Source organism: Enoplosus armatus (genome assembly GCF_043641665.1).
Source record: "Enoplosus armatus isolate fEnoArm2 chromosome 16 unlocalized genomic scaffold, fEnoArm2.hap1 SUPER_16_unloc_3, whole genome shotgun sequence".
NCBI classification, from domain to species: domain Eukaryota; kingdom Metazoa; phylum Chordata; class Actinopteri; order Centrarchiformes; family Enoplosidae; genus Enoplosus; species Enoplosus armatus.
In genome coordinates, this window is record NW_027261192.1 from 10226 (window position 1) to 80922 (window position 70697).

General features: G+C 42.5%; 4 protein-coding genes across 7 annotated transcripts in view; all 4 read right to left on the bottom strand.

Annotated features, from left to right (window-relative positions):
- Positions 1 to 8626: 8626 nt before the first annotated feature.
- On the bottom strand, positions 8627 to 15797 carry LOC139307142 (kin of IRRE-like protein 3). Of its 2 annotated transcripts, none has more exons than XM_070931026.1 (3): positions 15548 to 15797; positions 13690 to 13760; positions 8627 to 9859 (listed from the first exon to the last, which is right to left on the bottom strand). In XM_070931026.1, the coding sequence occupies exons 2-3, from the start codon at positions 13735 to 13737 to the stop codon at positions 9383 to 9385; spliced, it is 525 nt and encodes a 174-aa protein (XP_070787127.1). In that variant the 5' UTR covers positions 13738 to 13760; positions 15548 to 15797; the 3' UTR covers positions 8627 to 9382. The 2 variants fall into 2 exon arrangements, with proteins under 2 accessions (XP_070787127.1, XP_070787126.1); XM_070931025.1 differs by lacking the exon at positions 15548 to 15797 and adding an exon at positions 15255 to 15319.
- A 2372-nt stretch (positions 15798 to 18169) lies between these two features.
- On the bottom strand, positions 18170 to 31289 carry LOC139307139 (serine--tRNA ligase, cytoplasmic-like). 2 transcript variants are annotated; one of them, XM_070931020.1, is made up of 11 exons: positions 31151 to 31289; positions 30134 to 30204; positions 29907 to 29987; positions 29590 to 29748; positions 28649 to 28792; positions 28404 to 28559; positions 25402 to 25623; positions 24953 to 25102; positions 21642 to 21779; positions 21348 to 21477; positions 18170 to 19062 (listed from the first exon to the last, which is right to left on the bottom strand). In XM_070931020.1, exons 1-11 carry the CDS (start codon positions 31284 to 31286, stop codon positions 18905 to 18907), a joined length of 1545 nt encoding a protein of 514 aa, XP_070787121.1. In that variant the 5' UTR covers positions 31287 to 31289; the 3' UTR covers positions 18170 to 18904. The 2 variants fall into 2 exon arrangements, with proteins under 2 accessions (XP_070787121.1, XP_070787122.1); XM_070931021.1 differs by lacking the exon at positions 18170 to 19062 and having other exon boundaries at positions 21356 to 21477; positions 21642 to 21801; positions 24973 to 25102.
- A 12411-nt stretch (positions 31290 to 43700) lies between these two features.
- Positions 43701 to 54849, bottom strand: LOC139307140 (serine--tRNA ligase, cytoplasmic-like). 2 transcript variants are annotated; one of them, XM_070931022.1, is made up of 11 exons: positions 54711 to 54849; positions 53694 to 53764; positions 53467 to 53547; positions 53150 to 53308; positions 52209 to 52352; positions 51964 to 52119; positions 48962 to 49183; positions 48513 to 48662; positions 45202 to 45339; positions 44908 to 45037; positions 43701 to 43806 (listed from the first exon to the last, which is right to left on the bottom strand). In XM_070931022.1, exons 1-11 carry the CDS (start codon positions 54844 to 54846, stop codon positions 43772 to 43774), a joined length of 1422 nt encoding a protein of 473 aa, XP_070787123.1. In that variant the 5' UTR covers positions 54847 to 54849; the 3' UTR covers positions 43701 to 43771. The 2 variants fall into 2 exon arrangements, with proteins under 2 accessions (XP_070787123.1, XP_070787124.1); XM_070931023.1 differs by lacking the exon at positions 43701 to 43806 and having other exon boundaries at positions 44803 to 45037; positions 45202 to 45361; positions 48533 to 48662.
- Positions 54850 to 66000: 11151 nt separating this feature from the next.
- The window catches only part of LOC139307141 (interleukin-17 receptor D-like), a 13101-nt gene continuing 8404 nt past the window's right edge, over positions 66001 to 70697 (bottom strand). The window contains exons 6-11 of the mRNA XM_070931024.1: positions 70613 to 70697; positions 70422 to 70496; positions 69863 to 69929; positions 69289 to 69435; positions 68927 to 69099; positions 66001 to 67468 (exon numbers count right to left, since the gene is read on the bottom strand). The exon at positions 70613 to 70697 is cut by the window's right edge and continues 61 nt beyond it. Of these exons, the coding sequence (XP_070787125.1) occupies positions 66923 to 67468; positions 68927 to 69099; positions 69289 to 69435; positions 69863 to 69929; positions 70422 to 70496; positions 70613 to 70697 (1093 nt within the window). The 3' untranslated portion in view covers positions 66001 to 66922. The remainder of the gene's footprint in view (positions 67469 to 68926; positions 69100 to 69288; positions 69436 to 69862; positions 69930 to 70421; positions 70497 to 70612) is intronic.

The window sequence follows — 70697 nt, forward strand, 5'->3', positions numbered from 1 at the left end:
TCAAAACAGGAGGAAAGGACAAGTTTTGACTGAAAGAGGCCTGAACGTGAAGTTTTCATTCAAATCAGCTCCAATGTCACGGTTTGACTCAAAACAGGTGTAATACGCTGTTTATGACTGAAAAAGGAGGAAAGGACAAGTTTTCAGTGAAAGAGGCCTGAAAGTCAAGTTTCCACTCAAAACAGCAGGAAAGGTCAAGTTTTCAGTGAAAGAGGCCTGAACGTGAAGTTTTCATTCAAATCAGCTCCAACGTCACCGTTTGACTCAAAACAGGTGTAATACGCAGCTTATGACTGAATGAGGGGCGAAAGTGATGGTTTCAATCAAAACAGGAGGAAAGGACAAGTTTTGACTGAAAGAGGCCTGAACGTGAAGTTTTCATTCAAATCAGCTCCAACGTCACCGTTAGACTCAAAACAGGTGTAATACGCAGCTTGTGACTGAATGAGGGGCGAAAGTGATGCTTTCAATCAAAACATGAGGAAAGGACAGTTTTGACTGAAAGAGGCCTGAACGTGAAGTTTTCATTCAAATCAGCTCCAACGTCACCGTTAGACTCAAAACAGGTGTAATACGCAGCTTATGACTGAATGAGGGGCGAAAGTGATGCTTTCAATCAAAACATGAGGAAAGGACAAGTTTTCAGTGAAAGAGGCCTGAAAGTCAAGTTTCCACTCAAAACAGCAGGAAAGGTCAAGTTTTGACTGAAAGAGGCCTGAACGTGAAGTTTTCATTCAAATCAGCTCCAATGTCACGGTTTGACTCAAAACAGGTATAATACGCTGTTTATGACTGAAAAAGGAGGAAAGGACAAGTTTTGACTGAAAGAGGCCTGAACGTGAAGTTTTTATTCAAATCAGCTCCAACGTCACCGTTAGACTCAAAACAGGTGTAATACGCAGTTTATGACTGAAAAAGGAGGAAAGGACAAGTTTTCAGTGAAAGAGGCCTGAAAGTCAAGTTTCCACTCAAAATAGCAGGAAAGGTCAAGTTTTCAGTGAAAGAGGCCTGAACGTGAAGTTTTCATTCAAATCAGCTCCAATGTCACGGTTTGACTCAAAACAGGTGTAATACGCTGTTTATGACTGAAAAAGGAGGAAAGGACAAGTTTTCAGTGAAAGAGGCCTGAAAGTCAAGTTTCCACTCAAAACAGCAGGAAAGGTCAAGTTTTCAGTGAAAGAGGCCTGAACGTGAAGTTTTCATTCAAATTAGCTCCAACGTCACCGTTTGACTCAAAACAGGTGTAATACGCAGCTTATGACTGAATGAGGGGCGAAAGTGATGCTTTCAATCAAAACATGAGGAAAGCACAAGTTTTCAGTGTAAGAGGCCTGAAAGTCAAGTTTTCACTCAAAACAGCAGGAAAGGTCAAGTTTTAACTGAAAGAGGCCTGAACGTGAAGTTTTCATTCAAATCAGCTCCAATGTCACGGTTTGACTCAAAACGGGTGTAATACGCAGTTTATGACTGAAAAAGGAGGAAAGGACAAGTTTTCAGTGAAAGAGGCCTGAAAGTGAAGTTTCCACTCAAAACAGCAGGAAAGGTCAAGTTTTCAGTGAAAGAGGCCTGAACGTGAAGTTTTCATTCAAATCAGCTCCAACGTCACCGTTAGACTCAAAACGGGTGTAATACGCAGCTTATGACTGAATAAGGGGCGAAAGTGATGCTTTCAATCAAAACATGAGGAAAGGACAAGTTTTCAGTGAAAGAGGCCTGAAAGTCAAGTTTCCACTCAAAACAGCAGGAAAGGTCAAGTTTTGACTGAAAGAGGCCTGAACGTGAAGTTTTCATTCAAATCAGCTCCAATGTCACGGTTTGACTCAAAACAGGTGTAATACGCTGTTTATGACTGAAAAAGGAGGAAAGGACAAGTTTTGACTGAAAGAGGCATGAACGTGAAGTTTTTATTCAAATCAGCTCCAACGTCACCGTTAGACTCAAAACAGGTGTAATACGCAGTTTATGACTGAAAAAGGAGGAAAGGACAAGTTTTCAGTGAAAGAGGCCTGAAAGTCAAGTTTCCACTCAAAACAGCAGGAAAGGTCAAGTTTTCAGTGAAAGAGGCCTGAACGTGAAGTTTTCATTCAAATCAGCTCCAACGTCACCGTTAGACTCAAAACAGGTGTAATACGCAGCTTATGACTGAATAAGGGGCGAAAGTGATGCTTTCAATCAAAACATGAGGAAAGGACAAGTTTTCAGTGAAAGAGGCCTGAAAGTCAAGTTTCCACTCAAAACAGCAGGAAAGGTCAAGTTTTGACTGAAAGAGGCCTGAACGTGAAGTTTTCATTCAAATCAGCTCCAATGTCACGGTTTGACTCAAAACAGGTGTAATACGCTGTTTATGACTGAAAAAGGAGGAAAGGACAAGTTTTGACTGAAAGAGGCATGAACGTGAAGTTTTTATTCAAATCAGCTCCAACGTCACCGTTAGACTCAAAACAGGTGTAATACGCAGTTTATGACTGAAAAAGGAGGAAAGGACAAGTTTTCAGTGAAAGAGGCCTGAAAGTGAAGTGTCCACTCAAAACAGCAGGAAAGGTCAAGTTTTAACTGAAAGAGGCCTGAACGTGAAGTTTTCATTCAAATCAGCTCCAATGTCACGGTTTGACTCAAAACAGGTGTAATACGCTGTTTATGACTGAAAAAGGAGGAAAGGACAAGTTTTCAGTGAAAGAGGCCTGAAAGTCAAGTTTCCACTCAAAACAGCAGGAAAGGTCAAGTTTTCAGTGAAAGAGGCCTGAACGTGAAGTTTTCATTCAAATCAGCTCCAACGTCACCGTTAGACTCAAAACAGGTGTAATACGCAGCTTATGACTGAATGAGGGGCGAAAGTGATGCTTTCAATCAAAACATGAGGAAAGGACAAGTTTTCAGTGTAAGAGGCCTGAAAGTCAAGTTTTCACTCAAAACAGCAGGAAAGGTCAAGTTTTAACTGAAAGAGGCCTGAACGTGAAGTTTTCATTCAAATCAGCTCCAATGTCACGGTTTGACTCAAAACGGGTGTAATACGCATTTTATGACTGAAAAAGGTGGAAAGGACAAATTTTCAGTGAAAGAGGCCTGAACGTGAAGTTTTCATTCAAATCAGCTCCAATGTCACGGTTTGACTCAAAACGGGTGTAATACGCAGTTTATGACTGAAAAAGGAGGAAAGGACAAGTTTTCAGTGAAAGAGGCCTGAAAGTGAAGTTTCCACTCAAAACAGCAGGAAAGGTCAAGTTTTCAGTCAAAGAGGCCTGAACGTGAAGTTTTCATTCAAATCAGCTCCAACGTCACCGTTTGACTCAAAACAGGTGTAATACGCAGCTTATGACTGAATGAGGGGCGAAAGTGATGCTTTCAATCAAAACAGGAGGAAAGGACAAGTTTTCAGTGTAAGAGGCCTGAAAGTCAAGTTTCCACTCAAAACAGCAGGAAAGGTCAAGTTTTGACTGAAAGAGGCCTGAACGTGAAGTTTTCATTCAAATCAGCTCCAATGTCACGGTTTGACTCAAAACGGGTGTAATACACAGTTTATGACTGAAAAAGGAGGAAAGGACAAATTTTCAGTGAAAGACGCCTGAAAGTCAAGTTTTCAGTAAAAGAGGCCTGAAAGTGAAGTTTCCACTCAAAACACCAGGAAAGGTCAAGTTTTCAGTCAAAGAGGCCTGAACGTGAACTTTTCATTCAAATCCGCTCCAAATTCACGGTTTGACTCAAAACAGGTCAAATATGCAGTTTGAGACTGAACGAGGGCCGAAAGTGAAGCTTTCATTCAAAACAGGAGGAAAGGACAAGTTTTCAGTGAAAGAGGCCTGAATGTCAAGTTTTCACTCAAAACAGTTGAAAAGGTCAAGTTTTGACTGAAATTGGAGGAAAGGACAAGTGAACGTGAATTTTTCATTCAAATCCGCTCCAAACTCACGGTTTGACTCAAAACAGGTGTAATACGCAGTTCATGATTGAAAGAGGGGCGAAAGCGAAACTTTCATTCAAATCAGCTCCAAAGTCATGTTTCACTCAAAACAGGTTGAAAGGTCAAGTTTTCGGTGAAAGAGGCCTGAAAGTGAAGTTTTCATTCAAATCCACTCCGAAGTGACGTTGTCACTCAAATGAGGTGGAAAACTCAAGTTTTCACCCAAATCAGCTCCGAAGTGACCTTTTGACCCAAATCATCTCCGAAGTGACGTTTTAACTCAAATGAGGTGGAAAACGCCTGACTGAAAGTGGCCTGAAAGTGAAGTTTTCATTCAAGTCAGCTCCAAAGTTACGGTTTCACTCAAAACAGGAGGAATACTCACCTTTTCAGTGAAAGAGGCCTGAAAGTGAAGTTTTCATTCAAATCAGTTCCGAAGTGAAGTTTTCACCCAAATCAGCTCCGAAGTGACGATTTCACTCAAATGAGGTGGAAACTTCAAGTTTTCACCAAAATCAGCTTGGAAGTGACCTTTTTACTCAAATCAGCTCCAAAGTGACGTTGTCACTCAAATGAGGTGGAAAACTCAAGTTTTCACTCAAATCAGTTCCAAAGTGACCTTTTGACCTAAATCAGCTCCGAAGTGACCTTTTGACCCAAATCAACTCCGCAGTGAAGTAAGTGACTTCCATACATACATTTGTTACTACATTCCTTCAACAGTTATACTAGTCAGACTGATTAAAAATTATTTCAATAATTTCAGAAGAGGAACTGAACTGCTGAGGACCACACAATCACTGCAAGATTATCTGGTTAAAGCAAAGGTCACACCACTATCAAACCCAGAACCTAAAGGTCATGTGGAATATTTTTAGCACCAAATTTGAATCAATTATCGTAACAACAATGTTTTCAAGACACATCATTATGGGAGCCCTGGCTCATTAAGATTTTGTCTATTTAATAACAACCACATCGTTTGACAAGAAATAGGTGCATCATACAGTTTCACATGGGAAGGAAGGGGGGCAGGAAAAACACCCCACATGTGTACTGTATGTCATTACTTGTGTATGCTCATCGGATTGGCAGATAATACTTTTCATCTCTATGTGGAACTTGCATTGTGCTACTGTATGTTCTCTCTCTGTCTCTGTCTCTCTCTCTCCACAACTGCCCGAGGCAGATGACCGCCCACCACAGCCTGGTTCTGTTCAAGGTTTCTGCCTGTTAAAAAGTTTTTCTGTGCCACTGTCACCAAGTGCTTGCTCATGGTTGGAACTATTGGGTCTCTGTAAATAATGTACATATCTACACATCTGTAAATAAAGGGTACGGTCTAGATCTACTCTAAAACTGCCCTGAGAAAACGTCTGTCATTGAATTGAAGATAGTGCAAGTGCAGCAAGTTGAAGGGCCTCAGTTATCACCATTAATGTCTATTAATGGAAATTAAAGGTTTCCCTTTACATTTCCCTTGCCTTGTGCCTCGAACACATCCCACAGAAGTATTATCCATTCCCTTCTTCTTCTTCATAATGTGAAATAAACTATTCTAAATCCACATCTTTATTGGCTTGGTCTTTGTCAGTGAATTAATTATTAATATTGTGAAGATTGTCATTTGTGCCTGTGGAGAGGCAATAACACGGGACGGGCGTAGAGCATATTGACATTAATGTCAGTTGTTGGCAACAACTGCTGCACAGGAGGTAGAGCAGATAGAGCCGTCATGTCGAAGTGTCCTTGAGCATGACACTGAACCTGCTTGCTGCTTAAGTTGCTCCCGATGGAGAGCATCGGGGTGCCTTGTATGGCAGCTCGGTCCCCATCGATGTGTCAGTGAATGGGTGAATGTGACCTGATCTGTAAAGCGCTTTGGGAACTGTTAAGGTAGAAGAGCACTGTATATAAGAAACAACATTTACCTTTTGTTTTAGACAGTGGTGTAATCCTAATGTACCAGATGTCAATTACATCTTTAATGTTGTCACAATAATCTTGGCTCAGGCTTGCAACAAGAGGGGCACCACACAAAAGTTTCAAATTTATGTATTTAATTAATAAGAAGATGAGGAGTGGAGATATGGAAGGAGTCAGTGGTGTGGATAAATTAAAGTATGTGCATGAGTGAAAAAAAAGTAAATTACAAAGGTGTGGAGGCCATGAGGAGATGTTGAGGCTGCCCAGCAGAAAACTCACAGAACTTAGGTCGGGAGAGCAGCCCTTTTGTGCCTTTTGCCAATCCCACCTTTTAGGTGCAGCTTAGGTAGATTACCCATTTCAAGATGAAAACAAGAAAGCTGTTATTTTCCATTTTTGATGGCCGCAATAAACTAAATTCAGACCCCATCTTTTTTTTTTTTTAATACCCGTTTCTGAAAGGAAAATGACCAAAAGTTACATGGACTTTGTGCCAAACAACTGAAGTGTAGAACATTTAGAGGAAAATTTTAGTGACATTATACTCTTTAGTTCTCCCTGAGGAATCCTGAGGGAATCAACAACAGTTATGCAGGTGTAGTAGTATTATTGCCAACTAAGTATATCCTCCCAGAATTCCCTTCAAGGCACGATATTGTAGGCATTTTCTTTGAGATGTTGATGTGCGATGAAACATGAAAGCCAAGCTCAGTATAATCTAACTACAAGGTAGAATTTAAACAACAGCAATTTCAGCAATGATAAAACAACCATGCAGAATTACATGTCAATGTCTTTTATTGTCATGTCCTGTGTATTACTGTATATGCATTCACATGCTTTGTGGGTCTCACATGCAGGAAGCTGGCAGAGAAACACAGGGAAGCTCCACCTCCTGATCCTCAGGATCCAAGATGAAAACTCACAAAGCATGTCTGGTAAAAAAAGATAAGTCCCCAGATGGTGGAAACTAAAGGTTTGAGTTGCATTGTAAACAAAGGCTTTCACCCTTGCGGTTTCTGTACAACGAATAAGACAAATTAAATCTTAATTCAGTTTAATACATTGTGTACCATATGGCCACAGTGCCATCTACTGACTCATTTATAATTGCATCCTTAGTAGATAGAGATCTACTAAGGATGCAATTATAAATGAGTCAAAGTGTAGTTTATTATACTGCATTGTGTGATCAACTGAAGTATTAACTTTCTGACACTTCGACATGATGGGGGGGAGCCGAGGATTGAACCCCCAACTTGCTTTACCTGCTCTACCTTCTGTGCGATGGTGCTAACCACTGTGCCACCATGCCAGCCGCGAAACAAACAGCAATATCAAAATTTTAGACAAAGGAATAGAGTTTGAGTGTGAAAAACTCCGCCTTTGGCACAATTGGTAGAGCCTGACTGATCTCTCGTCATCAGGCTGGTCCTTACCTTAGGCTCAAGAAATATCAGGGTTAAACTGAAGAGCTATTTCTTTTGACCTTTATCATTTTGTGCCATTACCACCTCAGGTTAATAGTGTTTTTTTTTTCATTTTTTGAGGTTTTCCTCCAGCCAACAAGAAAAGAAACCCCCTTTAGAGAAGTTGACTGCCAGTTGATAAACTTAAACTTTTACTCAGTTATAAAAAATGTTGATTGAGTTTCTGTCAATCAACTAATTTACTAATAACATATAACATAGTAACTGTGATTGGGAATTATTTTTACAAAAATGTGTGTACATTTTGACACACATGTTTGAACAAACTAGTCGATGGTAGAGGACATTCATTCTTCTCTGCATCTGAAGGGCAAGATCTAGTCTGAGTTGGCCCACTTTACTTCTTCAACAAATAGAGATATCATTACAAATGTGTGGGTTTGTGTTTGTAGTTAGAGAACAAAAATGCCTCCAATCAAGTAGCATTGACATATATTGTAGTTTTCTTTAATAAAAACACACACAACACAACATCTTTCTTTCTGTACAGTAATGTATGGTCACAACAGAAATCCCCAAATATAAGGTAGCATTGCTAAACATAACAGTGATGAGATTCATTTTAATACACAGTAAGAGTGAGCCTAATACATCTGTAAGTGCTTAGTTATGGCAGTACATCAACCCATGCTATTCAGTTATATTCATTTGTAGAACATGAGTTGCGATGCAATGTACCACTTTGTGCTTTCTTCACTCTATTCACATCCCTTCCTGACAATTTTTAACCTTATTTGTGTTCCTCAGCTGTATCATGCTTGTATTGGCTGATTGCCCTTTGGATCCATATTACAGCATGATTTTAATGTGTGGCTGCTTTGACTGATTGCCTATTAAACCACCCCAGGCACTCACATAGATAGGCTTATTTTAATTTCCTCATAAAAGTACTCAAACAGAAAATTGTGGTAGTACATGTAGCTCATCCTTTTTTAGACATTCTTCTTGAGTGCAGCAGTCTAATTGTCAGACTTCATGATAGCATTTTGTCTCGAGCTCTAACATTCTTGCTCACTTAAAACAGTGGGCATCAAAGTCCCCAGAAGATCAGAAATATCAAACTGCAATAATTTCACTTCATCTATACTGTCATTCAGTAGTCAAATTACAGTAAACAAAATGCTGGGTTTTACAGAGCTCTAGTGTAAACAACATGATATCAGCCAAATATGGAAATTAAATATAAATTAAATATTAAATAATAAAATGGAAGAACAAAAAGGGAGAAAACAGATCTGAGAGGGGCTCATAGGGAAAATAAGGTGAAGAAAGAATGTAATTCCTGTAATTCCTTTGTACCTGCTCTGGCAGCTACAAAGTGCCCCCCAGAGATACAGTACACACACAAGCTGAAAGTGTCTCACATTAAATGGGAAAAGTACAGATCTCAATACCCTTGCGCCACACTTGTAAACATCATAAGGTCCTTTCAGGAGGAAAAAGGAAAAAGATACCTTCCGTAAGCAGCAGGTGACTGAACAAAAGCATCTGAAAATTGCCTTTGAGTGTATTGCTCAAGATGGCACATCCACTTCTCCATGCATTCTGTGATCAGTTCATGAGGAAAGATCCTTCGCAAAGCATTCACTAGAAAAGAAATTCTCACAATTCTCCGAAAAACAACAAAGAGCCAAAACAATGTACAGCACATGATACAAAAGATAAACCCATTTCTAATGCAACTAGCATTAAAAGTCACCAAGGTGTTCTGGTAACTGATGTACAGAGCGTGCTGCTGTGCCAGCTCACATAAGGTGCTCACGAGAAAAGCCATTTTCTTATTTTAACAATGCCCTCAGTGCTCTGAATGACAGAGGGGCAGCTGAGCTCACAACGTTCAGAGATTTTAATTTTTTTTCTTTTATGTCAATTCTTTTTTTGAAGTTGGCTCATGATTAAGAAGTCTTTAGTAGTGTATAGCTTCAAAAGTTGGCATTTACAAACCATGTTATGTCCCTCTGTTGGAATACCAATGAAGCACTGAAAAATGATCTCATCTGTGTAGGTAAGATGGCTCTTTGGAACATCCCTTTCCTCCTCGTTACACCAGTCAAGGTCCCACAAGCTGTTAGACGTGGGTCTGCATGCGTTTCTGCAGAGGCCTTGTGAGGTCTGAGTTCTGGGAGGAGGACTGAGAATAGTGGGAAGAGGATGAGGCTGAGGTCTTGCTGTCCTTGTCAAACTGCACGTAGGTGTCCTGCTTGCTGTAGCTGCTGATGCTGCTGTCACACTGCGTGTCGATGAAGGAGCTAGAGTCGCTGAGTGAGCTACGCTGAAACTCTCGCTCGCATAGTTCAATGGAGCTGCTGCCCATGCCCAGGACGAAGCGCTGGCTATAGTCGTACAGGCGGTTTGGACCGGCTCCTAGTGTGTTGTAGATGTTGGTGAAGGACATGCCGGTGGGCACACGCTGCTTGCCGATAGTCATAGTTCCAGCAGGTGGGCTTCGGACTGCGTCGGGTGTCTGGCTGGGGGCCAGGGACATGGTGGGAGTGGCGTGGTGCTCGTTGAAGGTGTTGACAGTGTAGTAACCATTGGTGGGGTCCTTTTACATGCAAAATAAGCAAAATTCCAAAAGTTGCAGTGAGAAAATAAACAAACCTTTTTATGTTGCCTCTTATTAGTGAATCAATGCCTTCCTTTACTTGCAACTACAGTTATTGAAAGCTATTTCTGAAACACAGTGCATCTATAAAACTCAGCACCAAAAATACTTTTTCTAGGTTTTCTAATCTCTCACTTTCACTCTGAAGGGAAAAGTAGACATTCAAACAGTAATTAGGAAATAGGATGATCAATACAAGGAATTAATAAACAGGCTAATTTGTGCAACATGAAATAGCAGGTAACATTCTTTCGTGGTGTGAGTCATCTGCTTGTGACTGACTTGTGAAAACCCACTTAGTTAATCAATGCTCTGCAGTATCCACCACTTGTGCAGTGTATATTGCTAGATTTGTTAATACATTTTATTGTCTGTCAAATTAATTGCAAAACTGCACAGCATTGTCTGTCATTGCTCTCTCTCTTTTTTTAATACCATCACTGACATAAACTGAATGTGGAAAAGGAGGGACGACAGTAAAAATTTGGTTTTATGGTGGCAGAATATATATGTAAAAAGTAAATCAACTAGGAAGAACATTATTAGCAGGTGGAACATAGAGAGGTGTGTTGGAAAACAAATATCTCATCTGTGGATAAAAATCTCCATGGAAGCATGGATAGGCCTCGGCCTAATAAACTGGATTTCTTTGTGATGATTAAGATCTGACTGTGCTGAGCTTTAAATTACTTTGAGGCAGTAGAAGTATATTGCAAGATGGCGCCGCGGATGGCTGCCTCGGTCTGTTGGAGCGCATTGTTTTGCCTTGTTTTGTTTGTAAACAGTGTTTTTTGTTTTGGTTCACGGAGCTCTTTCACCAGAGAAGAGCTCATGAACATCAGGGGAACATCTCCAGTGGATTTGTTTCCCGAATTTCTCGCACCTTTAACTGTTTTATGGGACATTCTGGTCAAAGGTGCTCTCACCTTTGCAGCTCAACGCCGACGTAGAGGGAAACGTGCCGGTGCGCTCGTGCGTCTTCGCCGGCGAGGACAACGCACACCGCTACCCGGAATATTTCTCTCTAACGTGCGCTCACTGGGGAATAAGATGGACGAACTCCAGCTGCTGATGAGGAGAAACAAGGACTTTTATTCATCTGCTGTTTTGTGTTCACGGAGACATGGCTGGGGGAAAGAACTCCCGACGCGGCGCTGCAGCTGGACGGATTCCAGCTTCTCCGAGCGGACCGCGACGCGCACCTCTCCGGCAAGACAAAGGGTGGAGGTATTTGTTTCTACATTAACAGCAGCTGGTGTAACGACGTGACAGTGATCCGACGGCATTGCTCTCCTTCCCTGGAAACTTTTTTTATAAACTGTAAACCTTACTACTCCCCCCGTGAGTTCGCTTCATTCATTCTGGTCGGTGTTTACATTCCACCGGAGGCCAACGTGCAGGACGCACAGCGCGCACTCGCCGACCAGATACTGGAAACGGAGCGGACCAACCCGGACTCCGTAGTTATTGTCCTCGGTGACTTTAACAAAGGTAATCTCAGACACGAACTCCCCAAATACAAACAGTTTATTAAATGCCCCACCAGGGAGGGGAACACTCTGGATCACTGTTACACCACAGTCAGTAACGCTTTTCACGCCGTCACCCGCGCTGCACTGGGACACTCTGACCACGACATGGTCCACCTGATTCCTGCATACAGACAGAAATTAAAACTTTCCAAGCCTGTTGCGAGAACATCGAAGAAGTGGACCAGTGAAGCTGCAGAGGACCTGAAGGCGTGTTTGGACTGTACTGACTGGGATGTTTTCAGGACTGCTACCAACAGTCTGGATGAGTACACAGAGGCTGTGACTTCATATATCAGCTTCTGTGAGGACTGCTGCGTACCAACTCGGACCAGGGTGAGTTATAACAACGACAAACCCTGGTTCACAGCAAGACTGCTGGGCTCCATCATCAGCCAGGACCTCCGGTGGGAGCTGAACATCAGCTCCCTCATCAAGAAAGCCCAACAGAGGATGTACTTCCTGAGGCAGCTGAGGAAGTTTAACCTGCCACAAAAAATGCTGGTTCACTTCTACACTGCCATCATAGAGTCCATCCTCACCTCCTCCATCACCGTCTGGTACGCTGCTGCCTCCACCAAGGACAGACGCAGACTGCAGCGTATCATCCGCTCTGCAGAGAGGGTGATTGGCTGCAACCTCCCGTCTCTTCAGGACCTGTTCTCCTCCAGGACCCTGAGGAGAGCAGGGAAGATCGCTGCCGACCCCTCCCACCCCGGACACCATCTGTTCGACCCCCTCCCCAGGAGGCTGCGGTCCATCAGGACCAAAACCTCCCGCCACAAAAACAGTTTCTTCCCCTCTGCAGTCAACCTGACAAACTCACACTGACACCCCCCCCCCCCCCCCCCCCAGAACACAAACACAAGCTATACGTTATATTAACGTACATCACCCCCGTCCCCCCTGCGTTACATTAACGCACCCACCCCCTACTGGACACTTTATCTGGACACTTTACTTTACTTTATTCTGGTCAAAACTGCACTGTTTGTTATCTGCACTGTTTGTTATTTATCTTGTTTTTATCTTTTATTTTTATTCTATTTTATTTTACTTTTTATATTCTACTTATTTGTTATCGAATCAATAGCACCTTCAGACCACAGCAAATTCCTTGTAATGTATGTTACTTGGCAATAAACAGTTTCTGATTCTGACATAGGTCAAAAGTCAAAATTTAGAACGAAAAACAGTGTTAAAATTTGGAATTGTAACTGTTTAACTGTTTGGCAGCAGGCTGAGGGTGGCGGACACCAACAGACTCAATAAACTGATCCGCAAGGCCAGTGACGTTGTGGGGGTGGATCTGGACTCTCTGACGGTGGTGTCAGAGAGGAGGATGCTGTCCAAGCTAGGGGTCAACTTGGACAATGTCTCACATCCTCTCCATGACATACTGGTCAGGCAAAAGAGCACCTTCAGTGGGAGACTCATTCCTCCCAAATGTACAACAGAGCGCCACAGGAAATCATTCCTGCCTGTGGCCATCAAACTGTTCAAGTGTCAGACACTCAGAAGAAACAGACTGATTCCTGCTTTGACACATACTACCTCACTATTATTTATTCTTTAAACATTTCAGTGCAATACATATATAGTCATACACAACAGTACAATGTATGTGTATATATATATATATATATATATATATATATATATACACACATCTATAAATGCTGATGCAGCTTTCATGGAGATTAAATCAATATGGCTGACACTGACCTATGACCTCTGTGTCATGCTAAAGGATCACGGGAACTGCCTCCATTTAATAGATTAAAATCTGGAAATATTCCAAATTCTAATCTATGGCCTTTACAATAGATGAGAATTTGGAATGTATTTGTGGCTGCATAACTCCTCAAATCCTCAAGGAGGGGAGACAGTGTGGGCACCATTGGGTTCAACACATTGAGGACTATCAGAGGTTATCATTTGCCCCGCCTGGTGTCATCAAACGACCTGCCCTGCCCTGCAGGACTTTGCCTGTGAAAAACTGCCATGGCACATTGCATATGTGATGCCTCCTACAGCACAACCCTCTAGCTCCTTAACAGAAGCAGCGAGGGATACAGGACAAACATCACCGGAGAGCTCTAATGCATATGTCAGCCCTGTCCATTTCTGGCCATTTTTGGGATCAAAGGTGGTTGCAGTGCAATGCAATTCACAGCACTTGTAGCGTTGTGCTATTATGTACGTATATGTGTACGTATTTCTAATAATATTTCTACTTACAGTTTGTGTTTCCTCAGATTTGGGTTGTGGTGCCCCGGAACAATCCATGGAATCACCCCAAGAATAACCACCTTGAAATAAAGGAAAGCAACAGGCAATGGATATTTCTTGGAAGCAATATTGATTTATATTTAATATATGGAATATTACATACTTTGGATGCTAAACTTGGAAGCATTAGTGATTTATATTTAATATATGGATCATTAAGTACTTTGGATGCTAAATGTGGAAGAAATATTTATTTATATTGAATATTTGGAATATTACGTACTTTGGATGCTAAACTTGGAATCATTAGTGATTTATATTCAATATTAGTAACTACAATGCAAAGCATTGGAATTCAAACTTGACGTTGCATGATCTCTGGTGTGCAATCAATGATGAGGAACCCTCAGGGCAGCTTTATATATAGCCAAGACAAGCTCATCTGTCATTGGCTGATGGGCAACCAATCATGAGTGAGACTGACATATTGCGTTATAGGAAACACAAGAGTGTTAAAGATACCCTTTATGGAATATCAAGAACATCTGAAATAAAATCTTAGATTACCTCCTACAATAATGGAGAAATATATTGTAAATATTGTAAAAATATTAATAAAACTAATTAAGTTCTTCAGTCCCATTTTAAACCTCTAAATATGCTGTTATTCTGGCATACAAGAAAAAAGATGTGTGGCACTACCAGGACTACTGTCCTGGAGGAGTAGAGGACCAGGTGTGTCAGCGGGAGAGTCCCCCCACACAGAGAGTCTCATCCTGGGTAAACATGGGGGCCACACAGAGGTCTGGAGGCTATTTACCCTCCTCAGTTACTTTTGTTGTAAAGAAGGCCCATGTCCTGGAGGAGTGGGGGACCAGGGGTGACAGTGGAAGAGTCCCCCCACACAGAGAGTCTCATCCTGGGCAAACAGTTGGGCCAGCGGGGCCACACAGAGGTCTGGAGGCTATTTACCCTCCTCAGTTACTCTACTGTAGAGAAGGCTTCCAGAAATATTACTGCCTCGTTGCCTTTTGTGGCCCTGTTCATTCCTATTTTTTTTTTTTTTAAAGTAGTCTTCGTTTTTTTTTTTTCCTTCTGTGGAGGGGGAGGGGGGGGTCAGTAAGCTCCCCCGAGGTGGAGTGGCCTTCTCTGGGCTTAACATGTGACACTACCAGGCTCCTATCCTGGAGGAGTGGAGGACCAGGGGGACCAGGGGTGTCAGGGAAAGAGTGCCCCCACACAGAGAGTCTCATCCTGGGCAAACAGTTACGGATACCAGGGCCATGTCCTGGAGGAGTGGAGGACCAGGGGTGTCAGGGGGAGAGTCCCACCCACACAGAGAGTCTCATCCTGGGCAAACATGGCGGCCACACAGAGGTCTGGAGGCTATTTACCCTCCTCAGAAAGTGCAAAAATTTATATATTTATTTAAAAGAAAGAAATCATCAATATATCCACAAACCGATAAAATTATGTTAGTAAAAACCCACACAAGTTAGTAAAAAAACAATATGTATGCATTATTTATATCAGTTTTAAAATGTATAAAAGAAATAAAAACTAAAAGAACCAACCGTATCAGACCAGTCAACTCAGTCCCAAAAAATGACGTCACCAACGGGGGTTAGGGTCAGGATTGGGTTCGGGGTAGGATTATAAAATAGAAAGATAAAAGAAGAAGGCTCCTCCTCATATGGATGAAAAAGTGCTTTATAAATATAATCATAAAACCCATGCTGAATACGTATAAACAATTAATACAAAACACAAAAAATTCAATCATTGTTAGTAAGTTTAAAAGACAGCGTGCATACATTTCCAGGGTCTCGGTATCTTTTTGGCCAAACTGATTAAGAAAGACCTTCACCTTTATGAAGTAGCAGGTGTTGGCCTTCTCAATTGCCTGGTCAAGTAGGTTCAGGTTGAACAGGGAATCCTGCAACAACACGTGGTAATTACTCATGTCATGAGAGACCTGCTTTTGGATAGTGGGTCTGCTCATATCCTTTGGGGACAGGTTGGCAAGTAACTGTCTGAAGTTGTCAGTCACTTCATTAAGCAACTCTGTGGCCAGAATGTTGTACAGGTCTTTTTTGAACAGCCTTGTGTCTGGTGCTGTACTGTCAGACGGGGCAACAGTCAACATAGTACCCACCATCTACATATCCAAGTGTGTGTCCCACAGCATTTTTGATCTGGACTGGATTTGGTCAAGTCCTCATGTTTCTTCAGCATGTGGTAATGTGACTTCAGTAAAGGTGATTTGAAACGTGGGAGAAAGATGTGGTGCAGCCCATCCAGCAGCCCTTGCAGTTTGTCAAACTCTATGACCAGTCCATCCACATTAAACATGTATTTCAGAAAATGATGGGGATAGGACACTGTTGTAGAATGTAGTCCCACATACAAATCAGCATGCATGAAGTCTTCCACACTGCTGAACTTTTCAAATGCAAAAAGTTCATCAGGCAAATCCATTATTCTTGTTCTTTTCAGATTCACTGTCAGTTACAGGTAAATACTACTGAAAAAGATGCAGTTATTTGTGTAGTTGGAAAGTGATATAAACCAAAAGACGGCTTGACGGAGCAGCACGCAAAAAACGGCTTGTCTCTAGGAGGCTCAGAGGTGAAATGACAGCAAAAAGAAGTTTCTACATCCATATAACATGTAAGAAACAACATTATACATTTAATTAATACCTTGTTACCCATTAACTTACCGTTTTTGTTGAATAACTTTCGATAGGAAGGTCGTAGAGACCTGAAACTATGATCTGTCTGATATAATTCGGGTATGGCCTTTCCAACGGTACCACCCCCGACTCTGTCCGTTCCTGAGATACGTCATTTCCTGTCTTTGAACGGAAGGTCGTAGAGACATTGGATGGATCATGGTTCCAAGTCTCTCCGACGTTCAGTTAGGGAGATATCGTCCAAAGGAAGGAGTGGGCTGGGAGGGTGTGAATATTTTCTTTTCAGGTATGTATAGGAGCATGTTTCAGGACATTTTGAGTCGATTGGTACCACTTCTGGAGTGAGGTTTTTTGAAAATCTGGAGCATCAGGTAAGTACTAGTATTGTAAGTGGTTGTATCTCGGGAACGGAAGGTCGTAGAGACATGGAACCAAGACTGGTGTGTTCAGCGTGGTCAAATTATGGCAGACGGATCATGGTTCCAAGTCTCTCCGACGTTCGGTCCGGGAGATATCGTCCAAAGAGTGTCGTCCAATAGGAAGGAGTGAGCTGGGAGGGTGTGAATAAAGTGTTGATGCCAAAATTCTTCTTTTCAGGTATGGGGTTAGGGATAGGGTCTAAGAGACAAGTTGATGGCTTAGATGAAGAAATGGTTTTAGTAATTTGGTGAAGGTCAATGGGAGAAAAGCAATCTAAATATATATCAGGTTTTACAGCTGTTTCTGAGATTCCTGTGTTTGAAGGTAAGGTACCACCTGAACACACAAGGTGATCAATTCTGTCTCTAATAAGCTCATGAAGTCATTACTGCTGAGGGTTATAGGAATACATGGCTCAATAGAGCTGTGACTCTCTGTCAGCCTGTCTACAGTGCTGAAGAGAAACCTGGGGTTGTTCTTGTTCTCTTCTCTTAATGATGAGTAATAGGCTGATCTGGCTTTACAGAGGGCCTTCCTATAAGTTCTAAGAGTATCTTGCCAAATTAAACGTGATTCCTCCAGTTTGGTGGAGCGCCATTTCCTTTCAAGTTTCTGCACTGTTTGCTTTAATTTGCGGGTTTGGGTGTTATACCATGGAGCTGACTGTCTTTGTTTTATTATCTTCTTTTTAAGAGGGGCAATAGAGTCAAGTGTCAGTTGCATTGAGCCTGCAGCACTGTCAACAAGATCGTCCATTTGGGAGAGACGAAGGATAGCATAGGAGTCCTCAGTTTTATTGAGACATGGCATTGAATTAAATGCCGATGGAATCACTTCCTTAAATTTAGCTACAGTACTATCAGATAGATTTCCGGTGTAGACTTTTTTGACAAATGGCGTGTAGTCCAATAATAGGAATTCAAAAGTTCCTAAATAATGGTCCGATAACAAAGGATTCTGTGGAAAGACAATTAGATGTTCAATTTCAAGTCCATATGTCAGAACCAGGTCGAGGGTGTGATTAAAACAGTGAGTGGGTTTCTGTACCCTCTGACAGAAGCCAATCGAATCCAATAAAGAGATAAATGCAGTACCAAGGCTATCCTTATCAACATCCACATGAATATTAAAATCGATACGATAATTACTTTGTCTGTTTTAAGGACCAAACCTGATAAAAACTCTGAGAATTCAGATAAGAATTCAGAGTATGGACCTGGAGCGCGATAGACTATAATGAATAAAACTGGCTTCAGTGTTTTCCAGGTTGGGAATGAGAGACTCAGAACAAGGCTTTCAAATGAGTTATAATCCGGTTTAGGTCAAGAGTTGATCAACAGTAGTACTAAGACTCATTAAAAAACACACAAAAAAGAACTTCCTTACCAACTGTATTTAAGATTTGTTTACAGCGTGTGCCACTTCATCAAGCCTCAATCATACATATATATCTTCATATTAGCAAGTGCATACAGACAATGTCAATGTCTCAATTGTAAGCTAGCAAGCAGCAACAATGGCCAGAGATGATGATTGTGGTCAGAAGACAGCATGACAGGAAGCCTAAAACGGATGGATGGATAGATGGATTTCTTTAAAGCCATTTCAGACATTAAGTAATCAACCATGTTTTACAGAAGAAATGCGGGTTTTAGTCTCAACACAGAGCCAAAGAACGACGATTTAAAGTCAGTGATCAGTTATACTAAATGCATTTGGAAACCACACTTCGATGATAATTACAGATCCCAAAAAGCTGGACAAACATGTACCTGTAAATAACCTGTAGTTTATCTGCACTACAGAAATTTAGCTGCAGATTCTGAATATATCAACACGCTCTAGTAGTCTTATCTGTTGGTCTTAGGCTCAGTGTGGCTGCAGACGTGAGGAAGGGAAAGACAGAGACAGGTGGCCAATGGACTCTGAAGTGAAGTGTAGATGGGTGAGAGCAGAGAGATAACATTAAGTGCCAATTTGAGAGATTTGTCTTCTCATTTTCTAACAATTTTAGTTTGGGAGAAATGGCAAAACTGACACCCGATCATTATACACCAGGCTCTATTCCATCAGTTTCGATCTGCGGTTGTGGTGATGCGACATTGGATTCTATGAGTCGTTGACGGACATGCTCTCCATGGCGTTGGGCAGGTTCTGGTCTCCTTTTCCCTGCTTCTTCTTCCCTCCTTCATGCTGTTTCTTTGCTTTCTTAGCCAGCCCCTGATCAATAGGAGCGGGCTTGACAAACTTAATGATCTCAGTCCAACCTGGATGTGAGAAAGACAAGTAGGGGGAAAAATATATATATACAGTGCATCCGGAAAGTATTCACAGCGCTTCACTTTTTCCACATTTTGTTATGTTGCAGCCTTATACCAAAATGGATTAAATTCATTTTTTTCCTCAAAATTCTACACACAACACCCCATAATGACAACGTGAAAAAAGTTTTTTTGAGATTTTTGCAAATTTATTAAAAATAAAAAACCTGAGAAATCACATGTACATAAGTATTCACAGCCTTTGCTCAATACTTTGTTGATGCACCTTTGGCAGCAATTACAGCCTCAAGTCTTTTTGAATATGATGCCACAAGCTTGGCACACCTATCTTTGGGCAGTTTCACCCATTCCTCTTTGCAGCACCTCTCAAGCTCCATCAGGTTGGATGGGAAGCGTCGGTGCACAGCCATTTTCAGATCTCTCCAGAGATGTTCAATCGGATTCAAGTCTGGGCTCTGGCTGGGCCACTCAAGGACATTCACAGAGTTGTCCTGAAGCCACTCCTTTGATATCTTGGCTGTGTGCTTAGGGTCGTTGTCCTGCTGAAAGATAAACCGTCGCCCCAGTCTGAGGTCAAGAGCGCTCTGGAGCAGGTTTTCATCCAGGATGTCTCTGTACTTTGCTGCATTCATCTTTCCCTCTATCCTGACTAGTCTCCCAGTTCCTGCCGCTGAAAAACATCCCCACAGCATGATGCTGCCACCACCATGCTTCACTGTAGGGATGGTATTGGCCTGGTGATGAGCGGTGCCTGGTTTCCTCCAAACGTGACGCCTGGCATTCACACCAAAGAGTTCAATCTTTGTCTCATCAGACCAGAGAATTTTGTTTCTCATGGTCTGAGAGTCCTTCAGGTGCCTTTTGGCAAACTCCAGGCGGGCTGCTATGTGCCTTTTACTAAGGAGTGGCTTCCGTCTGGCCACTCTACCATACAGGCCTGATTGGTGGATTGCTGCAGAGATGGTTGTCCTTCTGGAAGGTTCTCCTCTCTCCACAGAGGAACTCTGGAGCTCTGACAGAGTGACCATCGGGTTCTTGGTCACCTCCCTGACTAAGGCCCTTCTCCCCCGATTACTCAGTTTAGATGGCCGGCCAGCTCTAGGAAGAGTCCTGGTGGTTCCGAACTTCTTCCACTTACGGATGATGGAGGCCACTGTGCTCATTGGGACCTTCAAAGCAGCAGAAATTTTTCTGTAACCTTCCCCAGATTTGTGCCTCGAGACAATCCTGTCTCGGAGGTCTACAGACAATTCCTTTGACTTCATGCTTGGTTTGTGCTCTGACATGCACTGTCAACTGTGGGACCTTATATAGACAGGTGTGTGCCTTTCCAAATCATGTCCAATCAACTGAATTTACCACAGGTGGACTCCAATTAAGCTGCAGAAACATCTCAAGGATGATCAGTGGAAACAGGATGCACCTGAGCTCAATTTTGAGCTTCATGGCAAAGGCTGTGAATACTTATGTACATGTGATTTCTTAGTTTTTTATTTTTAATAAATTTGCAAAAATTTCAAAAAAACTTTTTTCACATTGTCATTATGGGGTGTTGTGTGTAGAATTTTGAGGAAAAAAATTAATTTAATCCATTTTGGAATAAGGGTGTAACATAACAAAATGTGGAAAAAGTGAAGCGCTGTGAATACTTTCCGGATGCACTGTATTTAAGCCTTCAAACAAATAAAAAAACAACACTCAAAAGGTCTTCCATATGAATGTAAAACATTTTAAAATTTCCTGGAAAATAGCGAGCCAAGGAAACACCATAAAATCATTACGACAGTGCTTACACTTAAACGCTTTCTTGTGGAGTGAGATGAGAAGATCCCACACATCTCTCGTACACTAAGTATTAAACTACAGCCCATACGTAAGCACAGACAGGGCGAGGCTAGCTATTTCCCCGTTTCCACTCTTTGTGCTACCAACACCTCTAAAGCCACCAGCACAATACAAACATGTTTATAATGTGCTGTGTCGCCCCTGGCATCTGGCTGCAGCGTCATATTTAGTGTACAGACATGAGTGGTATACATGCTGCTGTCATGATTTCAGAGCAGCAGACAGGTGTCGTTGCATGACATGGAGTGAACTGCCTACAGCCCTCCTGACTGGTCTGAAGTCACCTTGGACTAAGTAGTTTGTAAAACAACTTACTCCACTTGGCCTGTAATTCTTCATTGACCAAATGCTTCATGGCAGCCATTTGTTATGTTTTTGAATGAACACAGCACACACCAGATGTGAAACAACTCAGCACAGCTTACCAGGAGGCATGAACTCCCTGAGCTTCTCTGGAATAACGATGCCTTCTTCGGTTTGGTAATTCTCTAGGATGGCACACATCACACGTGTGGTGGCGCACATGGTCGCATTCAGCATGTGCACAAACTCTGCCTATATAACAAACAAAGAGGAAGCAAGTTGAGTACAGACAGGATAAAACGTCTGCCAAGGAAAGTGAGAGGCATTCCTGCATTCAATCAGCTGCCCAACAGTAGCCTCGGCTGCATTATCAAACAGATCTTTATCGAGCTGTACAGCTGGAACAGAGCACTCACCTTGTCCATCATCTTTTTGGTCTGTCCGTAGCGGATGCGGAGGCGTCTGGCCTGGTAGTCGGTGCAGTTTGAGCAGGAGACCAGCTCTCTGAAAGCACCGGAGCCAGGGAACCAGGCCTCCAGATCCAGCATGTCCAACTAGCTGCATGATTTAGGGCACCTGTGATGACATACAGTAGTTAGTATAAGTAGTTAGCGGATATTGACGCTTATAGTTAGGGCTGGCTCAGGTTAGTCTAGGCTGGTTTAAAAAACAGTAGCCAGGTGGGCTATCTTTCAAGTAGGGGAGCATGATAATTTGGTGTCAGCCAAGATTCTGTGATCATGAAGAGCTCTAGGCTATTTGAAAAAATCGTCACATAAAAAAAGATTTATTTACAAGTGATCTTACATTAAGAGGAGCCAACCTCAATTGCTTGGGAGTTGGCAGAGGAACGCACTTAATTGGTATTAAATTGGATGTACCTGAAGACAGACCTAACCACAAGGTGGAGCTACTGTGGTTTGCAGGGGAGGGAGAGGTTTGCTGGTGTAGACCAGAAGTGACCAGGAGTGGACATGAGGTGGCTGGCGGGTCGTCAAGGTGAGGGGGAGTTCAGGATTGTGAAAAACAAATTGTCGGTTAGAGTGTGTGAGCCCAGACCATTTGGGTGAATGCCATCCCAAAGAAAGCTGGGAGTTTCCAGAAAATATTAAAATTGTCCACACAAAAAAAAAGGTATGTTTCGGGCCGCACAAGTTAACTGCAGCCAGGTGTGGAAGCTAAGAGTGCGGCTAAAGCGATGGCAGCAGTGACCGAGGTCACAGACTGGAAAGCAAGAGGCAGAATTTACTAACACGGGTCCAACAAGTGGACTCCCTGCGGAGATTAGGCTTCGGTATGCAGTTTGAAGCGTCTTGACACATGGCCGTCCTCCCAGGCTTCCAAGACTAGAAACAAACCGGGTTGTGTTGGGCTCGGCAGGCTGTCGTACAACAAAAATATAAAAAGTCTAAACACCCCCCTGCCTTGTACATTTGCCGATAGATTAAAAAAAAAAAAACTGGGACATAAAAATGTAGTGTAAAATGAGGCTTAAAAACTGGATACAAATGTGGAACGAAGCTAGAGTTTCCGACAAGCACACTACTACAGCGTCCTCAGCACGTACTTCCAGTACTATACTGTACCAGAGAGTCATTGCCTCAACAGACAGGCTTTTTGAAAACAGTAGATGTATTATATTAAAAATAACCATGGAGTGTGTTGTACTAGTAAAAGAATAATGCAATTCGTTATTTTCATTATCGATTTGTCTGCACATTCTTTTCTCCATTAATTGACTCTAAAATGTCATGAAACTTCCTAAAGCCCAAGGTAACATCTAAAGTGTTCTTGTTTAGTCCAACCAACAGTCCAAAGCCCAAAAAGATTCACACAGACAAAGAAAATCAGCATATTCTCACATTTAAGAAGCTAGAGCTGGGGAATTTCTGGCATTTTTTAATGAAAAAAAGACAAATGATTAATATATTATCAAAATAGTTGTTGATAATTTTCTTTGTCAATCGACCAATTGATTGTGAGCTCAACTGAGTTCTTCCTGTGCCAAGTAATTTAGTGCCTTAACAGCAAGTAAACTAATAGCAGGAATTTCTAACCAGGAGCCTTTCAAGAGAATCCGTTTTGGTTGCTGGGTCATATTTTCTGCCCTGCCAAAAGTTCCTGCTCCTAAGATATGACGTTTGAACGACCAGGAATGATCAGGGTCATCTTTGCACATTCATCACAGTCCAATGCATGTTACTAACTTTATTTCTTCCCCGGAGTTTCTTTGTGCTTTGTCGACTCGTAGGTCGCTGTGGATCGTGGTCCTGGTACGCCTGGGTGCTGCTGCCGCCATGGGCCTGCCTGACTCTCATCACTACAGTTATTATGTTTAGTCGTAGTTCTGTCACTATTAAAGCTCCTATTATTAATCTCAGCTAATATTACAGCTATTTCTACTGTTAGTGCTGCCATACATCTTTGCCTACCTATCTGTCTGTCTGTCGGTCTGTCTATCTGTGTCTCTATGTCTATCTCTATGTCTATCTCTCTGTCTCTGTCTCTCTCTCTCTCTCTCTCTCTCCCTAAAACCCAACCGGTCAAAGCAGATGACCGCCCACCTAGAGTCTGGTTCTGCTCAAGGTTTCTGCCTCTTAAAAGGAAGTTTTTCCTTGCCACTGTCGCCAAAGTGCTTGCTCATGGTGGGAACTGTTGGGTCTCTGTAATAACATTATAAAGAGTCGGTCTAGACCTGCTCTATTTTGTAAAGTGTCATGAGATGACTTTGTTGTGATTTGGCGCTATATAAATAAAATTGAATTGAATTGAATTGAATCAGGGTTAGTTTTGCAATACTGCACAAGCCTCTCAAATGCTTCTATTTGTGCACAGTATTCTTCCACAGCAAACAAGAAGGACTGGGGATGGGAAATTGGTTGAACCCTTTGAACTCTGAAATAGAAATGGTCCGCCAGTGCCTACATTGGTATTTGTGCTTATTGTGATGTCATTTCTTGGAGTATCTTCAAATGCTTCATATCCCTATAAATCTGTACAACCAAAGCTAAAAGCTTATGTAAGTCAGTAAACCATAATAATTGATAAAAGTATTGAAATTGTGTGGTAAATAAAAAAAAATCTAAAATTGAAACGGATCGTTGCCTTCAGCAAAACGGTCTTCATCCTCACTGAAGGAGGAGTCCAGTAGCTATTGCTCGCTAACAAAATGTCCAGTACCTCCTCAGTTGAGAATCTTTTTCTTGCCATCAAAGGCAAAAAAAGACACACAAAAGACCCCCCAAAAAAAGACAACTGATTATTTTTCTCAATCTCAATCTGACTTTCCAACCTGCTGCTCTGCTTCTGATTATCACGAGCTACAACTTGATGACTCTCAAGACAGAAAATAAATGCTCTAGCTATTACGGTTTTCATTTTAGATCGATTTGAACAGGATCCGTTTTCAAAGGGTTAATGTTAACCAAATGTTAACACCGCCTTATTAGTTTTAAAGAATAAATCAAGATTATGAAAGAGTGGAAGAGAAAAACAGCAAACAAGAGAAATGAAACTGAAAAGAATAGATCCACGCTACTATACAGTACACCACTGTAAAGTGTAATGGAGGAAACATTAAAAACGTTTATTTCAAGAGTAATTCTTCCTCTTGCTGTTCCCAGGGCTTAAAGAATGTGCTGCTATTTGGTTGGAAAGAATATTAACAGGTAGAGCTTTTTGTTTATTAGATACTTTCCAATAGACTCAGAAGCGATTCAGCTACAACTGCACGTGTGTTGGACCTACCAGAGACGATGTTTACGATGCGATAAGGAATCCCTAGTGACTGGTATAATTCTTCTGCAGTCTCTATCATCTCATCAAACATCTCCCAGGATTTGCCATCATGTGGGGAAGCATAGACGAACTGCTCAATCTACAAGAAGAGGAGCAAGGAGAAGGAGAGAAAACCACCACATCATTACTTTTTTTCCCCCCAAAAATACCAAAACAAAAAAGGGTATATCAATTATGTATACCAATCCCCAATTTACTTGTATTGTTAATCATTATTGTCATTTAGACTACTTTAGTGTGTGCCTGGCATGTAGTTCTAGATAATTTAACAAATCTAGTAATTAGATAAGTGATAACAAAAAGTGGCCATGTATGTAACGTTGTATTTAACTGACAATGAAAAGTAATATGAAACACTCCTTTTGTACTGCAACGTACCTTCTCAAACTGGTGCACCCTGAAGATCCCGCGGGTGTCTCTGCCATGGGAGCCCACCTCCTGTCGAAAGCAGGTGGAGAAGCCGGCGTAGCGGACAGGCAGGTCCTCGGGCTTGAGCCACTCGTCCCTCAGGAAGGCCGCAATGGGCTGCTCGGAGGTGGCGATGAGGTACTTCTCATCTATGGAATTGTCGTCTGACTTCTCACTTCCCTTCCCAATGACCTGAAGTAAACAGACACACACTGTGGGTCAGAAGGAGGAACAACAGACAGAAATCCGCTGTCACATTAGGGATGGGTATCAATAAGGTTTTAGAGAAAAAGGCGATAAAAGAGAGGAAAAAAAGGTGAAAAGGGAGAGAAAGGCGAATATAAAGAAAAGGGTGAAAAAAAGGATAGAAAAGGCAAAAAAAGAGCCAACGCAGAAAAGAGAAGAGAAAGACAAGAATAGAGGAAAGAGAAAGGCGACAAAATGAAAGAGAAGAGCAAACGGCGCAAAGAGAAAACGGCGAAAATAGGGGAGAAAAGGTGAAAAAAAAGAGAGGAAATGCAAAAAAAGAGAACTAGGCCAAAAGAGAAAAAAAGAGAGGAGGGCGAAAAAGGAGAGCAAACACAAAAAAAAGTTTTTGTTGCCCTTTTGTCTTTTTTCCGCCACTTTCTCTCCCTTTTTTCTCTTTTTTAAGCCCTTTTGATGATGATCCGTGTTATCAGGAATCAGCTGTAAAACCTTTTCTCCCATCGACCTTCACCTACTAGAACCATTTCTTCATCTAATCTGTCTTTATTAAACAGGCCGTGTACCACAGTCCTTTAAAGTAGCTGTAATTAAACCACTTCTTAAAAAGCCCACTCTTGATCCAGAGGTTTTAGCCAACTATAGATCTATATCTAACCCTCCCTTTCTTGCCAAGATCCTTGAGAAAGCAGTCGCCAACCAGCTGTGTGACTTTCTGCATGACAATAAGTTGCTTGAGGACTTTCAGTCAGGTTTCAGAGCGCACCATAGCACAGAGACAGCACTGGTAAAAGTTACAAATGACCTAACTGCATCAGACAAATTGACCATCATATACTTGTTTTGTTAGACCTTAGTGCTGCATTCGACACCATTGACCATCATATTCTACTACATAAACTGGACCTCTGTTGAACCCCCAACCCCCTGGAAGGGGGCAAGGGTTATAAAAGGGAATGCAGAAGAAGACATCGGGGTGCGAGTGCGTGCTGCTGCGTGCATGCCAGAGACCTGTCACCTCTGACTGACTGACTGCTTGGGCTCTTGCCTTAGTTGTTTGTGAGACTTTGTTACTTGATTGGTTTTATTTTCTTCTTTTTGGACATTTTGTATCCATTAACTCTTTTTGATAAGACTCCAATAAAATTGGGTTGTACTTTGTACATTCCAACCAAAGTCCTGTGTTGCTCCTCTCTGAGATCATCTAAGTAGCCTCCCTCAGGTAAGAAGACTCCTCTCCTTGAGATAGGCCGACAGTAGATAATAATTTGGCTTTGACTGATGAATTCTAAGAAAGCTGCTATGTGTATATGATGATGTTTAACATGGAAGGACATGTTGAATAGGTTTAACTCAGTTGTCTGATGTTTTGCTGCTGCTGTGGATTGTTTGGTGGTTACTGTTGAAGTTTGTAAATAGTTGGGACACGGAGGGTTTTCCTAAATTTTATCTCTAAATTGTGAATTAGGGATTTGGGCATTTGAGGCGACCCAGTGTGAAATCAGGCGAGTGTCCGCCACCCTTCCGTGTGGACATCCCCCAGTATTGATCTTTTCCTTCAAGGTCTTACTGGGGTACCACCAATCTTCAAACACCTATCACACGCAGATATTCCTGCTAATATCCGGTCGTTGGCACATAGTCAACTATATAGGCCCTAGTGTTATGATATTCCGGGAACGTAACCAGACTCCCTAAGCAGGCTAAAGCGGTCTTGCGTGTAGATTTTGGGAGTCCGTTCGAAAACCTAAAGATTAGGTCGTAGAACAGCCGTCACTCAATGTGATATTCGCGTTGGGTGGGGGTATCGGTTGTAACATCTAAGAACCTCTTCAATATTCTTACTCTAGATGGCATTGCCCTGTCCTCCAGCGCCACCGTGAGGAATCTCAGAGTTGTCTTTGATCAGGACATGTCCTTTAACTCCCACGTAAAACAAACTTCAAGGACTGCCTTCTTTCATCTCCGTAACATTGCAAACATCAGGAAGATCCTGTCTCAAACAGATGCAGAAAAATTTGTCCATGCATTTTTTACGTCTAGGCTGGATTAGTGCAATTCCTTATTATCAGGCTGTCCAAATAAGTCCCTGAGGACACGCCAGCTGATCCGTAATGCTGCGGCACATGTACTGAGAGGAACCAGGAAAAGAGATCATATTTCTCAAGTATTAGCTTCGCTGCACTGGCTCCCTGTAAAATCCAGAATAGAGTTTAAAATCCTTCTCCTCACCCTACAAAGTTCTTACTGGTCAGGTACCATCAGATCTTAAAGAGCTCATAGTACCCTATTACCCCACTAGAGCACTGCGCTCCCAGAATGCAAGGTTGCTTGTGGTTCCTAGAGTCTCCAAAAGCAGAACAGGAGCCAGAGCCTTCAGCTATCAAGCTCCTCTCCTGTGGAATCGGCTCCCAGTTTGGGTGCGGGAGGCAGACACACTCTCTACTTTTAAGAGGAGGCTTTAAACTTTGCTTTTTGATAAGAAATCATAGTTAGGGCTGCCTGGACCAGCCCCTAGTTATGCTGCTATCGACTTTATATCTTCCCGTTTCTTTGTGCTTTCTCATCTTCCAGACAAACTTCATAAAATAATCTCATTTCATTCTTATACCAATATCCAATATGCATATATTTCTATAAGGACAGAATATCCCTCTCCACCCTTAAGGTTTCACTCGAGTCAGATCCGTGACAGCAACTTCTTAAGTTAAATACAAGTTAACAGAAGATGTTGAGGTAAAGGCTCAGTTCAGTAAAAGCTTCCATACCTTGTAAAGCTCTTCATCAAACTGGCTGAGTTGGGCGACTTCCTGCATGACCTCTTTCCTCATGAAGAAGGGTGTGTAGAGCATGGTGTACTTCTTGCCGTGGAGGATCCTTAAGGCATAATTGATCAGGGCCTGCTCCAGGAACACCAGCGGTCCCTGAATACAACAGAAGAGAGGGAAACAACTCAACAGCTTGTTTCTTGCAGTGATTTACCATTTTCTGTCCTTCAATTCAAAGAACTCACCTTCAGAAAGTAACCTCTGCTCCCAGCCACAACAGCCCCCCTCTCTCCATCAAAGCCATCAATCATGACCACCAGGTCAACATGGGAGTACTTCTTCTGGACGGTGCAGTCGCCCCAGGTACGCTCCACCTTGTTGTCTGCATCCTGTAAGGGGGAAACCAGAGGAAATATTAGATTGAGCTGATTAGTCGACTGACAGACAATTAATATGCAACAATTTGATAAGAAATTAAATTAGTCAAAAAATGCTTATATATTTTTCTCCTTTTCGTTTTATATCATTTAAACTGAATATCTTTGGGTTTGGACCTGTTGGTCAGACAAACAAAAAAGTTAATTTATGTCACTCCAGCTAAAAATTACAGGACAGAGAAGTTTTGGGAAATTTCCTGATGTCCTTTCCTGCCGAGATACACAAGAAGATCGATATCGCTCTCGTATAGTTGTACACCAAATATGGAGCTGGAGCCAGGAGATAAATAGCTACGCTAACCAGCTGCTAGCTTTCATATTTAGCGTACAGACATGATAGTAGTATTGATCCGCTCATCTCACTCTCAGCGAGAAAGTGAGTAAGTGCATTTCCCAAAATGTCTACCTATAACGTCTTGGTTCTGGCAGTCCAGTAGTACTGCAGACAAAGCATGCCGAGACATTTAATACCCAAAACTCTATACAGTAAGAGCAATATTTTAGTTTTTGTTTCTGGTACCAACAACTTTTAATACAGTTAATAGTAGGTCACAATGCCTTAATAGTAGGTCACAATGCCTTGAAAATACTTTGACATGTCATGATAATTGCTGGGTCGTGTGTTATCTAATCGACTTTATTGGTAAAGATCATGTCAATCAATGTGACAATATGTGAAATGACAATGGATTTACAGCAATGTAATCAGCTCCTTTTTTAACCAGATCTGCCTGTATCAAAGCACCCACCTCATCATTGCTGATGGGTACAGATGGGTGCAGAAGATTGCCAATCTCCCTCAGGTACTCAAAGCGCTCGGCCTCGAGCTTTATCCTCTCACTGTCGGATTTCTCCACTGCCTCATCCACCAACAAACGCACCCTCTTGATCTGGGTTACTGTCAGGGCCTGAGGCAGAAAAATGAGAGGAGAGGAGAAGCAAGGAAAGAAAAAAAACAAGCAATTTGTTAGCTTTAAGTTCTGTCTTTTTAGAGATTCATTGAACAAAATGCAAAAATGCTGCCCTATCGGTGGGGACAAGCGCTTAGGAGCACGGACAGTTATACCGATAGTGTTTCAGCTGTTAGGGACTCCAAGTTCTGCGCTTCATCAGGTAAAGACTCATCCTCCCCAACTTGCTCCTTCCTCTACATTCACAACATAGAAAGGTATTACAAAAAGAAAAAAAATTACAGGTCTGGTTGCTGGACACATACTGGCAGTGTTATTTAACCCCTCTCACTCTGTTACAAGAGACAACGACCAGTGAGTCAGTGTCCCGATGCTTCCTCACCTTCATTTTCTCCCCAATGCTCTTGCTGCAGAGGTTCTTAGCTTTGTTGAGGTTGTCTGCAGTGAAGCGGCCTGTTAGGGGATAAATCACAGTCAGTCAGTGCATGGGACTGTACTTGTACAAAGTACAAAGTGTGTGAGCTGGTGGCAGGTGTTCAGCTCACTCTTGTGCTGTCAAAAAACGAGATAAGATAAAAAATGTAAACAAACTACCTTTGTTACTTTAATAGTAGCAGCTGTACTGTACTGGCTGCAGGGCGAGGTTGACGTATGCTGTTGGCTGGGATTGCATCAGATTGCACGCTCTTACTCGGCATCGCTAAGCTAACCCGGCGTTAGCCAACAACTTGTTTTAACGTTATATTTGACTTGATTATGGGAACGTGTGGTTAACTAGTGCTTGTCGTCTATCTATTACACACTTGATATTAAGCAATTACCTTTAACTACGTGGAGGATAACCAAATGGCTCATGTGGATGTGGTAGTTGCGCTAACATTAGCCCCATTGCGTGCTATTCTCTCCTGTGAGATCATACCAAACTCCATTCGAATCTGGCAATAAATTCCTAGCGTTAGCAAAATTACAAACATTCACGAATTGACAAGATAAAATATTTTACATCCTGTTAAAACAATGCCCACTGGTAAATACGGCTTGAATAGAATGCACCAGGGTGACTATTTCAATAATAATTTGCGAATAATTTTTCGCAGTGGTTAACGTTAGCGTTAACTTGCGATTGCAGAGCGTGGAGATAACAAGCGAATTCAAGTATATTCTTTAAAGCATTTCAAGATATACATTTGCGCGATGTCTTTAAATGCCCTAGATGGGATCCAACATTGGGCTGTATTCTCATACTAACAATGCATATGCCAGATTTTTACAATTTGAGTATGACGTGAGCTCCCCTCCAGTGGAAAATACACGGACGCTACGCTAATATTGGCATCATTAGCAACCGCGCTAACGTTAGCTTCTATGATCGAAACAACAGAAATAAAAAGGCACTTACATTTCCTCCACTCTGTATCTGCGGAGACCAGTTTGTCAACGAGTGTTACATCTTTAAACCTCTTCCTTTGGGTCTCACGGACGACTTCTGGATCGCCGCCTTTGTCGGTCCGAAACAGGTCCAAGTCGAGCACCATCTTTCCACGTCGTCTGACAGTTAGAGCTAAATCTTTGGCGTTTATTGGCGGTTGGCAAACCAGCGTAGAGGCGCATTACCGCCACCAACTGGACTGGAGTGTGGAAGAGATTATGCAGAAAACGAAACTAACAAACAAAACAAAACAAAAAAAACTTCTACATTCTTTTAACTGAACCAGTTTCATTAAAAAACTTAATGTCATTGTAAATCGTGCCTGCTGTTTTCCCCAAGAGACCTGACAATGAAAAGTCAAGGTGTTTTGACTTCCTGAGCGACTGAAGACGTTGATTCTGAGGCTGTGGCTGAGACCTGTATGACCTATTCTCAGACGAGTGATGACATTTTCTTCCCTTTGTTTCCAGCCCACCCTCCTCCCAGCACCGACATGTCTTTGTATATTATATAGATGTCTTCCAGTTTCATTATCATCCCAATACTCCTGCCATACTGATTGTGCATATGTCCTGAATGAATGTCTTAGCTTCGTCTTTGCTTAATGGCACTTGTTGCGTTTGTTTGGCCAGAACATCCACCTGCTCATTTCCCGCCACACCAACATGAGCAGGAACCCAAAGGAAGCGTGTAGATATAACCTTAATTTCGATCCTGTACATTATAAGACCGACTTTATTAGTGAACCAAAACCGTGACAACCCAGAGTCCAGACCAGGATGCAGAGTCGCAGTCCTACACGCTTCTCTGCGCTTCCATTAGAGCAGTTACCCACCCAAAACCCCATAATGACTGTGTCTCCCCCCCGACCACTTAAATTAATTCAATCAAAATTAAACAGGAGAGCAGTCATTAATAAAAACCTAATAAAAATTAAGACCACCACTGCTATAGGACAAAACAATAGGAAAATTAAGTGTGGACTGTTAAATATCAGATCTCTGTCATCTAAAGCTGTATTAGTAAACAAGCTAATATCAGATAATCATTTTGATCTACTGTGCTATTATTACAGCTATTATTACAGCTGTAACTACTATCATCAGTCATATTTCCATTATTATTATAATTATAGCTGCTATTTCTACTGCTAGTCCGTCTGTCGGTCTGTCTATCTGTGTCTTTATGTCTATCTCTCTCTCTGTCTCTTTCTGTCTGTCTGTCTGTCTCTCCCCCTCTCTCTTTCTCCCTCCCTCTCTATGTCTCTCTCTCTCTCCCTCTCTCTCTCTTTCTCAAACCCAACCGGTCAAAGCAGATGACCGCCCACCTAGAGTCTGGTTCTGCTTGAGGTTTCTGCCTCTTAAAAGGAAGTTTTTCCTTGCCATTGTCGCCAAAGTGCTTGCTCATGGTGGGAACTGTTGGGTCTCTGTAATAACATTATATTATTATTATTATCAAAGTGTTTTTATTGAATTTTCTGTTCAAACAACAAACATCCCATTCAAAAAAAAAAAAATAATAAAAAAAAAAAAAAAAAATAAAATAAAATAAAAAAATAAATTAAAAAAAAGACAGCAGGACTCAAAACATACATCTCAAATACAGGTCTAAACCACAGACAAAACAGTAACAAGACATACCATACTAATATCAGACATCAGACATACCCATCACCCATGTGGGAAGGGAAGGGAAGGAGGGGGGGGGGGTCAAAAGCTGCCATCTATGTTGGGGCTAATTAGAACTCATGTTCAAAGTAGGAAATAAAAGGCTGCCAGACCGTAGAGTACTTCTTAGTGTTGCCCTGCAAGGTGAATCTAATATGTTCTAATTTAAGGTGTGCCATCACCTCTTCTACCCATCGTTTATGGGATGGCGGTGTCGCCTTTATCCAGTTAAGTAGGATCAATCTCCTAGCCAGCAATGAAGAGAATGCTATTGTTTTCCTTTGAGAGATTGTTAGTGGCGCTTCCCTTGGTGTCACACCAAAGATGGCTGTCAGAGGGCCGGGCTCTATATCTTTGTTATAGATTGACGAGAAAGTTCTAAAAATTCTGGCCCAGAACTCTTTCAGCTTGGGACAGGACCAGAACATATGACCTATATTGGCTGGCACCTGTTTACATCTAGGGCAAGTCGGATCAGCCCCCTGATACATTCTTGCCAGTTTGTCCCTTGAGAAATGAAGTCTGTGTAAGACCTTAAACTGTATCAATCCATGTCTAACACATACAGAAGAAGAGTGTATTAGTTCCACTGCCCGTCTCCAGTCAACATCTGATATGTCCAATTCTAACTCTTCCTCCCACTTCCTTTGTAAGATATCAAGGGATGGGGAAGCCACCTTCTGGATGCTCACATAGAGCGTGGAAACCGTCCCTTTAAGAGTTGGATTCATGTCTAGCAGCCCATCTATCCATCCACTCCGCGGCAACTCAAGGGATGAGGCGAATGTCTTTTTCACAAAATCTCGAACCTGAAAATATCTTAAGTAATTCGTCTTTGAGGGGATTCCATATTCCTTCTCCAACTGAGCAGCAGACATGAAAACACCACCTTTAAAAAGATTTTTGACGCATTCCACCCCAGCTCTATACCATTCCCTAAATGCTGTTCCCCCAAGGGCCGGGGAGAATAAGTGATTGCCATAGACGGGAGCAGACAGGAGGGCGTTTCTATTTTTAAAATGTGTTCTGAATTGGACCCAGATTTTGATAGAGTCACATACAACAGGGTTGTTTGTGTAAAGGTGTTTGCTTAAGGGCAGAGGAGCGCAGACCAGGGAGCATAGGGACACCGGGCTAGATGCATATCTTTCCATATGTACCCACACTGGAGTTTCATCGTCATCCAACTTTGAGACCCAAAACAACACCTTATGTATATTAGCAGCCCAATAATAGTGCATATAATTTGGTAGGGCCAGGCCTCCCTCTTCCCTCTGTCTCTCAAGGAACTCCCTTCTTATCCGGGGGACTTTTTTTTCCCAGATAAAGGTGGATGTACATTTATTCAGTTCTTTAAAAAATGACTTAGGTATGAAAATTGGTACCGTCTGGAATAAATAGAGGAACCGTGGCATTATGTTCATTTTAACAGAATTTATCTTCCCTGCTAATGATAGGGGGAGGGATGACCACCTTTCCATATCTAATTTTGCCGTATCCAATGTTACTTTAAAATTATGATTAAATAAATCTTTATACCTCCTCGTTACATTGATACCTAAATAGGTAAACTTATCCTTATTTGTTGTAAAGGGATAGGCCTGGAATGAAAGTTTCCTCGCCTGTTTATTAATTGGGAAAAGGACACTTTTTCCCAGGTTAATTTTATAACCCGACACCCTCCCATAGTCTTCGATAATACCAAGAGCTACCGGGATGTTCGTGACAGGATTCGACAGGAAGAGGAGGTGGTCATCAGCGTATAAAGACAACTTATGAATTTGCGTGCCCCTGTGTATTCCCCCGAGCTCAGCAGCATGCCTCAGCATTATTGCGAGGGGCTCAATTGCCACATCAAAGAGCATGGGCGACAAGGGGCAACCCTGCCTTGTCCCCCGAAACAGAGGAAAAGGTTCAGATATTATATTGTTTGTTCTTACCATAGCCTGGGGGTTCGCATAAATTATCTCAATCCACGAGCGAAATTTAGGACCGAATCCGAATCTCTCGAGGGCCGTGAACAGATAGAAATACTCTATTCTATCAAAGGCTTTGTGGGCATCCAGGGAGATCACAATCTCAGGCTCAATGTTATCTTCAGCAGTGTATATCACATTAAACAAGCGACGGAGATTACTGGAAAGTTGTCTACCAGCAACAAACCCTGTCTGGTCAGGATGAATTATTTTACTTATAACAAGCTCAATCCTAGCCGCCAATATTTTGGCCAATATCTTATAATCACAGCCAAGTAGACTCACTGGGCGGTATGATTCACATTTAAGTGGGTCTTTATTTTTCTTAAGGAGTACAGAGATCAAAGCCTGTGACATTGTTTGAGGCAAAGCTTTTTTATCAAGGACCTCCCTATATACTCCACAAAGCAGGGGTATCAGTTTAGAAGCGAATGTTTTATAAAACTCACTTGGGAACCCATCAGGGCCCGGCGCTTTGCCTGTCTTCATATTCCGAATCGCATTCTCTATCTCCCTAGCCGTCATGGGTCCCTCTAATCTATCCCTATCTGCGTCATCTAGGGATGGTATTTCCAGATTTTCAAAAAAATTTTTCACTCGTTCCTTGTCATCTGTTTCTGAAGTATACAGATCCTTATAAAAAGATTTAAATTGGTCGTTAATACCCTTCTGATCTATAATTTTGTTTCCCAGGTTATCTCCTATCTGTACTATCCTGCCAGCAGCTGCTGATTGCTTCAACTGGTAGCTCAGGAGCTTACCCGCACGCTCACCATGCTCATAGAGATCCTGTCTTGACCTAAGATATAGATCCTCCTCACATTGACTTATCAAGACATCATATTCAGTTTGGAGCAAAATCCGCTTTCTATGTAGCTCCTCAGAGGGAGTCATAGAATTTGCCAGGTCAACTTCTTTTATTGCTTTTATTAATTCCGTGGTACGTTTCATCTTTCTCTTCCTTTCACCAGCACTGTATGAAATTATTTGTCCTCGTAAATAAGCTTTTAAGGATTCCCACAGAGTGCCATTACTTATATCAGGGGTATCATTAAGTTCTAAGAAAAAGACTATTTGCGAGTTTATGAATTTTGTAAAATCATCATCTGCCAATAGCCTGCTATTAAGGCGCCACATTCTCTGAGGTGGCGTATTCTCAGGAAAGTGAAGTTTCAACATGACCGGGCTGTGATCAGATATTACTATACCAGTGTATTCTACATCTGTTACTATAGAAGTCAGTTTATTATCTAATAAGAAATAGTCAATTCTAGTATATGTTTGATGTGGTGGGGAGTAAAAGGAGTACTGTCTGGAGGTTGGGTTTATGAATCTCCATGGATCAAACACACCATATGCTTTACAAAAAGAGTTAATGCATTGTGCTGATTTACTTAATACATTGGATGTTGGGCTAGAGCGGTCCAAGGTTGAGTCTAGGACACAGTTTAGGTCTCCCCCTAGAATCAGATTATGAGCGTCCAAATTAGGCAGTAATGAGAATAAGTCCTTAAAAAATTGAACATTATCCCAATTGGGTGCGTATATGTTTGCCAACACCACTGGCATATTGAATAATTTTCCAACCACAATAACATATCGACCATGTTTATCTTTTATAGTAGTTGTTTCTACGAATTGTACATTCCTGTGTATAAGGATGGCCACTTTTCGACTCTTACTATTGAAATTTGAGTGATAAATCTGATTGAATCCCCCCCTACAAAGCTTGAGGTGGTCCTTGTTCAACAAATGCGTCTCCTGTAAGTAAACTATCTCCGCTCCCTGGTCTCTCAAATGCGAAAATATCTTACTCCGTTTAGCCGGCTTATTGATCGCCCTTACGTTCCAGCTCATCAATTTTGTGTCCATTCTGCTCGCATCCATGTTTGGTGCCATGTCAGGAGTCCGCAGCCCGGAATCACCATTGCACCCCTATGATACCCACTTTCCGGATCACACCTTGAAGATTTGGCAGCAAAAACAAAAAGGTTAAAAGGAGAGGGTCTGGGGAGGGAGGGGGGGGTGTCACACACACAGACACAGCTAACACATAACACATTACATATATGAACGCTAACACAGTGCTCTTTAACGAGCTCTCTCGTGGCCAACCGGTCCATCATCCTCCTACACACCAAGCCTACCGTGTGCGGCTCCGTGTATATCACCCCCTAACCTTAAAAGTATAACATCACCCCTTTGACTTAATCACCTCATGGGAAAAACAAACAGAGGGAGCTCTCAAGAGCAAGATCCTAAATAATGTAAAATATTAAAAATAGAAATAAAAGGCAATACCATAGGCAGTAGGCAACAATAGCCAAGGGGGAAAAATCAATTCTTAAACCTTGAATAAGACAAAACAATAATATGACAGGGCAACCGTAGCTCCTAGGATGGGATGAGAATTATATATCTATATACAAAGAAAAAAAAAAAATATATATACATACACCCAGCAATATATGTGAGTGCATGTGCATATCCCCACTTAAATACACACTGAAACAAATATTTCTTTGTCAATATTGTCAAATCTAGTCAACAAAATCCTGCTTGCAGTAGTCATCCCATTTCAACAGTGTAAGCATGTGTACATTTCTACTTAGCCAAGCTGAAACCAGTCTATATGCTTCACCCAGGGTTCAGTTTCTTCTTGATGTAATCCACGGCGTCTTTTGGGCTCTCGAAGATTTTCGTTTGCCCTCCTTCTGGCGTAATCACCAGGGTTGCCGGGTAACGCAGCCCATATCTGATCCCCGTGCAGGCCCGCAGGAGGCTTCTTGCTTCTTTGAAGGCTGCTCTCTTACTGTTTACCTCCTGGGTGTAGTCCGGGAAGATGTGAATCTGTCCGCTCCGACCCTCCGGTGTTCTCTCCATTTCTCTCGCCTTCTTCATTATCTCCTCTTTCTCTGTAAAGTAGTGACATCTCACGACGAACGCTCTCGGCGGAACTCCGTTCCCGTCTCGTCTCGCGCCGAGTGTCCGGTGTGCTCGATCAAGCGTCGGTGTTACTGCTAGTCCCAACTTGTCTTTCAGCAAGCCCGCCATAAAGTCTGACGGCTTTTTGCCCGTCTCGGCCCCTTCTCTTACCCCCACGACACGTATGTTGTTGCGTCGTGATCGTGCCTCGAGGTCTTCACTCCGTCCCCTCAGCTTCAGTACCTCCTTCTCCATTTCTTTCAGTTTTGTCTCAATGTTGGTTATGCTGTCAGACTGACCATTCAATATTTCATCCACCTCTTTTTTCCGTTCGTCCATCCTATTAGCCAAACTGCTAGTATGATCGCTAATCAGCCTCACCTCCCCACGTAGCAACTCAAACTGAGCTTTAGCATTCTCTTCCACGCTCCTAGCCCATTTTTCCATCTCGGCCTTCGTCTCTTTCCTTCCTTTCTCTACTTCTTCTTTGCACCTCACGATCTCGGTCTTTGTCTCCTCCCTGTATTTCGTATTCTCAACGTTGCCGTTTTTAATCTCGGACATCATATCCTTAGCCCACTGAGGCATGTCGTCGGCACGTGTTAGGCTAATATCACCCTTGCTAGCCGAGGAGGTCAAGTTGCTAACCACCGGCGGCTTTTCTCCGCCCGTTCGAGTCGATCTGGAGGTCATTTTCGGTCGTAAACTGCACTGAGAACGCACTCGTTCACTCCCAAAACAGAATCTTATTCGTCCAGCCCCCCCAAAATGATACAAATATGGCGATATTAATATTTTTGACTACTTTTACACGGAGCCTCCGCACACACGTCTTCACACGGCAAAGCACATCCGGAAGTCTTCCTGTAATAACATTATAAAGAGTCGGTCTAGACCTGCTCTATTTGTAAAGTGTCATGAGATGACTTTTGTTGTGATTTGGCGCTATATAAATAAAATTGAATTGAATTGAATTGAAAAGAAATATTTCATTAAGAATATCTGTCCTAAATGATGATCTGCCAGATCTCATGCTTGTTAGTGCTGCAAAGCTGTCAGATGCAATAACAGTGTTATTTATTTCCTTCTCTTCTATCCACTGCAAGGCCAATAATATTGCCAATAGCTCTGAGGTATATACTGACAAGTGGTCTGACACTCTTTTCCTAATATATGATTCAGTCACTCGGATATAAGCTGCTGCACCTGCACACCCTGTAACAGGATCTTTGGAGCCATCTGTGAATATGAACACAGAGTCTGAAAAATGCTGATCAAACTTTGCGGCATACTGAAAGTTGCTTTGACTTGTCCTTCAATTGCTGCTGTATATTGAGGTCTATACTTGGCAAGGAGAACAACCAGGGAAGAATGGAAGAAATTGAAACTGTGGGGCTGTACTGTAATTGATGGCCTTTGCATCACCAATCCACCCAAAACTTTTGTCTCATTATGTTCCCAGCATTCTGTTAAAACACTTTTGGCAGGATGTGTCATGTCTCGTCATTTACGTTAAGTTACCGTTTTTGTCTCGTTTAGTCATGTTGTCTTGTCATTTCCTGTTTTATTTTGTAGTATTGTGTGCCCTCTCGTTTCAGAACATTTTACTTCCTGCCCTCGTGTTTCCCGCCTTTGTGATTGTCAGTCCCCCTGATTGTTTCCACCTGTGTTCACTCACCTCAGAATCAGAATCAGAATCAGAAATACTTTATTGATCCCCGGGGGGAAATTGTACAGTACCGGTGCTCCCATTCAAGAGTAGAAAGTAGCATAATTTAGAACTAAAAGTTTGTACAAAATATAAAAATAAGAAATACAAAATACAAAATATACACATTTACAGTATTTAAGTGAAATGAGGTGAAATGAAAAATGAAATGAAAATACAAAATATACACATTTACAGTATTTAAGTGAAATGAGGTGAAATGAAAAAACAAAATATACACATTTACAGTATTTAAGTGAAATGTATATACAATATATACAATAACAATGTATATGTATGTATGTGTTGCACTAAAGTGTGTGACTATATATGTATTGCACTTAAACATTTTGAATAAATAGTGAGGTGGTGTATGAACAGGTGAGGTAGATACAGATACGGATTCCAGTCTCTTCCTGAGTGTCTGACATTCAGAGAGAGGAGTTAAACAGTCTGATGGCCACAGGCAGGAATGATTTCCTGTGTCGCTCAGTTGTGCATTTGGGAGCAATGAGTCTCCCACTGAAGGTGCTCTTGTGTCCGACCAGTACGTCATGGAGAGGATGTGAAACATTGTCCAAGATGCCCCGCAGCTTAGACAGCATCCTCCTCTCTGACACCACCGTCAGAGAGTCCAGCTGCACCCCCACAACGTCACTGGCCTTGCGGATCAGTTTGTTTAGTCTGTTGGAGTCCGCCACCCTCAGCCTGCTGCCCCAGCATGCAACAGCATAGAGGATAGCACTGGCCACCACAGACTCATAAAACATCCTCAGCATAGTCCGGCAGATGTTGAAGGACCTCAGCCGCCTCAGAAAGTAGAGACGGCTCTGGCCCTTCCTGTAGAGGGCATTAGTGTTCTTTACCCAGTCCAGTTTATTGTCTATGTGAACTCCCAGGTACTTGTAATCCTCTACAATGTCCACACTGACACCCTGGATGGAAACAGGGGTCATCGGCGCCTTGGTCCTCCTCAGATCCACAGTCAGTTCCTTTGTCTTTGTCACGTTGAGCTGTAGATGGTTCTGCTCGCACCATGTGACAAAGTTGTCCACAGCAGCCCTGTACTCCTCATGTTTAAATAGTCTGCGTCTCCCTTTGTCTTGTGGCAGTTTGTCTTGTCCTCAGTGCCATGATAACCAGCGGTAATTCCATGTCAAGATTTCCTGTTAGTCCCTGTGTGAGTTGTTTCAGTGTTCTTGTTAATTTGTTCACTTTACTGTCTTGTTTTTCCTAGTTTTGTTCCTCCACTTTTTGGGAGTGATTTTCTGTTGTTAACTTTGTAGATATCTCTTGCTTTGTCAAGCTTCATATTTTGTTATAAATAAATACTCTTTATTATATATTTGTACTTTGTTTGAGTCGTGTGTGTGGGTTCATTTTTTGCCTTGCTCAGTCGTGACAAGATGCATATCAGAATCAGAAACTGTTTATTACTAAGTAACATACATTACAAGGAATTTGCCGTGGTCTGAAGGTGCTATTGTTTTGACAACAAATATGTAGAATATAAAAGGTAAAATAAAAATAAGATAAGATAAATAACAAACAGTGTAGTGACCAAAATAAAGTGTCCAGTAGGGGGTGGGTGCGTTAATGTAACGCAGGGGGGACAGGGGTGATGTACGTTAATATAACGTATAACTTGTGTTTGTGTTCGGGGGGGGGGTCAATGTAAGTTCGTCAGGTTGACTGCAGAGGGGAAGAAACTGTTTTTGTGGTGGGAGGTTTTGGTCCTGATGGACCGCAGCCTCCTGCCAGAGGGGAGGGGGTCGAACAGATGGTGTCCAGGGTGGGAGGGGTCAGCAGCGATCTTCCCTGCTCTCCTCAGGGTCCTGGAGGAGTACAGGTCCTGAAGAGATGATGTTCAGCTCCCTCAGGAGCTTGACGGAGCTTGACGGACTGGTGACTGGAGGTGCAGCTGTTGGTGTACAGGGAGAAGAGTAGAGGAGAAAGAACACAGCCTTGAGGGGAGCCGATGCTGATCGTCCGCGAGTCTGAGACGTGTTTCCCCAGCTTCACGTGCTGCTTCCTGTCAGACAGGAAATCTGTGATCCACCTGCAGGTGGGGTCAGGCACGTTCAGCTGGGAGAGCTTGTCCTGAAGAAGAGCCGGGACGATCGTGTTGAAGGCAGAGCTGAAGTCCACGAACAGGATCCTGGCATAGGATCCTGCGGAGTCCAGGTGCTGGAGGATGAAGTGTAGGGCCAAGTTGACGGCGTCGTCTACAGACCTGTTGGCTCTGTAGGCGAACTGCAGGGGGTCCAGCAGAGGGTCGGTGATGGATTTGAGGTGGGACAAAACCAGGCGTTCAAATGATTTCATGACCACAGAGGTCAGGGCGACGGGTGTGTAGTCATTTAATCCTGTGGGCCCTGGTTTTTTGGGGACGGAGATGATGGTGGAGGCCTTGAAGCAGGCTGGCACGTGGCATGTCTCCAGTGAGGTGTTGAAGAGGCTCTTGGCTTGTAGTTGGTGATCTGTCTGAGCCCCCTCCACACAGAAGCAGAGTCGTTGGAGGAGAACTGGTCTTGTAGTCTCTCTGAGTACAGTCGTTTAGCTTCCCTCACCGCCTTGCTAAACTTGTACTTGGCTTCCTTAAACTCTGCTCTGTTGCCACTCTTAAACGCCTCTTCCTTTTCCAACCTCAGCTGTCGCAGTCTTTCTGTGAACCAGGGTTTGTCGTTGTTATAACTCACCCTGGTCCGAGTTGGTACGCAGCAGTCCTCACAGAAGCTGATATATGAAGTCACAACCTCTGTGTACTCATCCAGACTGTTGGTAGCAGTCCTGAAAACATCCCAGTCAGTACAGTCCAAACACGCCTTCAGGTCCTCTGCAGCTTCACTGGTCCACTTCTTCGAAGTTCTCGCAACAGACTTAGAAAGTTTTAATTTCTGCCTGTATGCAGGAATCAGGTGGACTATGTCATGGTCAGAGTGTCCCAATGCAGCGCGGGTGACGGCGTGAAAAGCGTTAATGACTGTGGTGTAACAGTGATCCAGAGTCCAAATATACAACTGAGCGCCACAGGAAATCATTCCTGCCTGTGGCCATCAAACTGTTCAACTCCTCCCTCAGAGTGTCAGACACTCAGAAGAAACAGACTGGAAATCTGGACCTGCTTCTACATATACTACCTCACTATTACTTATTCTTAAATGTCAGTGCAATACATATATGGTCAAACACAATAGTGCAATACATACAGTGCATCCGGAAAGTATTCACAGCGCTTCACTTTTTCCACATTTTGTTATGTTGCAGCCTTATACCAAAATGGATTAAATTCATTTTTTTCCTCAAAATTCTACACACAACACCCCATAATGACAACGTGAAAAAAGTTTTTTTGAGATTTTTGCAAATTTATTAAAAATAAAAAACCTGAGAAATCACATGTACATAAGTATTCACAGCCTTTGCTCAATACTTTGTTGATGCACCTTTGGCAGCAATTACAGCCTCAAGTCTTTTTGAATATGATGCCACAAGCTTGGCACACCTATCTTTGGGCAGTTTCACCCATTCCTCTTTGCAGCACCTCTCAAGCTCCATCAGGTTGGATGGGAAGCGTCGGTGCACAGCCATTTTCAGATCTCTCCAGAGATGTTCAATCGGATTCAAGTCTGGGCTCTGGCTGGGCCACTCAAGGACATTCACAGAGTTGTCCTGAAGCCACTCCTTTGATATCTTGGCTGTGTGCTTAGGGTCGTTGTCCTGCTGAAAGATAAACCGTCGCCCCAGTCTGAGGTCAAGAGCGCTCTGGAGCAGGTTTTCATCCAGGATGTCTCTGTACTTTGCTGCATTCATCTTTCCCTCTATCCTGACTAGTCTCCCAGTTCCTGCCGCTGAAAAACATCCCCACAGCATGATGCTGCCACCACCATGCTTCACTGTAGGGATGGTATTGGCCTGGTGATGAGCGGTGCCTGGTTTCCTCCAAACGTGACGCCTGGCATTCACACCAAAGAGTTCAATCTTTGTCTCATCAGACCAGAGAATTTTGTTTCTCATGGTCTGAGAGTCCTTCAGGTGCCTTTTGGCAAACTCCAGGCGGGCTGCTATGTGCCTTTTACTAAGGAGTGGCTTCCGTCTGGCCACTCTACCATACAGGCCTGATTGGTGGATTGCTGCAGAGATGGTTGTCCTTCTGGAAGGTTCTCCTCTCTCCACAGAGGAACTCTGGAGCTCTGACAGAGTGACCATCGGGTTCTTGGTCACCTCCCTGACTAAGGCCCTTCTCCCCCGATTACTCAGTTTAGATGGCCGGCCAGCTCTAGGAAGAGTCCTGGTGGTTCCGAACTTCTTCCACTTACGGATGATGGAGGCCACTGTGCTCATTGGGACCTTCAAAGCAGCAGAAATTTTTCTGTAACCTTCCCCAGATTTGTGCCTCGAGACAATCCTGTCTCGGAGGTCTACAGACAATTCCTTTGACTTCATGCTTGGTTTGTGCTCTGACATGCACTGTCAACTGTGGGACCTTATATAGACAGGTGTGTGCCTTTCCAAATCATGTCCAATCAACTGAATTTACCACAGGTGGACTCCAATTAAGCTGCAGAAACATCTCAAGGATGATCAGTGGAAACAGGATGCACCTGAGCTCAATTTTGAGCTTCATGGCAAAGGCTGTGAATACTTATGTACATGTGATTTCTTAGTTTTTTATTTTTAATAAATTTGCAAAAATTTCAAAAAAACTTTTTTCACATTGTCATTATGGGGTGTTGTGTGTAGAATTTTGAGGAAAAAAATTAATTTAATCCATTTTGGAATAAGGGTGTAACATAACAAAATGTGGAAAAAGTGAAGCGCTGTGAATACTTTCCGGATGCACTGTATTTAAGCCTTCAAACAAATAAAAAAACAACACTCAAAAGGTCTTCCATATGAATGTAAAACATTTTAAAATTTCCTGGAAAATAGCGAGCCAAGGAAACACCATAAAATCATTACGACAGTGCTTACACTTAAACGCTTTCTTGTGGAGTGAGATGAGAAGATCCCACACATCTCTCGTACACTAAGTATTAAACTACAGCCCATACGTAAGCACAGACAGGGCGAGGCTAGCTATTTCCCCGTTTCCACTCTTTGTGCTACCAACACCTCTAAAGCCACCAGCACAATACAAACATGTTTATAATGTGCTGTGTCGCCCCTGGCATCTGGCTGCAGCGTCATATTTAGTGTACAGACATGAGTGGTATACATGCTGCTGTCATGATTTCAGAGCAGCAGACAGGTGTCGTTGCATGACATGGAGTGAACTGCCTACAGCCCTCCTGACTGGTCTGAAGTCACCTTGGACTAAGTAGTTTGTAAAACAACTTACTCCACTTGGCCTGTAATTCTTCATTGACCAAATGCTTCATGGCAGCCATTTGTTATGTTTTTGAATGAACACAGCACACACCAGATGTGAAACAACTCAGCACAGCTTACCAGGAGGCATGAACTCCCTGAGCTTCTCTGGAATAACGATGCCTTCTTCGGTTTGGTAATTCTCTAGGATGGCACACATCACACGTGTGGTGGCGCACATGGTCGCATTCAGCATGTGCACAAACTCTGCCTATATAACAAACAAAGAGGAAGCAAGTTGAGTACAGACAGGATAAAACGTCTGCCAAGGAAAGTGAGAGGCATTCCTGCATTCAATCAGCTGCCCAACAGTAGCCTCGGCTGCATTATCAAACAGATCTTTATCGAGCTGTACAGCTGGAACAGAGCACTCACCTTGTCCATCATCTTTTTGGTCTGTCCGTAGCGGATGCGGAGGCGTCTGGCCTGGTAGTCGGTGCAGTTTGAGCAGGAGACCAGCTCTCTGAAAGCACCGGAGCCAGGGAACCAGGCCTCCAGATCCAGCATGTCCAACTAGCTGCATGATTTAGGGCACCTGTGATGACATACAGTAGTTAGTATAAGTAGTTAGCGGATATTGACGCTTATAGTTAGGGCTGGCTCAGGTTAGTCTAGGCTGGTTTAAAAAACAGTAGCCAGGTGGGCTATCTTTCAAGTAGGGGAGCATGATAATTTGGTGTCAGCCAAGATTCTGTGATCATGAAGAGCTCTAGGCTATTTGAAAAAATCGTCACATAAAAAAAGATTTATTTACAAGTGATCTTACATTAAGAGGAGCCAACCTCAATTGCTTGGGAGTTGGCAGAGGAACGCACTTAATTGGTATTAAATTGGATGTACCTGAAGACAGACCTAACCACAAGGTGGAGCTACTGTGGTTTGCAGGGGAGGGAGAGGTTTGCTGGTGTAGACCAGAAGTGACCAGGAGTGGACATGAGGTGGCTGGCGGGTCGTCAAGGTGAGGGGGAGTTCAGGATTGTGAAAAACAAATTGTCGGTTAGAGTGTGTGAGCCCAGACCATTTGGGTGAATGCCATCCCAAAGAAAGCTGGGAGTTTCCAGAAAATATTAAAATTGTCCACACAAAAAAAAAGGTATGTTTCGGGCCGCACAAGTTAACTGCAGCCAGGTGTGGAAGCTAAGAGTGCGGCTAAAGCGATGGCAGCAGTGACCGAGGTCACAGACTGGAAAGCAAGAGGCAGAATTTACTAACACGGGTCCAACAAGTGGACTCCCTGCGGAGATTAGGCTTCGGTATGCAGTTTGAAGCGTCTTGACACATGGCCGTCCTCCCAGGCTTCCAAGACTAGAAACAAACCGGGTTGTGTTGGGCTCGGCAGGCTGTCGTACAACAAAAATATAAAAAGTCTAAACACCCCCCTGCCTTGTACATTTGCCGATAGATTAAAAAAAAAAAAACTGGGACATAAAAATGTAGTGTAAAATGAGGCTTAAAAACTGGATACAAATGTGGAACGAAGCTAGAGTTTCCGACAAGCACACTACTACAGCGTCCTCAGCACGTACTTCCAGTACTATACTGTACCAGAGAGTCATTGCCTCAACAGACAGGCTTTTTGAAAACAGTAGATGTATTATATTAAAAATAACCATGGAGTGTGTTGTACTAGTAAAAGAATAATGCAATTCGTTATTTTCATTATCGATTTGTCTGCACATTCTTTTCTCCATTAATTGACTCTAAAATGTCATGAAACTTCCTAAAGCCCAAGGTAACATCTAAAGTGTTCTTGTTTAGTCCAACCAACAGTCCAAAGCCCAAAAAGATTCACACAGACAAAGAAAATCAGCATATTCTCACATTTAAGAAGCTAGAGCTGGGGAATTTCTGGCATTTTTTAATGAAAAAAAGACAAATGATTAATATATTATCAAAATAGTTGTTGATAATTTTCTTTGTCAATCGACCAATTGATTGTGAGCTCAACTGAGTTCTTCCTGTGCCAAGTAATTTAGTGCCTTAACAGCAAGTAAACTAATAGCAGGAATTTCTAACCAGGAGCCTTTCAAGAGAATCCGTTTTGGTTGCTGGGTCATATTTTCTGCCCTGCCAAAAGTTCCTGCTCCTAAGATATGACGTTTGAACGACCAGGAATGATCAGGGTCATCTTTGCACATTCATCACAGTCCAATGCATGTTACTAACTTTATTTCTTCCCCGGAGTTTCTTTGTGCTTTGTCGACTCGTAGGTCGCTGTGGATCGTGGTCCTGGTACGCCTGGGTGCTGCTGCCGCCATGGGCCTGCCTGACTCTCATCACTACAGTTATTATGTTTAGTCGTAGTTCTGTCACTATTAAAGCTCCTATTATTAATCTCAGCTAATATTACAGCTATTTCTACTGTTAGTGCTGCCATACATCTTTGCCTACCTATCTGTCTGTCTGTCGGTCTGTCTATCTGTGTCTCTATGTCTATCTCTATGTCTATCTCTCTGTCTCTGTCTCTCTCTCTCTCTCTCTCTCTCCCTAAAACCCAACCGGTCAAAGCAGATGACCGCCCACCTAGAGTCTGGTTCTGCTCAAGGTTTCTGCCTCTTAAAAGGAAGTTTTTCCTTGCCACTGTCGCCAAAGTGCTTGCTCATGGTGGGAACTGTTGGGTCTCTGTAATAACATTATAAAGAGTCGGTCTAGACCTGCTCTATTTTGTAAAGTGTCATGAGATGACTTTGTTGTGATTTGGCGCTATATAAATAAAATTGAATTGAATTGAATTGAATCAGGGTTAGTTTTGCAATACTGCACAAGCCTCTCAAATGCTTCTATTTGTGCACAGTATTCTTCCACAGCAAACAAGAAGGACTGGGGATGGGAAATTGGTTGAACCCTTTGAACTCTGAAATAGAAATGGTCCGCCAGTGCCTACATTGGTATTTGTGCTTATTGTGATGTCATTTCTTGGAGTATCTTCAAATGCTTCATATCCCTATAAATCTGTACAACCAAAGCTAAAAGCTTATGTAAGTCAGTAAACCATAATAATTGATAAAAGTATTGAAATTGTGTGGTAAATAAAAAAAAATCTAAAATTGAAACGGATCGTTGCCTTCAGCAAAACGGTCTTCATCCTCACTGAAGGAGGAGTCCAGTAGCTATTGCTCGCTAACAAAATGTCCAGTACCTCCTCAGTTGAGAATCTTTTTCTTGCCATCAAAGGCAAAAAAAGACACACAAAAGACCCCCCAAAAAAAGACAACTGATTATTTTTCTCAATCTCAATCTGACTTTCCAACCTGCTGCTCTGCTTCTGATTATCACGAGCTACAACTTGATGACTCTCAAGACAGAAAATAAATGCTCTAGCTATTACGGTTTTCATTTTAGATCGATTTGAACAGGATCCGTTTTCAAAGGGTTAATGTTAACCAAATGTTAACACCGCCTTATTAGTTTTAAAGAATAAATCAAGATTATGAAAGAGTGGAAGAGAAAAACAGCAAACAAGAGAAATGAAACTGAAAAGAATAGATCCACGCTACTATACAGTACACCACTGTAAAGTGTAATGGAGGAAACATTAAAAACGTTTATTTCAAGAGTAATTCTTCCTCTTGCTGTTCCCAGGGCTTAAAGAATGTGCTGCTATTTGGTTGGAAAGAATATTAACAGGTAGAGCTTTTTGTTTATTAGATACTTTCCAATAGACTCAGAAGCGATTCAGCTACAACTGCACGTGTGTTGGACCTACCAGAGACGATGTTTACGATGCGATAAGGAATCCCTAGTGACTGGTATAATTCTTCTGCAGTCTCTATCATCTCATCAAACATCTCCCAGGATTTGCCATCATGTGGGGAAGCATAGACGAACTGCTCAATCTACAAGAAGAGGAGCAAGGAGAAGGAGAGAAAACCACCACATCATTACTTTTTTTCCCCCCAAAAATACCAAAACAAAAAAGGGTATATCAATTATGTATACCAATCCCCAATTTACTTGTATTGTTAATCATTATTGTCATTTAGACTACTTTAGTGTGTGCCTGGCATGTAGTTCTAGATAATTTAACAAATCTAGTAATTAGATAAGTGATAACAAAAAGTGGCCATGTATGTAACGTTGTATTTAACTGACAATGAAAAGTAATATGAAACACTCCTTTTGTACTGCAACGTACCTTCTCAAACTGGTGCACCCTGAAGATCCCGCGGGTGTCTCTGCCATGGGAGCCCACCTCCTGTCGAAAGCAGGTGGAGAAGCCGGCGTAGCGGACAGGCAGGTCCTCGGGCTTGAGCCACTCGTCCCTCAGGAAGGCCGCAATGGGCTGCTCGGAGGTGGCGATGAGGTACTTCTCATCTATGGAATTGTCGTCTGACTTCTCACTTCCCTTCCCAATGACCTGAAGTAAACAGACACACACTGTGGGTCAGAAGGAGGAACAACAGACAGAAATCCGCTGTCACATTAGGGATGGGTATCAATAAGGTTTTAGAGAAAAAGGCGATAAAAGAGAGGAAAAAAAGGTGAAAAGGGAGAGAAAGGCGAATATAAAGAAAAGGGTGAAAAAAAGGATAGAAAAGGCAAAAAAAGAGCCAACGCAGAAAAGAGAAGAGAAAGACAAGAATAGAGGAAAGAGAAAGGCGACAAAATGAAAGAGAAGAGCAAACGGCGCAAAGAGAAAACGGCGAAAATAGGGGAGAAAAGGTGAAAAAAAAGAGAGGAAATGCAAAAAAAGAGAACTAGGCCAAAAGAGAAAAAAAGAGAGGAGGGCGAAAAAGGAGAGCAAACACAAAAAAAAGTTTTTGTTGCCCTTTTGTCTTTTTTCCGCCACTTTCTCTCCCTTTTTTCTCTTTTTTAAGCCCTTTTGATGATGATCCGTGTTATCAGGAATCAGCTGTAAAACCTTTTCTCCCATCGACCTTCACCTACTAGAACCATTTCTTCATCTAATCTGTCTTTATTAAACAGGCCGTGTACCACAGTCCTTTAAAGTAGCTGTAATTAAACCACTTCTTAAAAAGCCCACTCTTGATCCAGAGGTTTTAGCCAACTATAGATCTATATCTAACCCTCCCTTTCTTGCCAAGATCCTTGAGAAAGCAGTCGCCAACCAGCTGTGTGACTTTCTGCATGACAATAAGTTGCTTGAGGACTTTCAGTCAGGTTTCAGAGCGCACCATAGCACAGAGACAGCACTGGTAAAAGTTACAAATGACCTAACTGCATCAGACAAATTGACCATCATATACTTGTTTTGTTAGACCTTAGTGCTGCATTCGACACCATTGACCATCATATTCTACTACATAAACTGGACCTCTGTTGAACCCCCAACCCCCTGGAAGGGGGCAAGGGTTATAAAAGGGAATGCAGAAGAAGACATCGGGGTGCGAGTGCGTGCTGCTGCGTGCATGCCAGAGACCTGTCACCTCTGACTGACTGACTGCTTGGGCTCTTGCCTTAGTTGTTTGTGAGACTTTGTTACTTGATTGGTTTTATTTTCTTCTTTTTGGACATTTTGTATCCATTAACTCTTTTTGATAAGACTCCAATAAAATTGGGTTGTACTTTGTACATTCCAACCAAAGTCCTGTGTTGCTCCTCTCTGAGATCATCTAAGTAGCCTCCCTCAGGTAAGAAGACTCCTCTCCTTGAGATAGGCCGACAGTAGATAATAATTTGGCTTTGACTGATGAATTCTAAGAAAGCTGCTATGTGTATATGATGATGTTTAACATGGAAGGACATGTTGAATAGGTTTAACTCAGTTGTCTGATGTTTTGCTGCTGCTGTGGATTGTTTGGTGGTTACTGTTGAAGTTTGTAAATAGTTGGGACACGGAGGGTTTTCCTAAATTTTATCTCTAAATTGTGAATTAGGGATTTGGGCATTTGAGGCGACCCAGTGTGAAATCAGGCGAGTGTCCGCCACCCTTCCGTGTGGACATCCCCCAGTATTGATCTTTTCCTTCAAGGTCTTACTGGGGTACCACCAATCTTCAAACACCTATCACACGCAGATATTCCTGCTAATATCCGGTCGTTGGCACATAGTCAACTATATAGGCCCTAGTGTTATGATATTCCGGGAACGTAACCAGACTCCCTAAGCAGGCTAAAGCGGTCTTGCGTGTAGATTTTGGGAGTCCGTTCGAAAACCTAAAGATTAGGTCGTAGAACAGCCGTCACTCAATGTGATATTCGCGTTGGGTGGGGGTATCGGTTGTAACATCTAAGAACCTCTTCAATATTCTTACTCTAGATGGCATTGCCCTGTCCTCCAGCGCCACCGTGAGGAATCTCAGAGTTGTCTTTGATCAGGACATGTCCTTTAACTCCCACGTAAAACAAACTTCAAGGACTGCCTTCTTTCATCTCCGTAACATTGCAAACATCAGGAAGATCCTGTCTCAAACAGATGCAGAAAAATTTGTCCATGCATTTTTTACGTCTAGGCTGGATTAGTGCAATTCCTTATTATCAGGCTGTCCAAATAAGTCCCTGAGGACACGCCAGCTGATCCGTAATGCTGCGGCACATGTACTGAGAGGAACCAGGAAAAGAGATCATATTTCTCAAGTATTAGCTTCGCTGCACTGGCTCCCTGTAAAATCCAGAATAGAGTTTAAAATCCTTCTCCTCACCCTACAAAGTTCTTACTGGTCAGGTACCATCAGATCTTAAAGAGCTCATAGTACCCTATTACCCCACTAGAGCACTGCGCTCCCAGAATGCAAGGTTGCTTGTGGTTCCTAGAGTCTCCAAAAGCAGAACAGGAGCCAGAGCCTTCAGCTATCAAGCTCCTCTCCTGTGGAATCGGCTCCCAGTTTGGGTGCGGGAGGCAGACACACTCTCTACTTTTAAGAGGAGGCTTTAAACTTTGCTTTTTGATAAGAAATCATAGTTAGGGCTGCCTGGACCAGCCCCTAGTTATGCTGCTATCGACTTTATATCTTCCCGTTTCTTTGTGCTTTCTCATCTTCCAGACAAACTTCATAAAATAATCTCATTTCATTCTTATACCAATATCCAATATGCATATATTTCTATAAGGACAGAATATCCCTCTCCACCCTTAAGGTTTCACTCGAGTCAGATCCGTGACAGCAACTTCTTAAGTTAAATACAAGTTAACAGAAGATGTTGAGGTAAAGGCTCAGTTCAGTAAAAGCTTCCATACCTTGTAAAGCTCTTCATCAAACTGGCTGAGTTGGGCGACTTCCTGCATGACCTCTTTCCTCATGAAGAAGGGTGTGTAGAGCATGGTGTACTTCTTGCCGTGGAGGATCCTTAAGGCATAATTGATCAGGGCCTGCTCCAGGAACACCAGCGGTCCCTGAATACAACAGAAGAGAGGGAAACAACTCAACAGCTTGTTTCTTGCAGTGATTTACCATTTTCTGTCCTTCAATTCAAAGAACTCACCTTCAGAAAGTAACCTCTGCTCCCAGCCACAACAGCCCCCCTCTCTCCATCAAAGCCATCAATCATGACCACCAGGTCAACATGGGAGTACTTCTTCTGGACGGTGCAGTCGCCCCAGGTACGCTCCACCTTGTTGTCTGCATCCTGTAAGGGGGAAACCAGAGGAAATATTAGATTGAGCTGATTAGTCGACTGACAGACAATTAATATGCAACAATTTGATAAGAAATTAAATTAGTCAAAAAATGCTTATATATTTTTCTCCTTTTCGTTTTATATCATTTAAACTGAATATCTTTGGGTTTGGACCTGTTGGTCAGACAAACAAAAAAGTTAATTTATGTCACTCCAGCTAAAAATTACAGGACAGAGAAGTTTTGGGAAATTTCCTGATGTCCTTTCCTGCCGAGATACACAAGAAGATCGATATCGCTCTCGTATAGTTGTACACCAAATATGGAGCTGGAGCCAGGAGATAAATAGCTACGCTAACCAGCTGCTAGCTTTCATATTTAGCGTACAGACATGATAGTAGTATTGATCCGCTCATCTCACTCTCAGCGAGAAAGTGAGTAAGTGCATTTCCCAAAATGTCTACCTATAACGTCTTGGTTCTGGCAGTCCAGTAGTACTGCAGACAAAGCATGCCGAGACATTTAATACCCAAAACTCTATACAGTAAGAGCAATATTTTAGTTTTTGTTTCTGGTACCAACAACTTTTAATACAGTTAATAGTAGGTCACAATGCCTTAATAGTAGGTCACAATGCCTTGAAAATACTTTGACATGTCATGATAATTGCTGGGTCGTGTGTTATCTAATCGACTTTATTGGTAAAGATCATGTCAATCAATGTGACAATATGTGAAATGACAATGGATTTACAGCAATGTAATCAGCTCCTTTTTTAACCAGATCTGCCTGTATCAAAGCACCCACCTCATCATTGCTGATGGGTACAGATGGGTGCAGAAGATTGCCAATCTCCCTCAGGTACTCAAAGCGCTCGGCCTCGAGCTTTATCCTCTCACTGTCGGATTTCTCCACTGCCTCATCCACCAACAAACGCACCCTCTTGATCTGGGTTACTGTCAGGGCCTGAGGCAGAAAAATGAGAGGAGAGGAGAAGCAAGGAAAGAAAAAAAACAAGCAATTTGTTAGCTTTAAGTTCTGTCTTTTTAGAGATTCATTGAACAAAATGCAAAAATGCTGCCCTATCGGTGGGGACAAGCGCTTAGGAGCACGGACAGTTATACCGATAGTGTTTCAGCTGTTAGGGACTCCAAGTTCTGCGCTTCATCAGGTAAAGACTCATCCTCCCCAACTTGCTCCTTCCTCTACATTCACAACATAGAAAGGTATTACAAAAAGAAAAAAAATTACAGGTCTGGTTGCTGGACACATACTGGCAGTGTTATTTAACCCCTCTCACTCTGTTACAAGAGACAACGACCAGTGAGTCAGTGTCCCGATGCTTCCTCACCTTCATTTTCTCCCCAATGCTCTTGCTGCAGAGGTTCTTAGCTTTGTTGAGGTTGTCTGCAGTGAAGCGGCCTGTTAGGGGATAAATCACAGTCAGTCAGTGCATGGGACTGTACTTGTACAAAGTACAAAGTGTGTGAGCTGGTGGCAGGTGTTCAGCTCACTCTTGTGCTGTCAAAAAACGAGATAAGATAAAAAATGTAAACAAACTACCTTTGTTACTTTAATAGTAGCAGCTGTACTGTACTGGCTGCAGGGCGAGGTTGACGTATGCTGTTGGCTGGGATTGCATCAGATTGCACGCTCTTACTCGGCATCGCTAAGCTAACCCGGCGTTAGCCAACAACTTGTTTTAACGTTATATTTGACTTGATTATGGGAACGTGTGGTTAACTAGTGCTTGTCGTCTATCTATTACACACTTGATATTAAGCAATTACCTTTAACTACGTGGAGGATAACCAAATGGCTCATGTGGATGTGGTAGTTGCGCTAACATTAGCCCCATTGCGTGCTATTCTCTCCTGTGAGATCATACCAAACTCCATTCGAATCTGGCAATAAATTCCTAGCGTTAGCAAAATTACAAACATTCACGAATTGACAAGATAAAATATTTTACATCCTGTTAAAACAATGCCCACTGGTAAATACGGCTTGAATAGAATGCACCAGGGTGACTATTTCAATAATAATTTGCGAATAATTTTTCGCAGTGGTTAACGTTAGCGTTAACTTGCGATTGCAGAGCGTGGAGATAACAAGCGAATTCAAGTATATTCTTTAAAGCATTTCAAGATATACATTTGCGCGATGTCTTTAAATGCCCTAGATGGGATCCAACATTGGGCTGTATTCTCATACTAACAATGCATATGCCAGATTTTTACAATTTGAGTATGACGTGAGCTCCCCTCCAGTGGAAAATACACGGACGCTACGCTAATATTGGCATCATTAGCAACCGCGCTAACGTTAGCTTCTATGATCGAAACAACAGAAATAAAAAGGCACTTACATTTCCTCCACTCTGTATCTGCGGAGACCAGTTTGTCAACGAGTGTTACATCTTTAAACCTCTTCCTTTGGGTCTCACGGACGACTTCTGGATCGCCGCCTTTGTCGGTCCGAAACAGGTCCAAGTCGAGCACCATCTTTCCACGTCGTCTGACAGTTAGAGCTAAATCTTTGGCGTTTATTGGCGGTTGGCAAACCAGCGTAGAGGCGCATTACCGCCACCAACTGGACTGGAGTGTGGAAGAGATTATGCAGAAAACGAAACTAACAAACAAAACAAAACAAAAAAAACTTCTACATTCTTTTAACTGAACCAGTTTCATTAAAAAACTTAATGTCATTGTAAATCGTGCCTGCTGTTTTCCCCAAGAGACCTGACAATGAAAAGTCAAGGTGTTTTGACTTCCTGAGCGACTGAAGACGTTGATTCTGAGGCTGTGGCTGAGACCTGTATGACCTATTCTCAGACGAGTGATGACATTTTCTTCCCTTTGTTTCCAGCCCACCCTCCTCCCAGCACCGACATGTCTTTGTATATTATATAGATGTCTTCCAGTTTCATTATCATCCCAATACTCCTGCCATACTGATTGTGCATATGTCCTGAATGAATGTCTTAGCTTCGTCTTTGCTTAATGGCACTTGTTGCGTTTGTTTGGCCAGAACATCCACCTGCTCATTTCCCGCCACACCAACATGAGCAGGAACCCAAAGGAAGCGTGTAGATATAACCTTAATTTCGATCCTGTACATTATAAGACCGACTTTATTAGTGAACCAAAACCGTGACAACCCAGAGTCCAGACCAGGATGCAGAGTCGCAGTCCTACACGCTTCTCTGCGCTTCCATTAGAGCAGTTACCCACCCAAAACCCCATAATGACTGTGTCTCCCCCCCGACCACTTAAATTAATTCAATCAAAATTAAACAGGAGAGCAGTCATTAATAAAAACCTAATAAAAATTAAGACCACCACTGCTATAGGACAAAACAATAGGAAAATTAAGTGTGGACTGTTAAATATCAGATCTCTGTCATCTAAAGCTGTATTAGTAAACAAGCTAATATCAGATAATCATTTTGATCTACTGTGCTATTATTACAGCTATTATTACAGCTGTAACTACTATCATCAGTCATATTTCCATTATTATTATAATTATAGCTGCTATTTCTACTGCTAGTCCGTCTGTCGGTCTGTCTATCTGTGTCTTTATGTCTATCTCTCTCTCTGTCTCTTTCTGTCTGTCTGTCTGTCTCTCCCCCTCTCTCTTTCTCCCTCCCTCTCTATGTCTCTCTCTCTCTCCCTCTCTCTCTCTTTCTCAAACCCAACCGGTCAAAGCAGATGACCGCCCACCTAGAGTCTGGTTCTGCTTGAGGTTTCTGCCTCTTAAAAGGAAGTTTTTCCTTGCCATTGTCGCCAAAGTGCTTGCTCATGGTGGGAACTGTTGGGTCTCTGTAATAACATTATATTATTATTATTATCAAAGTGTTTTTATTGAATTTTCTGTTCAAACAACAAACATCCCATTCAAAAAAAAAATAATAATAAAAAAAAAAAAATAAAATAAAATAAAATAAAAAAATAAATTAAAAAAAAGACAGCAGGACTCAAAACATACATCTCAAATACAGGTCTAAACCACAGACAAAACAGTAACAAGACATACCATACTAATATCAGACATCAGACATACCCATCACCCATGTGGGAAGGGAAGGGAAGGAGGGGGGGGGGGTCAAAAGCTGCCATCTATGTTGGGGCTAATTAGAACTCATGTTCAAAGTAGGAAATAAAAGGCTGCCAGACCGTAGAGTACTTCTTAGTGTTGCCCTGCAAGGTGAATCTAATATGTTCTAATTTAAGGTGTGCCATCACCTCTTCTACCCATCGTTTATGGGATGGCGGTGTCGCCTTTATCCAGTTAAGTAGGATCAATCTCCTAGCCAGCAATGAAGAGAATGCTATTGTTTTCCTTTGAGAGATTGTTAGTGGCGCTTCCCTTGGTGTCACACCAAAGATGGCTGTCAGAGGGCCGGGCTCTATATCTTTGTTATAGATTGACGAGAAAGTTCTAAAAATTCTGGCCCAGAACTCTTTCAGCTTGGGACAGGACCAGAACATATGACCTATATTGGCTGGCACCTGTTTACATCTAGGGCAAGTCGGATCAGCCCCCTGATACATTCTTGCCAGTTTGTCCCTTGAGAAATGAAGTCTGTGTAAGACCTTAAACTGTATCAATCCATGTCTAACACATACAGAAGAAGAGTGTATTAGTTCCACTGCCCGTCTCCAGTCAACATCTGATATGTCCAATTCTAACTCTTCCTCCCACTTCCTTTGTAAGATATCAAGGGATGGGGAAGCCACCTTCTGGATGCTCACATAGAGCGTGGAAACCGTCCCTTTAAGAGTTGGATTCATGTCTAGCAGCCCATCTATCCATCCACTCCGCGGCAACTCAAGGGATGAGGCGAATGTCTTTTTCACAAAATCTCGAACCTGAAAATATCTTAAGTAATTCGTCTTTGAGGGGATTCCATATTCCTTCTCCAACTGAGCAGCAGACATGAAAACACCACCTTTAAAAAGATTTTTGACGCATTCCACCCCAGCTCTATACCATTCCCTAAATGCTGTTCCCCCAAGGGCCGGGGAGAATAAGTGATTGCCATAGACGGGAGCAGACAGGAGGGCGTTTCTATTTTTAAAATGTGTTCTGAATTGGACCCAGATTTTGATAGAGTCACATACAACAGGGTTGTTTGTGTAAAGGTGTTTGCTTAAGGGCAGAGGAGCGCAGACCAGGGAGCATAGGGACACCGGGCTAGATGCATATCTTTCCATATGTACCCACACTGGAGTTTCATCGTCATCCAACTTTGAGACCCAAAACAACACCTTATGTATATTAGCAGCCCAATAATAGTGCATATAATTTGGTAGGGCCAGGCCTCCCTCTTCCCTCTGTCTCTCAAGGAACTCCCTTCTTATCCGGGGGACTTTTTTTTCCCAGATAAAGGTGGATGTACATTTATTCAGTTCTTTAAAAAATGACTTAGGTATGAAAATTGGTACCGTCTGGAATAAATAGAGGAACCGTGGCATTATGTTCATTTTAACAGAATTTATCTTCCCTGCTAATGATAGGGGGAGGGATGACCACCTTTCCATATCTAATTTTGCCGTATCCAATGTTACTTTAAAATTATGATTAAATAAATCTTTATACCTCCTCGTTACATTGATACCTAAATAGGTAAACTTATCCTTATTTGTTGTAAAGGGATAGGCCTGGAATGAAAGTTTCCTCGCCTGTTTATTAATTGGGAAAAGGACACTTTTTCCCAGGTTAATTTTATAACCCGACACCCTCCCATAGTCTTCGATAATACCAAGAGCTACCGGGATGTTCGTGACAGGATTCGACAGGAAGAGGAGGAGGTCATCAGCGTATAAAGACAACTTATGAATTTGCGTGCCCCTGTGTATTCCCCCGAGCTCAGCAGCATGCCTCAGCATTATTGCGAGGGGCTCAATTGCCACATCAAAGAGCATGGGCGACAAGGGGCAACCCTGCCTTGTCCCCCGAAACAGAGGAAAAGGTTCAGATATTATATTGTTTGTTCTTACCATAGCCTGGGGGTTCGCATAAATTATCTCAATCCACGAGCGAAATTTAGGACCGAATCCGAATCTCTCGAGGGCCGTGAACAGATAGAAATACTCTATTCTATCAAAGGCTTTGTGGGCATCCAGGGAGATCACAATCTCAGGCTCAATGTTATCTTCAGCAGTGTATATCACATTAAACAAGCGACGGAGATTACTGGAAAGTTGTCTACCAGCAACAAACCCTGTCTGGTCAGGATGAATTATTTTACTTATAACAAGCTCAATCCTAGCCGCCAATATTTTGGCCAATATCTTATAATCACAGCCAAGTAGACTCACTGGGCGGTATGATTCACATTTAAGTGGGTCTTTATTTTTCTTAAGGAGTACAGAGATCAAAGCCTGTGACATTGTTTGAGGCAAAGCTTTTTTATCAAGGACCTCCCTATATACTCCACAAAGCAGGGGTATCAGTTTAGAAGCGAATGTTTTATAAAACTCACTTGGGAACCCATCAGGGCCCGGCGCTTTGCCTGTCTTCATATTCCGAATCGCATTCTCTATCTCCCTAGCCGTCATGGGTCCCTCTAATCTATCCCTATCTGCGTCATCTAGGGATGGTATTTCCAGATTTTCAAAAAAAATTTTCACTCGTTCCTTGTCATCTGTTTCTGAAGTATACAGATCCTTATAAAAAGATTTAAATTGGTCGTTAATACCCTTCTGATCTATAATTTTGTTTCCCAGGTTATCTCCTATCTGTACTATCCTGCCAGCAGCTGCTGATTGCTTCAACTGGTAGCTCAGGAGCTTACCCGCACGCTCACCATGCTCATAGAGATCCTGTCTTGACCTAAGATATAGATCCTCCTCACATTGACTTATCAAGACATCATATTCAGTTTGGAGCAAAATCCGCTTTCTATGTAGCTCCTCAGAGGGAGTCATAGAATTTGCCAGGTCAACTTCTTTTATTGCTTTTATTAATTCCGTGGTACGTTTCATCTTTCTCTTCCTTTCACCAGCACTGTATGAAATTATTTGTCCTCGTAAATAAGCTTTTAAGGATTCCCACAGAGTGCCATTACTTATATCAGGGGTATCATTAAGTTCTAAGAAAAAGACTATTTGCGAGTTTATGAATTTTGTAAAATCATCATCTGCCAATAGCCTGCTATTAAGGCGCCACATTCTCTGAGGTGGCGTATTCTCAGGAAAGTGAAGTTTCAACATGACCGGGCTGTGATCAGATATTACTATACCAGTGTATTCTACATCTGTTACTATAGAAGTCAGTTTATTATCTAATAAGAAATAGTCAATTCTAGTATATGTTTGATGTGGTGGGGAGTAAAAGGAGTACTGTCTGGAGGTTGGGTTTATGAATCTCCATGGATCAAACACACCATATGCTTTACAAAAAGAGTTAATGCATTGTGCTGATTTACTTAATACATTGGATGTTGGGCTAGAGCGGTCCAAGGTTGAGTCTAGGACACAGTTTAGGTCTCCCCCTAGAATCAGATTATGAGCGTCCAAATTAGGCAGTAATGAGAATAAGTCCTTAAAAAATTGAACATTATCCCAATTGGGTGCGTATATGTTTGCCAACACCACTGGCATATTGAATAATTTTCCAACCACAATAACATATCGACCATGTTTATCTTTTATAGTAGTTGTTTCTACGAATTGTACATTCCTGTGTATAAGGATGGCCACTCCTCGACTCTTACTATTGAAATTTGAGTGATAAATCTGATTGAATCCCCCCCTACAAAGCTTGAGGTGGTCCTTGTTCAACAAATGCGTCTCCTGTAAGTAAACTATCTCCGCTCCCTGGTCTCTCAAATGCGAAAATATCTTACTCCGTTTAGCCGGCTTATTGATCGCCCTTACGTTCCAGCTCATCAATTTTGTGTCCATTCTGCTCGCATCCATGTTTGGTGCCATGTCAGGAGTCCGCAGCCCGGAATCACCATTGCACCCCTATGATACCCACTTTCCGGATCACACCTTGAAGATTTGGCAGCAAAAACAAAAAGGTTAAAAGGAGAGGGTCTGGGGAGGGAGGGGGGGGTGTCACACACACAGACACAGCTAACACATAACACATTACATATATGAACGCTAACACAGTGCTCTTTAACGAGCTCTCTCGTGGCCAACCGGTCCATCATCCTCCTACACACCAAGCCTACCGTGTGCGGCTCCGTGTATATCACCCCCTAACCTTAAAAGTATAACATCACCCCTTTGACTTAATCACCTCATGGGAAAAACAAACAGAGGGAGCTCTCAAGAGCAAGATCCTAAATAATGTAAAATATTAAAAATAGAAATAAAAGGCAATACCATAGGCAGTAGGCAACAATAGCCAAGGGGGAAAAATCAATTCTTAAACCTTGAATAAGACAAAACAATAATATGACAGGGCAACCGTAGCTCCTAGGATGGGATGAGAATTATATATCTATATACAAAGAAAAAAAAAAAAAAAAAAATATATATATATATATATATATATATATATACATACACCCAGCAATATATGTGAGTGCATGTGCATATCCCCACTTAAATACACACTGAAACAAATATTTCTTTGTCAATATTGTCAAATCTAGTCAACAAAATCCTGCTTGCAGTAGTCATCCCATTTCAACAGTGTAAGCATGTGTACATTTCTACTTAGCCAAGCTGAAACCAGTCTATATGCTTCACCCAGGGTTCAGTTTCTTCTTGATGTAATCCACGGCGTCTTTTGGGCTCTCGAAGATTTTCGTTTGCCCTCCTTCTGGCGTAATCACCAGGGTTGCCGGGTAACGCAGCCCATATCTGATCCCCGTGCAGGCCCGCAGGAGGCTTCTTGCTTCTTTGAAGGCTGCTCTCTTACTGTTTACCTCCTGGGTGTAGTCCGGGAAGATGTGAATCTGTCCGCTCCGACCCTCCGGTGTTCTCTCCATTTCTCTCGCCTTCTTCATTATCTCCTCTTTCTCTGTAAAGTAGTGACATCTCACGACGAACGCTCTCGGCGGAACTCCGTTCCCGTCTCGTCTCGCGCCGAGTGTCCGGTGTGCTCGATCAAGCGTCGGTGTTACTGCTAGTCCCAACTTGTCTTTCAGCAAGCCCGCCATAAAGTCTGACGGCTTTTTGCCCGTCTCGGCCCCTTCTCTTACCCCCACGACACGTATGTTGTTGCGTCGTGATCGTGCCTCGAGGTCTTCACTCCGTCCCCTCAGCTTCAGTACCTCCTTCTCCATTTCTTTCAGTTTTGTCTCAATGTTGGTTATGCTGTCAGACTGACCATTCAATATTTCATCCACCTCTTTTTTCCGTTCGTCCATCCTATTAGCCAAACTGCTAGTATGATCGCTAATCAGCCTCACCTCCCCACGTAGCAACTCAAACTGAGCTTTAGCATTCTCTTCCACGCTCCTAGCCCATTTTTCCATCTCGGCCTTCGTCTCTTTCCTTCCTTTCTCTACTTCTTCTTTGCACCTCACGATCTCGGTCTTTGTCTCCTCCCTGTATTTCGTATTCTCAACGTTGCCGTTTTTAATCTCGGACATCATATCCTTAGCCCACTGAGGCATGTCGTCGGCACGTGTTAGGCTAATATCACCCTTGCTAGCCGAGGAGGTCAAGTTGCTAACCACCGGCGGCTTTTCTCCGCCCGTTCGAGTCGATCTGGAGGTCATTTTCGGTCGTAAACTGCACTGAGAACGCACTCGTTCACTCCCAAAACAGAATCTTATTCGTCCAGCCCCCCCAAAATGATACAAATATGGCGATATTAATATTTTTGACTACTTTTACACGGAGCCTCCGCACACACGTCTTCACACGGCAAAGCACATCCGGAAGTCTTCCTGTAATAACATTATAAAGAGTCGGTCTAGACCTGCTCTATTTGTAAAGTGTCATGAGATGACTTTTGTTGTGATTTGGCGCTATATAAATAAAATTGAATTGAATTGAATTGAAAAGAAATATTTCATTAAGAATATCTGTCCTAAATGATGATCTGCCAGATCTCATGCTTGTTAGTGCTGCAAAGCTGTCAGATGCAATAACAGTGTTATTTATTTCCTTCTCTTCTATCCACTGCAAGGCCAATAATATTGCCAATAGCTCTGAGGTATATACTGACAAGTGGTCTGACACTCTTTTCCTAATATATGATTCAGTCACTCGGATATAAGCTGCTGCACCTGCACACCCTGTAACAGGATCTTTGGAGCCATCTGTGAATATGAACACAGAGTCTGAAAAATGCTGATCAAACTTTGCGGCATACTGAAAGTTGCTTTGACTTGTCCTTCAATTGCTGCTGTATATTGAGGTCTATACTTGGCAAGGAGAACAACCAGGGAAGAATGGAAGAAATTGAAACTGTGGGGCTGTACTGTAATTGATGGCCTTTGCATCACCAATCCACCCAAAACTTTTGTCTCATTATGTTCCCAGCATTCTGTTAAAACACTTTTGGCAGGATGTGTCATGTCTCGTCATTTACGTTAAGTTACCGTTTTTGTCTCGTTTAGTCATGTTGTCTTGTCATTTCCTGTTTTATTTTGTAGTATTGTGTGCCCTCTCGTTTCAGAACATTTTACTTCCTGCCCTCGTGTTTCCCGCCTTTGTGATTGTCAGTCCCCCTGATTGTTTCCACCTGTGTTCACTCACCTCATGTTTAAATAGTCTGCGTCTCCCTTTGTCTTGTGGCAGTTTGTCTTGTCCTCAGTGCCATGATAACCAGCGGTAATTCCATGTCAAGATTTCCTGTTAGTCCCTGTGTGAGTTGTTTCAGTGTTCTTGTTAATTTGTTCACTTTACTGTCTTGTTTTTCCTAGTTTTGTTCCTCCACTTTTTGGGAGTGATTTTCTGTTGTTAACTTTGTAGATATCTCTTGCTTTGTCAAGCTTCATATTTTGTTATAAATAAATACTCTTTATTATATATTTGTACTTTGTTTGAGTCGTGTGTGTGGGTTCATTTTTTGCCTTGCTCAGTCGTGACAAGATGCATATCAGAATCAGAAACTGTTTATTACTAAGTAACATACATTACAAGGAATTTGCCGTGGTCTGAAGGTGCTATTGTTTTGACAACAAATATGTAGAATATAAAAGGTAAAATAAAAATAAGATAAGATAAATAACAAACAGTGTAGTGACCAAAATAAAGTGTCCAGTAGGGGGTGGGTGCGTTAATGTAACGCAGGGGGGACAGGGGTGATGTACGTTAATATAACGTATAACTTGTGTTTGTGTTCGGGGGGGGGTCAATGTAAGTTCGTCAGGTTGACTGCAGAGGGGAAGAAACTGTTTTTGTGGTGGGAGGTTTTGGTCTTGATGGACCGCAGCCTCCTGCCAGAGGGGAGGGGGTCGAACAGATGGTGTCCAGGGTGGGAGGGGTCAGCAGCGATCTTCCCTGCTCTCCTCAGGGTCCTGGAGGAGTACAGGTCCTGAAGAGATGATGTTCAGCTCCCTCAGGAGCTTGACGGAGCTTGACGGACTGGTGACTGGAGGTGCAGCTGTTGGTGTACAGGGAGAAGAGTAGAGGAGAAAGAACACAGCCTTGAGGGGAGCCGATGCTGATCGTCCGCGAGTCTGAGACGTGTTTCCCCAGCTTCACGTGCTGCTTCCTGTCAGACAGGAAATCTGTGATCCACCTGCAGGTGGGGTCAGGCACGTTCAGCTGGGAGAGCTTGTCCTGAAGAAGAGCCGGGACGATCGTGTTGAAGGCAGAGCTGAAGTCCACGAACAGGATCCTGGCATAGGATCCTGCGGAGTCCAGGTGCTGGAGGATGAAGTGTAGGGCCAAGTTGACGGCGTCGTCTACAGACCTGTTGGCTCTGTAGGCGAACTGCAGGGGGTCCAGCAGAGGGTCGGTGATGGATTTGAGGTGGGACAAAACCAGGCGTTCAAATGATTTCATGACCACAGAGGTCAGGGCGACGGGTGTGTAGTCATTTAATCCTGTGGGCCCTGGTTTTTTGGGGACGGAGATGATGGTGGAGGCCTTGAAGCAGGCTGGCACGTGGCATGTCTCCAGTGAGGTGTTGAAGAGGCTCTTGGCTTGTAGTTGGTGATCTGTCTGAGCCCCCTCCACACAGAAGCAGAGTCGTTGGAGGAGAACTGGTCTTGTAGTCTCTCTGAGTACAGTCGTTTAGCTTCCCTCACCGCCTTGCTAAACTTGTACTTGGCTTCCTTAAACTCTGCTCTGTTGCCACTCTTAAACGCCTCTTCCTTTTCCAACCTCAGCTGTCGCAGTCTTTCTGTGAACCAGGGTTTGTCGTTGTTATAACTCACCCTGGTCCGAGTTGGTACGCAGCAGTCCTCACAGAAGCTGATATATGAAGTCACAACCTCTGTGTACTCATCCAGACTGTTGGTAGCAGTCCTGAAAACATCCCAGTCAGTACAGTCCAAACACGCCTTCAGGTCCTCTGCAGCTTCACTGGTCCACTTCTTCGAAGTTCTCGCAACAGACTTAGAAAGTTTTAATTTCTGCCTGTATGCAGGAATCAGGTGGACTATGTCATGGTCAGAGTGTCCCAATGCAGCGCGGGTGACGGCGTGAAAAGCGTTAATGACTGTGGTGTAACAGTGATCCAGAGTCCAAATATACAACTGAGCGCCACAGGAAATCATTCCTGCCTGTGGCCATCAAACTGTTCAACTCCTCCCTCAGAGTGTCAGACACTCAGAAGAAACAGACTGGAAATCTGGACCTGCTTCTACATATACTACCTCACTATTACTTATTCTTAAATGTCAGTGCAATACATATATGGTCAAACACAATAGTGCAATACATACTGTACATATGTATATATATATATATATATATATATATATACACATACATACATATACATTGCTATTGTATATATTTTTTACTTTTATTTTTCATATTTGAAAATATTGTAAATGTGTATATTTTTATTTTCTATTTCTCATTTTTATATTTTTTACATACTTTCATTTCTAATTTATGCTGCTTTCTACTCTTGAATGGGAGCACCGGTACTGTACAATTTCCCCCTGGGGATCAATAAAGTATTTCTGATTCTGAATCTGATTCTGATATCCAATGTTATCCACATTCCTTTCAGTCCATTCTCTTTTCTGCTCCACAAGTGGCAAGTCCACATTGGGATGAAAATTACCCCACACAATATTTAGCCCATAATCTAACCCATTTAAACCATATTCGACTGCTACTGTATCAATATTCCAACCAAGTCCTTTACGTTGTTGTGAATATTCCCAACAACCACACAGCACATTTGTTGCAGGTTGTTCCTCATCAGATCCCTTTAACTTAACCCAATATGCTTTAAACAGTCTATGGCTCACAACGATGCCTCCTCCAACCGGGTTGCCAGACCTTGTTGCTCAAGTCACTAAACTGTAATTACAATTTGAATTGTTAATTATATATACACGCGAAAGGTTCATAATTAACAAACCAATCCTTCACTTAAAAACTAAAATGGCATCTAATCAACTGTATTCAGACATGGTTGATTACCAAAATTATTCTAGACAGATAGAGGTTTTTCTGCAGCCTGGCAACCTACAGCATCGACAATACCTCCCATTCAGTCATACACAAATGTCATGAATAAGCCATATATGACATATTTGATGAGCCAAAGAAAACTTGTTTTAATCTTATTTTATTAGATGATTAGATGCATAAAAGAAAATCTAAATTTCACAAAAATACAACACAAAATGCAAGACAACTCACATTTATCCACGTCACCTTACATCAGCATAACATTACAAATGATGGGACCTATTAATCCATTCTTGAATATATGAGATATGCACATGTATACATAAACTATAAGCATGACTGTAAACATACATGTATACAATGTTCAGTATGTACTTCAAGGCAAACATTCTCAAACGATAACTTCAATAACTCGCGTATGAGATTAATTGTTTATTTATGTACAATGCTTGTATTACAAGTTTTTCATTTCATAATAACTTCACATGACACTGCAAGAAAACAAACAGAAAATGTCTTTTGTAAGACTAAGATAGCTTTTTTGACCATTACACACATTACTGGACGTTCTTTTAACAAATCCTTCCTGTACACACACACACACACACACATATACCATGTTAACACATTTTAGAGGTCAAAGTGCACTGCTGCTGCCATTGCAGCACAACTGAGGCAGAGGTGATTAGTTGGTCAATTATTTAAGGGAACCGTTAAGTTTGTGGCCATCATCAGTGTCTATCTTCAGGTAGTCTGACTCACCGGATGTAGGCTGTTGGGATAAGACTGCCATTGGCCAACTATTTCAGTCTGCGTGTTACCGTTTTGCAAGGGCACAGTCACTGCATCCTGGGCTTAGCGCTGTCCAAGACGATTGTGATTGGTTTAAAGAAATACAAACAAGCCAGAGCGTTTTTTTCTCCTGTCCCAGAATGATAATGGGTTGAGCTAGACCTTTCTCCGAAGTGTGGAGATAGGTCTGGCTATGTAAGCCAACTATTCTCCTATACTGGGCTGAGGACCACCATTAAGTTAGGGCGTATTGGATTGCTTTTTTTAGTGTTTAGTTCCCTCCCTCCACAGAGTGATACCTTTTTGCCCTCATTGCCATCCCAGCCTCGTAGATTGCTAACTGCAGAGCTGCTCCGGCTGGTGACTTAGAAAAGCCCTCCTCTGAGATGTAGTTTATCTTCAGGTAACCCCCCGGCCTATGCAGAGCCACTCCATGGAGGTGGGAGAAGAGCAGCGGTAAGTCACTTGTCAGCGTGTAGTGAGATACCAGCCTCAGCTCAGTGGGAATGTCTGTTTCCTCAGAGTACTCAAAAATGGCCGCCATGTATTTGGACATGTCCTGGCCCCTGGCTTTGGCTCGTCCCACCTCCTCTCCGACAAGTCTGATGGCTACATCAGAGCTGAAGGCGTTGGACCCAAAGTCCAGCCCTCTGTCTGCCTCATCTTTGTTGTCACCCTCTGGCTCTGGCTTAGGTCTGCGATTGAAGCCCCAAGAACAGATCACCAAGATAAAGTCGCTCTCCCGGATCTGACGGCAGTGCCAGGCCATACTGCCCTCCTCAGCCACGCTCAGAGAGTCCCACAGGTCCAAGCACACCTGGGAAGAACAAAGGAGAACACTGTCACGACAAAGTGTTCTAATAACACATTTTACACACCCCTATTTCATATTAAAGAAAAGATTGAAACACAGAAATTGTCAATATAATAATTAGCTTTGTAAGATGACAGTTATCCTTTTTTGTATTTCCGTCCTAGCCTTGTGGACAGTGGACCCTTGGGGGCTTACTGGGGTGGGGGGTGGGGTTTCCCATCCAGTCTACATGTGTTTTGTGGACTTGGAGAAGGCTTATGACCGTGTCCCCGGGGGGTCCTGTGAGGGGTACTGTGGGAGTATGGGGTCATCGGGGCCGTTGCTACAAGCCACCTGGTCCTTATATGTATATGTGTATATATATATATATATATATATACTGTATATATATATATATATATAGTGCAAGCTGTATCTGTATATTCTGCACAAAAGTCAAATACGTTTTCGATGGGTGTCCCTTGTCACAGATTCTGTTTGTGATATTCATGGACAGGATCTCAAGGCACAGCCGGGAGAGGAGAGTGTTTGGTTTGGGGACTTCAGAATTGCTTCTCTGCTCTCTGCAGATGATGTGGCTCTGTTGGCTTCATCAGATTGTGACCCACAGCATGCACTGGGGCGGTTTGCAGCCGAGTGCAAAGTGGTCGTGATGAGAGTCAGCATCTCCAAGTCCGAGGACATGGTTCTCTCCTGGAAAAAGGTGGATTGCTCCCTGCCTGAGCAATCTGAGTTACTGCCTCAAGCAGGGAGTTCAAGTATCTCGGGGTCTTGTTCACGAGTGAGAGTAAAATAGAGCGTGAGATCGACCAGCGGATTGATGCGGTGTCAGCACTAATGCAGGTGTTGTATTGAACTGTTGTGGTGAAGAGGGAGCTAAGCCGGAAGGCAAAGCTTTTGATTTACCACTCGATCTACCTTCCAACCCCTAGCTATGGTCATGAGCTTTGGGTAAGGACCGAAAGAATGAGATTGGGTATACAAGCGACCGAAATGAGTTTCCTCATCAAGGTGGCTGGGGTCAGCCTTAGAGATAGGGGGAGGACCTCAAAAGGGATCCGAAGGGAGCTCGGAGTAGAGCCGCTGCTCCTTTGCATCGAAAGGAGCCAGTTGAGGTGGTTCGGGCATCTGATCAGGATGAATCCTGAGCGCCTTCCTTTGGAGGATTTCTGGACATGTCCAACTGGTAGGAGACCCCGGGTTAGACCCAGAACACGTTGGAGGGATTACATATCTCATCTGGCCTGGGAACGCCTCGAGATCTCCCTAGAAAACATTGCTAGGGAGAGGGATGTCTGGACCACCTTGGTTAGCCTGCTGCCACCGCGTGCCCGGCCCCGGATAAGCAGTAGAAAATGAATGGATGGATGTATTCATAATTTGTTTCTGCCTGTCCGATTCCACTGAATCAGCACACCTGTAGGAAAAGGCATTAGAGCCACGACATGTCATGTCCACTACCTGAGTGGCCATGTGTTGTTGTATGAAGGCCCCTAACTGCATGACAGCTTTGACATGAGCGGGCCCATCATAACTGCTGTAGCAAATCAGAAGACGAGGAGGGGTCAGCCTGTTTCTGGGCAATGCCATCACTTCCTCCTGAGTCCCGCTTTCTTGATGCTGCTTGATAACATCTGAATGGATGAAAATAAGAAATCTGGTTGTATTTCACATCATGCCAGTAATGGAAAAGACAGAACAGAGGTACAAGAAAGGTTCTCTGTCAAATGGTGTAAAATGGATTATTATCATGACTTATTTTGATTAGCTTTCATGAAATGCAAGCAGTGATTTTACATGAAGTATTTGGTTTGTCTTCGCACCTGGTTTTATGTCAAGTTTCTTCATCTGCAGCTTGGGCCTCCTCCTGGTGAGAGCAGCCAGTAAGACTACAAGTATGGCTACCACAGCCAGGCCCAGTGGAAGCATCAAAGCCCAGGAGAGAGTGACAGAGAGTTGCAAGGCACCTTCTGAGGAGTGGGGAGTTGTGATTACATGATAATTCAGTGACAGACCTTAAAGAAGTAGTTTGACATTTTGGAAAATGCGTTACTAATTACTGCCGAGAGTTAAAATGAGATGATTGATACCACTGTCATGCCTGTGTGCTAATTATGGAGCTAGAGCTGGGAGTAGATTATTTTAGTTTAGCATAAAGACTGGAAGCATAATAAGAATATTTCCCCAAATTCCAAAGTATTACTTAAAGGGATGAAAGACTGATGGGATTGATCACACATGTATTAAATATACACAGACTGTATTCATGGTCCAACAGACACTTAAATATTATATCACTTATATCTCCACAACAAAATGAAAAGAGAGGTTTGCATAGCACCTACTATGATGCATAGTGATTGTGTGGATCAGCAGCAATAAAACAACCTCCCCCACCTTTTTGAATGTGCATGACTTGAACACTGAATGTTTTCCTCACTGCATCCACTTCGTTAGCTGCAATCTGTGAAACAAGAAATGTTGAGCATGACAGTTCATTCTTGACCTTGTAGATTGACAAAATAAACTTCTTTTGGGGGCCACTTGGGGGCAGCGCAACAAGCTGTAAACAAAACACTGACACATCACCTTATAAAGTTGATATATCGACTGTGTTGGCTAACAGCCTATTTATCCAGAAGACATGGAGCAACATTAGCATTAATTTGGGGTTGTGATGATGAATGCAAGTCCAATATTCACTCTCCTTTTATCTCTGTTTTGCTCTCCACCAGCTCTTGAGGGGAAATATCTGGCTAAATGCTAAATGCCGATGGTTGAAAATTAATGCATAAAATATATAGATAGTCCATATAATACATATTTTTTGAGACTGGTATTTCAATATAATTTATTAAACACAAAGCCCCTGAGATTAGGTTGAAAACAGTTGTAGTTTTATATATTATGCAATCAGTGTTAAGGATAGAATAGTTATAATCCACTTTTATTTTACCTCACAAGTGTAATTGGTTCCTTCTTGAAGGCCATTCAGCTGATAGCTGTGATGAGTTTTGTTGTTGGTGGAATTCTAAGGAAATTAAATACAAGTATTCAGTTCACTTAATTATCAAATAGTTCCGTAATACACATAATAGAAGCAAGGCATTGGCAAAATATAAAGCTGCAGAAGTTGAAACAACTCACAGGTGTTATGTCTGTGTATTTCATTATGCCGTTTGCGTAACACAGTGAGAAGTAGCTTCTGATGCCCAGGTTCGGGGGAGCCAGG

Bases quoted from the DNA above. Each gene is read 5' to 3' on its own strand.
- LOC139307139 (XM_070931020.1), bottom strand. From the start codon at position 31,286: ATGGTGCTCGACTTGGACCTGTTTCGGACCGACAAAGGCGGCGATCCA. The intron at 29,988-30,133 runs GTGAGGAAGCAT...TTGTGAATGTAG, and splicing joins GCATTGGGGAGAAAATGAAG to AGGAAGGAGCAAGTTGGGGA. The intron at 21,478-21,641 runs GTGAGTGCTCTG...TTTGTTATATAG, and splicing joins CCAAAAAGATGATGGACAAG to GCAGAGTTTGTGCACATGCT.
- LOC139307140 (XM_070931022.1), bottom strand. From the start codon at position 54,846: ATGGTGCTCGACTTGGACCTGTTTCGGACCGACAAAGGCGGCGATCCA. The intron at 53,548-53,693 runs GTGAGGAAGCAT...TTGTGAATGTAG, and splicing joins GCATTGGGGAGAAAATGAAG to AGGAAGGAGCAAGTTGGGGA. The intron at 52,120-52,208 runs GTGAGTTCTTTG...TGTTGTATTCAG, and splicing joins GCAGAGGTTACTTTCTGAAG to GGACCGCTGGTGTTCCTGGA.
- LOC139307142 (XM_070931026.1), bottom strand. From the start codon at position 13,737: ATGGATTGTTCCGGGGCACCACAACCCAAATCTGAGGAAACACAAACT. The intron at 9,860-13,689 runs GTAAGTAGAAAT...TGCATGTAAAAG, and splicing joins AATCTGAGGAAACACAAACT to GACCCCACCAATGGTTACTA.